Here is a 72,089-nt window from a genome sequence, read left to right as displayed (position 1 = left end):
TGTAAAAGGAACGCCTTACCGGAGCCTATCGAAAACTCAAACCACTCCAATATGGTCCTTACACCATTATCAAGGCTATGGGAGACAATGCATTTGAGCTAAACATTCCCCTATTCCTTGGCCTACACCCAATGTTCAATGTGGACCGCCTTCATCCATACTTTCCACCATTACTAGAGACATCCGACATTGCAGAATAGCTCACACCAATAGAGTTAAATACAGATTGCATGGGACAAGTTGCAACTGATTGGATCATGGACACACAGATCAAGCACACTCACCAGCAGAAGATCCAACTGTATCGAGTTGTCAAAGTAGGCCAACTCCTTCATCGGGGCAAGTGGTTAACGAGGGACCAAGTTCAGCAAAAGTTTCCTCATCTCATGGAGGAACTCAACGCAATGGGGACCAATGCATCCTAAGGGGGGAGGAATGATCCAGGTGGATATTGGTGGCCACCCACCAATTCCACTTGGACCCCCACCATTGTTTCTTTCAATTTTTCAGTTTCCTTAATTGTAGCACAATTTACTATTTTTAGCAGTTTTCAGGTCCTAAACTTTCGGAGCCGTTTTGAGACCGTAAACAACGTTTTTTTGGGAAAACTAGGAGAAACATGGGTCCATGTATTTATGTTTCTCATCCCAAAGTTGTATTCCCCAGATAGATATTTCTAATGAGATATTGTGTGCATTAAACAGAGATTGTATGCTAAAGTTATGACCTCGGGAAGTTGATGTATCAATTTACCCAAAATGGGGCCCATAGTTTGGCGCTTCGTCTCCTAGGGTTAGGTTTTTGGATGTTTAAGGTTTTCCATTGTTTCTAAAAAATAAATAGGCCCTTGAGCCTCATTGTAAGATAGTTTAAAGGCATGTAGCTACCACATCTCTCCTCAGAGATAAGCTACCATCGCCCGAGCAAGTTTACTTTCAATTCTATTTGTAAGCATATTTCAGTATTTTACATTAATGAAATGTATTATTTCTACGACATCTCTATATTTATGGTTATCTCTATAATTTGTTGCATTCCTATTTAAATCTAGATCAGCACTCTCTTTGGGGTCCACACTATTGGACCGTCAATCCTCCACCTTCCTTGTTCGTCTACCAATTTAGTGATCCACTCATCTAGTTTGATCGGGAAGGTGCAGCAGAAATTTCAGGTATTTCTGTGTATAAATATGTGTCCAACCACTATTCTTTCATCAGGCGTGGATTTCTATTTTCTTGCGTCATGAATTCATGGATATTTCTATCCAACCACTTCCCAATTTCCTTCTTTGTCGAATTCCAATGATGTGACATCACACATCTCTTTATGTCGATCCCGGTCTCGGTAGCAGAACCATTTGTTGGCTTAGCGAGTCCTGACCCAGGTTCAGAGTTAGTTGCACCAAACAAATCCCTACACTATTGGCCCTTTCAACCTCAATCTGTGAGAGCGCGAACTGAAGTCTCACCTGAAGCAATATGGGGGGATGCTGGAACCAAGTTTTCGCACCCAAAGATCAGCGTGATGTCCTTTTTATGCCATAAATCTTCCTTCATGTAGATCGATAAGCCCTTATGGCTTATCGATGTAACTTCCTTTAGTCAGCCTCTAGACCTCCGCGAAGGTCTTCGACTGGCTTTTGCGGACCCTAAACAGGCGAATTAACTACTTACGCGCATCATAGATTATCCTTAACCCAGTATTTATTCAGATCTTCTTAAGTGTTTGATGACTTTAATAGACAACAATATAATATTCGTGTAAACACTTAACATAAATTGTGTTCAGATAACAATATAGGTCAAGCAAAGTTGTGCATCAATACATCATTATTTCATAAAACCATTATTCATCACAACATAAGCGCATTCATACATAACAAAAGTAAAGAGATAAACACAGGAATTTCTGCAATAATCTTTCTTTATTGATGTTTAGTTAAGCTTACAGACTCAAGACTTCCCTGTGCACTCAACTGTAGGGGTCTGCACACTCAGCTGCAAACACTACTCTAGGGCTTTGTGCACACAGCAATAGAGCCTTTCTTTTTACTCTTTTGCGCTAACTTAGACTCCTTTTGTCATACCCATAGACCACTTCTATTCTTCTATTATTCCTCAGACTCTCTAAGACACACCTATTTATACAATCCCATAGTCCGCGGACCATGGGTAGATCTTCAAAAAGCCGAATTAACTTACATAAAGAAGGGTAAAACCCTTTTTGACTCTTTAACTATCTATGTGCTCTGCGACCACAATTTGCAGATACTTTACATCAAAACTTGGGCTTTTTCCCCAAAATTGACCCAGGGGACCCCATCCCAACACATCCATCTGATGGATCTTCCACCCCATCTGCACAACTAATGGTAGAATGGTTCTTATTGAGGAATATCTTGTCACGGGGGAAAATTTCTACTCATAGTCAACTCCCTCTATCTGTGAGAAGCCTTTGTCCATAAATCTGGCCTTGTACTTCTCGATGCTCCCATCTGCATGCTTCAATTTGTAAATCCATCTAGAACCAACCACTGAATTGTTCTCTGGTCTCAACACCACCTCCCATACATTATTCTTCATGATGGAGTTATACTCCTCCACCATGGCATCAACCCACACTGGTTGAGAAACTTCTTCCTCAAATGAAGAAGACTCTTACTCAATGAGTTTTGTCATGAGAGACATATACCCAGTGTATATTTCTGGTGACCTCCTCTTCTTGCACAAAGATGTAGGAGCTCCCACATGCTCCTGTGCATCTTGCACCAATCTGTTAGCTTCTCTGGTTCTCTTCCTCCCCTCTTTAGAATATTATGGTTTAGTGAGTTCCTCCACTCGGCCTCATGTCTTCTCCTCTGCATGTGGCTGCTCCACATCATCCTGAAGCTTTGTTTGAGGCTCCTCCTTTGGAGCTAGAATCTCCTTCTCTGGTGGGATACTCAACTCTCGCTCTAAAGATAATCTCATAAACTTCTCCTTATCAAATTTGACATCTCTTCCACTACTATCACCCTGAGTGAGGGAAAATACACCCTATAGTTATGTGGAGTCTTTGTGTATCCTACAAATACCCCCATCTCAGTTGTAGGCTTCAATTTCTTCCTGCTATCCTTGGAGACATCACAATACATAGTAGCTCCAAAAATTAAAAAATGAGATACATCTAGCTTCCTCCCAGAGAAAGCTTCTTCACGTGTGATCATGCCAAGTATTCTATGAGGACTCTTGTTCTGCAAATAAACCATGGTGTTGCATGCTTTTTCCCATAGATGTAATGATATCCCTTGATCATGCAACATGGCTCTTTATGCTCCCACTATTTTTACGTTCTTCCTTTTAGCTACCCCATTTTGTTGTGGGTTATGAGGTGTTATCAGTTCTCTTATAATACCCTCTTTAGCACAAAATTCCTTGAAGGTGTTAGAAATAAATTCTCTTCCATTGTCACTTATCAGAGCTTTCAATTTCTAACCAGTTTCCTTTTCAACTGTTATGAAACCAGCTCACAAAAAGATAGAAAAGATAGATCCACACCTTAGAATTCAGCCTCTTCAAGGGGACAACCTCCTTTACATTACATGTAAATGAATGATTCCTTGATGATTCAAATGACAAAACCTCCTTTCTATATATAGGAGTCTAAGGAGTCACAATATAACCTAGCAGACCTAACAATAATAATATAAAGGCACAAAAATAACAATAGAGGGATTCTATGGGGCACAGTAATAACAATATGGGGACAATAGGGGCACAACAATATTAATAAGGGATACAAATACAATAGTAATGGGGTAATCATTAGTATTATAGGGACCTAACATGCCCATCTCCTTCAAAAAAGTGTTGTCCTCAACGCTTGAGTAGTTCTGGATGCTTCTGTATGAAATTCTCATCCTCCCATGTGGAATCTTCAGTGGATAAGTTCTTCCACTTGATGAGATAATCTGAAATTGATTGATTTCGTAGCTGTCGAGTTCTTGTTTCTGTGACTGCTTCTGGTTCCAATATAATTTTTCCTTCCTCATCAAGTTCTGGCAATATTGTTTGAACTAGGAGCTTGTTGCCTATAACCTTCTTTAAACATGAAACATGGAAAACTGGGTGCACTCAAGAAGCTGCAGGAAGCTCCAATTTGTATGCCATAGTACCAATCTTTTGCAACACCTTGTATGGACCATAATACTTTGGTGATAATTTATTATCCTTCTTAGCTTTCTTGAGAGACATTTGTTTATATGGTTGTAGCCGTAGGAATACCCAATCACCTACATCAAAACTTCTTTCACTATGATGTTGATCTGCCTGTTGTTTCATTCTATTCTGCGCCAACACGAGGTTATCCTTTAAGAGTTGGAGGACTTGTTGTTGATGCTCGATGTGATGTTCCACTGCTTGAACCTTATAATTTTCTCTTAAATATGATGTGATGGATGGTGGCTTATATCCATAAAGTGCCATAAATGGGGTCATTTTTGTTGATGTATGGAAGGAAGTGTTATACCACCATTCAGCCAGAGGCAACCATTTGACCCATTGTGTCTATTTATCAGATACAAAGCAACGAAGATATCCTTCCAAACATTTGTTTACTATCTCAATTTTCCCATCGAATTGAGGATGATAAGATGAGCTATGAGCTAACTGAGTACCGAGACAAGAAAATGATTCTGTCCAAAAGTTTCTAGTGAAAATGGGATCTCTGTCACTTACAATAATCTTTGGGTTTCCATGTAGCCTTTGAATTGTTTCCATAAATGCAATAGAAACTATACTGGCTTTAAATGGATGTGATAATGCACAAAAGTGTGCATACTTCGTAAGTCTGTCAACTACCACCATGATGACACTCTTTCCCTCAAAATTGGGTAAACCTGTGATAAAATCCATTGAAACCTCCTCCCAACGTTGGCTTGGAATGGATAAAGGTTGTAATAGACCCGGGGTCTTAATTGTTTCAACTTTATTTTGTTGGCAAACCAAACATTCTGCCACAAACTTTTGAATATCCGATTTAAGGCCATCCCAAAAAAATTCCTTCTTAACCCTGTGGTAAGTTTTTTAAAATCTTGAGTGCCCTCCCAAGGTAGAAATGTGCAATTCCATAAGAATCTTTTGAATCTTTTGTTTGAGTTGGGAATTCTTACAGAGGTATAAGCGATCTTTGTACCATAACGAATCATTTTGCCAGCTAAATGTATCAGATGTACTGGAATCTTGTTGCAACTTTTGAATAAGTGCCCACACTTCTTCATCATTCTTCCATTCCTCCCTTGCTTCGTTTATCCAATCTGGTTGGATAATAGAAATGGCGCACGACAATGCTTCCACATCCTCATCCTTTCTTGAGAGTGCATCTGCCACCACATTTTGCTTCCCTTTTTTGTAGATGATTTCAAAGTCATAACCCAACATCTTTGTGACCCACTTTTGTTTCTCTTCAAAGGATAATATTTGTTCTAAAAAGTATTTAAGGCTACCATGATCCGTTTTTACCTTGAAGTGTCTTCCCATTAGGTAGGGTTTCCATTTCTTAAGTGCATGTAGTATTGCCAATATTTCCTTCTCATAAATAGCTTTGTGTAAAAACTTTCCCTTGATTGGATGACTTTCAAAAGCAATGGGTCTTTCATCTTGCATTAAAACAACACCAATTCCATTTCCTGAAGCATCACATTCCACAATAAAGTTTTTTGTGAAGTCCAGTGTAGCTAAGAACGGTGCTTGGCACATTGCCTCTTTAAGATGTTCCAAGGCCTTTCTTGCTTCTGGAGTCCATGAAAATGCATCTTTCTTCAATAATGTTGTTAGAGGTGCTGCTATTATCCCATAATTCTTAACAAACTTGCGATAATACCCTGTCAACCCGAGAAATCCTCGCAGATGCTTTATGGATGTGGGGATTTTCCATTCCTTAATGGCTTTAATTTTGCTAGGGTCTACCTTAACTCCCTCATGAGATACAATATGACCCAGATATTCCACCTCTTGTACTCCAAAGAAACATTTGGATCTTTTTGCATATAATTGTTTCTCCTCCAATAGTTGTATCACCCTGTCAACATGTTCAACATGATCCTTCCAAGACTTGTTGTAGATTAGTATATCATCAAAAAATTCTAAAACAAATTTTCTAAGGAAGGGTTTGAAAATGGAATTCATCAAACCTTGAAATGTAGAAGGTGCATTGGTAAGGCCAAAAGGCATGACCAAAAATTCATAATGACCCTCATGAGTTCTAAATGTTGTTTTCAGAATGTCTTCAGTCTTCATTCTGATTTGATGATATCCTGAACGAAGATCCAACTTGGTGAAGTAAATTGATCCATGCAATTCATCCAGTAATTCATTAATGATAGGAATGGGAAACTTATCTTTAATAGTGAGCTTGTTGAGCTCCCTATAATCCGGACACATGCACCATGATCCATCCTTCTTTTGCACCAATACTACTGGAGCAGAGAAAGAACTTTGACTAGGTTGAATTATACCAGCCTCTAGCATTTCTGCAACCATACGTTAAATTTCACTCTTTTGGGCATAGGGATATCTGTACAGCCTAATGTTTGGAGGAACACTTCCTGGAATCAAATGAATAGCATGATCATGTTCATGAATAGGTGGGAAACCATTGGGAGTCTCAAATACCTTGGAATGATTGTCCAAGACTTTTTGGAGATCAGGAGAAATAGATGATTTCGATGTGGAAACATCTAGCGAACATAATTGTGCAATTACACCTCTTTGTTCCTTTTTAAGAAGCTTTGTCATACCATTAGAGCTAATTATCTTTCCCGGTTTCCCTGCAATACCCCTTAATTCAACTTCCTTTCCTTCCGCGGAAAAGGTCATGAAAAGTTCTTGAAAATTAAAAGCTATTGTACCCAAGGACTGTAGCCATTGGACTCCTAGTACAACATCAACACCTCCCATTGGAATTGAAAGCATTGGGCTAGTCAATACATTTTCTCCCATGGATACCTTGATATTATGGCACTTTCCAGAGCAATTTATTGTTCCTCCATTTGCAACCATCACTTGATACTCTGGTGCTGGATATAGGAAGCAATTCAATTATTTTGCTACCTTATAATGAATAAAATTGTGGGTACTTCTTGAATCAATCAACACTATTACCTTTTTCTTCTTTTTCTTCTATCTTGATGGCTTGAAGAGTGGTAATTCCCACCAATGCATTACAAGATATGGTTGGATTCATTTCTTCTTTATCTAGGCTTTGTTCCTGGAGTATATCCTCTTCTTTTGACCTTTCTTGCTCCTTTTCTTCTTCCTCTTCACAATCTATGTAGAATAATTTCTTCTCATCACACTTATGACCTTTAGTGTATTTGCTATCACAACTGTAACAAAGGCCCTTTTCTATTTTTTCTTCCAATTGTTGTGGTGTCAACCTTATAGGTTGTGGAAGACTAGGGGCAACAACACTTCCATCTTTATAGTTGTGAGTGGTATGCTTCCTTGTTGCCATAATTTTTCTTTCCATTTTTCTTGCTAACTTGAATGCCTTCTCTAATGAATCAGGTTCCCAAAGGCAAACATCATGTTGGATATTATCCTTTAAAGTCCCTATGAACACATCAATCCTATGCTCCTCTGGAATATTTTTTACCCTTATGTTCAATTTTTGGAACTCCTCAATGTGCTCCATTATTGAACCCTTTTGTTTGAGACTTATCAATTGGCTAAAAAAAGTGTTGCTTTTTGTATCCTCATAATGTGCTGTCAATACTTCCGTAAAAATTTCCCAAGTGATAATTTGTTTACGAGAGCAAAGCCATTGATACCATACAAACTGATTTGGTTCCAAATATAAAGTTGCAATACGTACCTTTTGTGTGTTTTGCACATTATTGAGATCGAAAAATTGCTCCATCTGTAATATCCATGTTGTGGGATCCTTGCCATCAAACTTCCTCATATTGATTTTTGGAATATGGTGGGTCTTCGATCCCACTTTAGAGTCTATGAAATCATGATTAACATTTCTTTTGTTCGCATCATGAGTTTCCTTTACTACCCTTTCACCATTAATAAATATTTCTTGTAGAAAATTTGCCGAATCTGTCTTCAAATCTTCCATGTCTCTCTTCAAATCTGTCTTCAAATCTATCTTCAAATCATCCATATTAGCTTCCATGCCCTTTATCTTAGATCCCATGCCATTTATCTTAGCTTCTGTTAGCTTTTGTGAGAGTGACATTTGTTGCACTTGGTCTTGTAATTTTGATATATCATGTAGCATTTCTTCCTCTTCTTCATGAGTCATGCTAGAGCTTTCAGGTTGCTTACTAGGTGTTTTCATTTTATTTCCTCGAGGCATCAGTTACCGATAATAATTCTCTACTATGCCCTTTTAATTCCTTTAAAATAAATTTTCAAACCAAGCTTAAGCAAAAATTTAAAAAAAATCTGCACACCTTTTTTCACTTTGTAGGAGCTCGATATTTCCTCTGATGTATCTCTATAATTTTGGATCATCCAGTTCTGAAATTGTGACTTGTAGTAGCCCTCTATGTCCTCTTTCCAATGCCACTAGTATGATCCAAATTAGATTCTCCAAGGAAGATTTATGCGAAATCTCCCACAGTGACCGGATTATAGACTAGTTCAGTAGAGAAAACTTGTACGACATGCCATGTGTCCCTGTTTTGACCTTTGGATCTAAAAAAATATATACAAGAAACTACAGTCTGTCTTATTTCTGTACCTTCTTACGAAACTTCAATCCAATGCTCAGAGAGAAAGTTATGACAATTTTCCCCAGGTCACTTGTTTGGAATGTAATTCAGGAGTCTACAAAAAGACCAACTTCTTCAGATCATATCTCCGCAAATATAGTGCGAAAAGCTCTGAAATTCAAACCCGAGGTTCAGTGAGATTTCTTCTAAAATGGGTTTCTTTTTCGCTTCTGAAACATCGCAAGAAAAAAGTTATAGCAAAAATGCCACGATGACCTATTTGGAGCAGTGAAACCCTAGAATCCAAAGCTCTAATACCAAATGTTATGAAACCAGCTCACAAAAAGATAGAAAAGATAGATCCACGCCTTAGAATTCAACCTCTTCGAGGGGGAAACCTCCTTTAAATTACACAAATCAATGATTCCTTGATGGTTCAAATGACAAAACCTTCTTTCTATATATAGGAGTCTAAGGAGTCACAATATAACCTAGCTGACCTAACAATAATAATATAAAGGTACAAAAATAACAATAGAGGGATTCTATGGGGCACAGTAATAATAATATGGGGACAATAGGGGCACAAAAATACTAATAAGGGATACAAATACAATGGTAATGGGGTAATCATTAGTATTATAGGGACCTAACATCAACCAATTCTTTTAATTTAAAAAAATTTGAGGAAACTTCACCCTTCTTCCACATGAAGAAGATCCAACATTTTCCAGAAAATTCATCAACAAAAATTACATAATACCTATGTTTTGATGTAGAGGCTATATAAAATGGTCCACATAAATCAAAGTGGACTCGCTCCAAGATTACTCCAACTTTTCTATATCGGCCCTAGAAGGTGGATTTGACATATTTCCCAATGTGCATCCCTTGCAGACATCATGTTGGTCAAGGGTACATTTCGGGAGCATTAGAGAAATTTTGAGGTCTAAAATGGGTCTCAAAACAAAAGTGTACAACCAAAATCAAGTTTATAAGAACCAATGGGATTCAAGATGATGATTTCAACCATGGGGGATGATTCACCATTTTTCGAGTAAAAAGGTAAAAAGATTAAAAATTTGAAAAATTGAAAAAATGAAAAAAAAACATTTTCAACTCATATTTTCAACATATCTCCCTACGGTTTTACTCAAATTTTGAGTGAGAGCACTCATTGGATGCATAATTTAATTCCTCATCCAAGGAGTACCCATGTTCCATACTTTTGATGGACCCTTCTACATGAGAAATGAGAAATACATGAAAAGTGTGATTGCAATCACACTTTTTCATGTATTTCTCATTTTTTTTGTAGCAAGGTTCATCGAAAGTGTGAAACATGGGTGCTCCTTATATGAATAATTAAATTCCACATCTAACAAGTGCTCCCTCTCAAAATTTGTGTAAAACCATATGGAGATAAGTTGAAAATACAATTTGAAAAAGTAGTGTTTTCTCTTTTCACTCTAAAATTTGATGATGTAATCTAATCTTATTTTATTATTTCCACTATTATTTTATAATACTCCTTAGGAGGCCCATTTTAGACCTCAAAATTTACTTAAGGCTGCATGGTAGTTAGTCTGAGAAATGATTTCCCTTTACTAAAAACAACATCATAGCCTCTATCCTCCAATACAACTACAAAGATCAAATTCTTCTTCAACCCAAGTACATACATAACATATTTCAGATGAAGATGGGAGCCTGACTCCCTCTTAAAATATACTTTGGTAATGTACACCCCAACATCCCCAAGTTCTATGTGCATCTAGAGATCCTTCTCCTCTAGGCTACTGAAGAATCCTTTGCATCTTGTAATATGGAACAAGGCACCTGAATCTAGATACCACACACTCCCCATTACAATGCTTTCCATGCATGCAATCAGGGTGAAGTCTAATTCAAACTATGAGGCAAGTGCTTCACCTCCTGTTCCTCCTAAAGGCTTCTTGTTAGACTTCTTTTGCAGACACTTTGTTGCATAGTGCCCAAATTCTTGGTAGCGAAAACATTTTATCTTGCTTAGGTTGTTCTTCTTGCCATTTTTCTAACTAGGCTCTAGCTTGCTTTGGGCCTTATTACCCTTCCTGACCAAGGAAAAATTATCTTCCTCCTCAGATTTGGATGTTACTCCATCTCTAGTGTTCCTTCGAATTTCTTCCTGCACCAAATCAGACCAAATCCTCTCCCAATTTGGTAATTTGTCCCTTCCATTTACAAAGTTCTAGTAGTTGTTTCAAGATTTGGGAAGGCCAAGGAGAGCTAGGCTCAGTAGCTCAGAGGATGGCACATTTTATCCTACTCCTCCAAGTTCATCTCGAACATGAGTGAATCAAGAGAGGTAGTGTGGAATGATTTCATTTTTCTGCATGCAGATGTTTCTGAGATTGTCCCTCAATGCCAATTTCCTAACATCGCTGTTATTTTCAAATAATTCAGTGAGGGTCTTCAACATAGAAAATGGAGTCTCCTTTCCATGTAAATTCGAGACTATGTGGTCTCTCACACCCTATAGGATGATCCTCCTATCTTTTGTGGTAACCTTCTTCCACTAGGCTTACTGTGGAAGAATATATATTTGAGTATATTACAACACTCCATTATCATCGAGTACAACTTCCATCCTATCATTCCAAGATATGAAATTCGATGTTCCCTCTAGCGAATACTCTAATCTCAATCCGTTGAAAGACATTTTCCCGCATAGAATAAAATTGCTTCACTGAATCTGCAAATCAGAATCTCTAAAGGAGAAGATCTATTGACTAGTTTCTATTGTGGTTTCAGGCTCTAATACTATTTATAAATTAATAAAAATTTGCTACTGATGAATTCAAACTGAAAACAAGAGATTACAAATTTCCTCTACAATTGTGCAGAATGTAAATCACAATTTAGAAATACATGCAATGGAATGCAACAATCAAAACCACAAGAACACAATGATTTACAGGGGAACCCAATTGGGAAAATCCCCTCCACCACTTTTCATTAATCAAATGAGAATGAGAAACTATTACAATGTCTTGCTTCAATCTAGAAGCACACCCTGCACTGTAAACCTGCTCTCATGTTGATTGTCTTGATCTGGCCAACACTTGGCCAATTCAAGTCCTCATATTCCTCCTATTTCCTTGCGCAATTGTTGGCTTGATGGGGCCTGACCAAGGTTCAGCTTTAACTGCACCAACCAACAAACCCTAACTGCTGGCCCTTTCAGAAACATCTTGCATAATGTAGACTGTTGTCTCACCCAAAGTAGTATTGGGGGATGCTAGAACCAAGTTTCTGCATCCAGAGGCCTGTGTGATGGTTTCCTGGTATCCTTATGGCTTAGATCTACCTTCGTGTAGCTCTAACCCTTTCGAACAGATAACTACTCTAAATCTATCTAAACTACTTTTAGATCTTCGCGAAGGTACTTAATTGTACTTATCATGCATAAATATTACAGATCTACCACTTTCGTGTAGTAACAAGCATTAATTCATATAAAATATATCACAGAGCGAAGATACATAAACTTTGTAGAAGTAAATGATAAATGATAACACAAAACAACATCAATTTCGGCCCAAAACAATCTTTATTAAGTATAAATGTTCAATTACAGACTTCTTATCCCTGTACACTCAGCTGTAGGGGCCCGCGCACTTAGCCTGCAGACTTACCAAGGTCTCCGCACACTCAACTGTAGGAGCCTTCCCCTTTCACCTAAGTACAGGAAACAAACATTTCCTGCCTTAGCACCTTTCCCTTACAATGATTCTTCACCAAAAGTTAACTTCTAAGACTCGCTATGACTCAACTTTATATAGCATTTTCTTTACAATACCATGGTTCGTGGACCATGGGTAGGTCTCAAAACAACTCTATCACCTACCCAACTAAGGGACTAAAGCCCCTTTGACTTCTACTAGCTTCGTGCTCCGCTTCCACATTTTGTGGAGACTTTACATTTATTACAAAAGATATTACAAAATTTGCCCAAAACTTAACAAAATTGACCCCAGGGACCCAATCCCAATAGGAATTGAGGAGAAATTGAGCTCCTAAATAATAGGGGAATTCCCTATTTCCTTGCGCAATTCCCAAGGAATTGATCACCTTCTTAATTACCAAACATGTACACTCAACTAGTATATAATTGATAATTACAATGTGCCTTTTCCTCCACTCTAGCTAGGCAATTCGAATTCCATGCATGTCTAGGCTATTTTTCGATGACTGACTAGTTTAATTGAGAGATCACTGAGTTAACAACAATTCTACTACTCAAATGACCTTCAACTGACTCAATTAATTACTTGAGCTCAGTTAACTGAGTTCAACTGAAAATAACTAAACTAGAGTGCTAAATTTTATCAATCACTACATGCACAACTCTACTTCTAGTCTATAACTCGAATTTACTGAGTTAACTAGTAGACAAGGCTATGTCACACACGTTAACTACCATCCAAGTCACCATGCTGATGTGGAAAATCGAATTACTCAATTTGACTGAGGAAAAAGTCAATTTGAGCCTTTCTTGCTACAATTTCTAACACTGTATATGGGAATAATTTTTCTAGATTTTGATTTTTTATCATTTTGGCATGGACAAAATCTATGCTTATTGATACATGGGAGTATATGTTTTGGACTATGATTATATATACGTATTAGGCATCTTAGTTTTTTCATACTGCGATAATCTCGGGTTGTTCCCGACTCTTATGTAGAGATGTTGGATCATGTTATGGTTTTTTTTGTTGGGTGAATAGTAAATTATGATGAATTTTGGAAATATGTATTGGTTACTTCATTTTTAATATGAATTTTCAGTGTTTTCTCTCTTGTGAAACCAAAAAACAAAAAAACAAAAAAGTTATGTTGCTACGTTTATTGTGGTTCGATTCAATAAACCTGGCGTAGGCGATTTAAGCTCCTCCATAATGACATTTTATAAAGATTATCTATTTAAAACGTTAATGAAATTTTTATTTTCGTTGAAGTTTGATGGAGCAAAAAATCTAATCACATTCTTTGTCGTCGAAGAAAAAGTTTTTGAAGCCTTTTAATCGTCTAAATTTTTTTCCTGAAATTCTACATAGGTGCAGAGATTCACAAACATTATAAAATAGAAAACTACTCAGAACTTAATTGGCACCAAACGTTTTAGTTAGAATTTCCCTTGAATCATCAACCACAAAAGAATTTCTTCCCCACTTCCCTTGTCCTTGGGAATTAGTCCCCACTCGCTCTCGATCACAAAGTTTTTTTCAGAAGAAAAAAATAGAACATCCTTCATTAATTAGAGGATGTTTACAATATCAAAGATCTTAACCCAGAGAGTCATATTCACTTGCAACCATACAGGAATTTCAGCCAAAAATAACTCGCCCAAACAGTAACCAAATTCAGTGAAGTACAAAGAAGGACTAGAAGAAAACCCCTGTTATCCCAAAAATTTAGGGCCTAGGACCACATGCAAGCAGTCCAAGATAATAAATGTATTCTTGAAAGAAACCATTCAAGAATTCTTACTTAGAAGAGAAAACATACAAAGGAAAACAAAGACAAAAAACACCGTGAAACTGAGCAAAAAACAGAGGCAAGAGATCCTGAGAAATTAAATCTCAAAATAACCAGTTCCATAGACCGAACCATTAACCAGGTATTCAAAATGCATATGCCCTAGAAAGAGTGAGAGGTTTCACTTGGAGAGTGTTAGAGCCTAGATCTACCTCAGGCCGAAGGAAGGCAGGTCTAGGGTAACATCAAACCATGCTTAACCTGGTAGCTAGCCAATCAAGTCGGGAGAGGGCTCTCTCCTTGTCAATCTCAATTAGGATATTTGCAATTAGGGCTTTAGATGAATGAATTTAATGTAGATTTTAGGCTAGGTATAGTAGCTCAGAGGATTTGATTGGATTTGTTTTGGGTCGAAAACAGCAAGAGAAAGGGTGATTGGACTATGGAATCGATGTCAGTTTCTGCCGGCAAACATAGGGCAAATTAAGTGCCATGTTTTTATAGACATTTTTGGGCACTGCAACCCCAATCATATGTGTCCATAAACCAAGGGCTTCTGAGTCCCTAAATGTGTTATTTCATGCCCTAAAGGAACAAGGTCAGCTGATTACATCATCTCCCAGAAGTTCTCCACAGAAAACTGCTCAAAACTGGTCAAAACTGGACCATACAGATTGCTCAGTGCAAAAAGTGTGATGCATACTAGAAAGCCCTTCTGTAGGGTGCGATGGGCGAGAGTGGACAAATGGCAAAGATAGTTTTCAAGGTAGATGATCATGGAATCTTCAAAAAACTTCTCTTGTGACACTTGCCTCTCTGAATTCGCCCAGGGATGAGTAAGAGATCATCAATCTCCAAGTGGAATCAAGAAGTATCAGAGAGAAGACAATAATCAAAATCCCAGAATCTGACTCACCCCCTGCAATCATCTATATATGGATCCCTCATCCCAGAGATCCAGAGGCTGGAATTTTGCATCTTGTAAGGAAGTGCTGTTGGTTTCCTGGTGGAATATCATAGTGTTGGGTGATCTAAGCTTTTCATGAGGTGAAGAAGGGCTTTCATGCTGGGAGGATGATGTTGGGTCAGATCAATGGGTTGTAATCCTCTCTTCTAATCTTTATATCAATAAAGCTATTCAAGTTTTCCTCCACATTCTTGTATGTTTGATGATATATGAATTTGTGTGGTCAATATATATCTGGTCCTATATTGTTTATGATTGTAGATCTCTGTACTTTGAAGGTATTATGCTGCTTTGACTTTACAGGTACTCTTTGAAGCGGAGTAATCAAGGAAGGAGTGGCAAAGATCCGTCAGAGGGGAGAAGGAACAAGTAACGAACCAAGCGAAAGACAGAGGTTGGTACTCTTTCTTTCTTCTCATCTACTTCTCGTAAAGGAAAACGAAAGTAACTTTAATCTGTTTGTTCCTAAGATAGCTACCCGTCTTAGTGGGACTAGTAGCTCTTCATAGACACTAGATTTCCTGTTAAAAAAATGGCGACTCCACTGGGGACCAAATAGCTTGTTTGCTTGTCTATATTTGTTTGTTTTTAAACTTACAGACGAAGCCTGAAGTTAAGCCAGCTAGCCTTCGAACTGCATTTGCTATGCAAGTGCAAAGTAGATCAATGGTGCTTCAATCTATCTTCCGGTTTTGTTTATAAACTGAACAATCGATTTGGAAACATCCTAATTTCCCTAGTGGTGGCTCTAGTAGCCTCATTAGATCAACCCCTGTGATTTACATTTACTGACTATCATTAGCTCGGCCTAAATTCCTAAACTAAGCTGCAAACTGTGACCCAGAACCAAGTTGAAGTCTCATCCATGGACCATCGCACCTTCTCCTCTTGGGAATCTGGATGCATCGCACCTCCCATGTGCAGTAGGTGAGATGCATCACTCTTTCCCTGTGTTACAGGTGCGATGATCAGATACGAGTTCTTCTACTTCCAGATTTTGGTTTTTTGCTCACTCTCTTTAGCTTTATTCAGGAGTTTTTCTGTCTATGATCAATATACCACTATGGAAACTCCCTTCCTTTGCATGATTCAGCCTCCATTGTACAAAGAACTGTAAATTTTTTTATGTATTGTTCGTCATTTACGGTTCTCCTTTACAAAGAAGTAGCGTAATCCAACTGTCTTCTTTTGATTTGGAAGTGTTGCAAGTGTCGTTTTCAGTCAAAGAAAAGAATCCTATTGTTCTTGATGGTCAATTACACTGTTACTCTTTTGAATTAATAGTTGTTCAAGTGTCGAAAGCAGTTTTCAATTCAAAATCGCAAAGTGTCGTCATTATCTTCCTTTCGTCTTTTGAAAAGAAAATCGTTAGTACTGTCACTTGAAATGATTCAGATTTGTACTTAGCATTCTTTTTGTCATTCACATATTAAGAAAGCGAAAAACAAATACATGCATGTGCATTTGCATTTAGACTGCTTGTTGGTTTGATTTAGGACAGTGCATCTAGTGTGTGTTCTCTGCTCTATGTTGAAAGAATCTCATTTCTCTTTCCTTAGTAGCTAGGATTTTCATTGCAAAAAGAATATTAAACAATTGTTTATCATCTTAGATTGCATTTTAGGAATTGTATATCTACATCACGCAGTGAACCTAAAAGGCAAACTTCTTAAGAAAGATCAACTGTAAAATAAATTCAATGAACATAAAAACGCTTTGGAACCTAATGCACAACATCTAGAAGTCTAGGCTAGAGACGTATTCTGGGGTCGTAAAACCTGGTAACTATCGCTTTCATTGTTGGTTGGGTGATTCGTCCTCTTTGAGACGACAAGTGCCAGTACAGACTTATGCTCCCACGTACCGTCGAGTATATATTGGGAGACCACAATAGGCTATATCCTTTATCCTTAGGAAGCCGTGTCTGCCGCCCTATCGATTGCAATGCACTGAACACAGCATTCAGGAAGATTGACTGTCGTACCGTAAAAAGTATTTTGCAGTTTTGCGATTGGTTTGGTAATCCCTCTGTCTAGATTTCCAGAGTAGTCTCTTTCATTCCTTTTCAGACTCCTTAAAGGAAAAGGTCCATCTGAGCACTTGTCACTTCAGGCTCATTAAAAATCGAAGGTGACTAGAGTCATCTTTAGCTTTTTCTCGACTCTTAAAAATTGAAAAAGCAAGTTGTGTCAAAGTGTCTAAAATTTATTTTAATCGGAATAACGTCATTGTTCCCTCGTTGGTCTTAGGTTGAGAAAAATGGAGTCCACCAACCAAGGATTTCCCCTTGGGGGAAATCCTAGTCCTTTCTCCTCTTGGGGAGATGTTGGTGCACCTCATATGGCCACATTGTCCCTCCTAGGACTGACAATCAGCTTGCCAATATGGCTCTTCTTGACCTCTGTCGTTCAAACCGCCGCGATTCCTGAGCAATCAAGTCAACAACTAGATGATACTAGAGTTACCCCCCAACCTTCTGCTTCGCTTGTTTCTCCCTCCCCTCCTTCCTCTTTTCTTGGTAAAGCTGGTAAAGCTAAAGACCAAGTAACTAAGAAGAAGAAGAAAGGGAAGGAGAAAGAGAAGAAGGAGAAGGAGCCAAAGGCAAAAAGGGGCAACCGTGCATCGTCTGGCGAAAACCCACACACTGCACCGTCCAAACCTAAATCTCCATGTGTCATTTGCAAGGGAGACCACTATCATCGAGATTGTCCTTGCATCCCTTGGATCTTAAGGGACTGTTCTCCTCGCTTGCACAATCCGGTGTCATCAACCTCTGACGATCATGTTGAAAGTACACCGTCAACTAGTGAAAACGAAGTCTCTGGATAGAAAGGAAAATGTAAATTTCCTTGCAAACTGTGTGAAGGCAATCATGCCATCCACCGTTGTCCCTTCCTAGATGAAGATAAAAGATTCTTGGATAAACGTCCTTCTTCACCGCTACGGCTTCCTCCTGGGTACAAGAAACTCTTACCGTGTCCATCACTAGTTGAAAATCCGACTGACACAACTTTGTGGTTGGTCGAAGCATCTATCATTGAAGATAAACCCTCTGAATCCATACCAGACGAAAGTCAAAAGGTTGAGGCGACACTCGACCCGGTCTTGTCTTCGGAAGGTCCATCTTCAGATGATACGGTCACCGAAGAGAATGAGAACGACACCGTTCAAATTCTTTTCGTAAACACAGTCTCTGATGAACATGGGGGCAATCTACCCGTTCCTTTACCGTAGGAAGGAAGTTCGTCAGGGTCATATCCGGCCGTTTATTCGGTCCCACCTCCAAGCAACCTAGTCGTTTCCTTCAATTGGAATCTACTAGGCAGACCCCGTTTACCGTCTAATGTACCATTCCGAATCATTGTACAAGCTTATAGAATGGTCATGGTCAGTACCATCATAGATGAAGGGGCTTCTGTGAGTATCCTTTCCTCAACTGCTTGGAAAGTGCTTGGTTCGCCATCGCTTCTGCCTGAGATGCGAAATCTAACAGGCTTTGACAAAGGAACCAGTCGACCGTTAGGGATCCTTCCAAGTTTGCCTATAACTTTGAGAGGGAAAACCATGTATCTGAACGTAATGGTAGTCCAAGGACCTTTAGATTATAATCTGCTCCTTGGGCGTGACTATATTTATAGCATGGGAGCCATTGTCTCCTCACTCTTTCGAGTAATGTGTTTTCCACATGAAGGCCGAGTGGTCCAGCTCGTAGACCAGCTTTCATTCCCTGGCTCACACATAGCTAATAGTCAAATGCCATCCCTAACTGGTATTTTCATGCAAGGAATGTCTCATCAATCTCCAATCCGTCCACCTGAAGAACGCGAGTAATTCGGTGGCCATGACTGAAACCCAGGGGGCATGCACCCTGGTCTGCTTCGACAGGGAAACTTTGGGTATAGGGTAGGTTTCCGCGAAGGATATATGACTAGTCTGACACCCGTCCGTTGAGGAAAATGGGATTAGACCGGAATAAGATTCCATCGTCAAGGTTAGGTGGTTGGAGCTAGAATCACCTTTGTCCAAATGGACTAAGCCAGGAAGTGTTTCTGTCTGCTATGCGGATGGAAACTATCTTGCAAATGCGAGAACTTCTATATGGTAGCCTGGAAACTCTATTTCACTATACCTGGGGGCATGCAAACCTTTTTGCATGCAAGAGAAGAGCGACCATTTATTTTCTTAGTTTGTAGATTCTCAACTCTTTAAACTCATAGGATTGGTCGTTCCTAACTTGCATAATGAAAGGATACGGAGCAAAGCTTGGAATGGTGCAAGCTCCACAAAAATGGAATCTATCAATGAGACATCCTTATTATGCGACTAACACGAGCAGTTTTTATGTGAAGTTAAAGCTCGTTAAAAATTAAACCTAAGAAATGAGCAAGTGTTCCCCCAGAGTTTAAGCTCATTAAAAAATGAACCAATCTCCGGTAAATAACCTTTATGAATGCATTATCATCAGCTTTTGAGCCTTGTTCGTGTTCTTATCATCACCTCCACTCTGTTTTAGCCGATCATACGCCTCCATTTGATTGTTTGCCCTTTTGAGGAACAGTTGCAATGAGTGATTGTGTCAGCAATCCTTGTGACACTGCCGTGATTGGAAAATTCCAAACCTTACCTAGAATTAGTTGCTACCCGAAAATATCACTTGTTCCTCAAAAAACGAGTCTCCTTTAAGCTCTTTTCATCTGACTCATAAAATATGAAAAGATTGTCGACAAATTGGCATCTCCAGCTCATTAAAGCTATCAGAAGTGCTATCCCTCATCTAGATTTTAATCTTTTTGGACTTGAGGGATTATTACACAAAAAGATCGAGCGCTTGTCTTGTTCGGCTGGTTAAAACTATCGAAAATTCATCATTTTCGTATTATTTTATACTTTTTCGGACCTAAGGGATTATATGATGAAAAAGGATTACTGGAGTTTCCTTTCCATCCCTTTTCAGACTCTCTAAAATTGAAAAAGGACCGAGTTATCATTGTTGTTAAACTCGTTAAAATCAATAGTGACAAACTTGTCTATATAGACAAGAACGAGTTTCACTGTCGCTAGGCTCGTTAAAACATAGCGATGGGTTTGCCCGAAGGGAAAATTATAGAACACGCATATGTTATCCTCCTCAAGCTTGATAAAAATAAAGAGGTACTGGTCAGCAATGACTGACGAAAATTGGGAAGAAAGCTTGAAGAAACTTTATTGGTAGCAAGTCTCTCTTGAACATGACACTTTCACTCCATGTCTAAGTCGGGTTGGGTTATTCCGTTCACTGGTCATATTACCATTGGTCTATCGTGCCATCCATCTTCAGGGTTAACGCTACTGATCCATTTTAGTGTCGCCGATATGTTCAAGAGAAGTCACTCAGAGAATTCACCAACCCATTTTGTGTCTCATCCGCTGCAATACATTCACGCTCCATTCTTTCATGACCGCTACCCTGACCCTGGTATCATCAGATTGTTTTCACCTCCACAAAATCATTTTCTCCGTTCTGTGTTGTAGATGTGGGATTCATTAAGGCCCTCCTACGACGCGTTGATTCTTGTTGACATCAGCTCATTATCCAAGAAGTTGACCTAGGAACAACCCTTTCAGTACTTTGAAGCTTGCATGCCTCAATGGCAAGTTTCTCACTTCCAGCGATAGGTTTACATCAATGGACTTCGATCGAAAGATTTTGCATGGTGTTCGACACCAAGTCCCATTTTCACACCATGTGAATTGTACTGTCATACCTTGAGGGTCATCATCATTATCGGTGATTCCTCTCGCGCTTGTTAACAGCTTACATCATTGGCTGGTAATCAGGTGATGTCTTTCCATGTTCAACTCCAGAACATCTTTCACATGGATCGACTTGTACTTCGGGCAAAGATTGAACGAGTTTGAAGACCCCAGATCTAGTTTCATCCATCCGGGCTGCGATATATTCAGGAAAATAAAGACATCAAATGTACATCATTGCCGAACAGATGATCATTCGAATCAAAGGATGATGGCTCTATCAGAATCATCAATCTGCTACACAGACGGTTGTCTCTCCTATGTACATAAAATGAATTTATAAAGCTGAGCATGGGAATGCCCGCCTCAGCTAGATCATGAAAATATTATGAAGATAATGTATTGTATTGTATCTTATTACAGGTCTCCTTCCAGTTCGAAAAACCTCGGATCCTCATGATAAAGCATTTCACCCGAAATCAAAAGATTAACGACCTCATGCTCTAGGGGCAACTGTTATAGACATTTTTGGGCACTGCAACCCCAATCATATATTTCCATAAACCAAGGGCTTCTGAGTCCCTAAAAGTGTTTTTTCATGCCCTAAAGGAACAAGGTCAGCTGATTACATCATCTCCCAGAAGTTCTCCACAGAAAACTACTCAGAACTGGTCAAAACTGGACCATACAGATTGCTCAGTGCAAAAAGTGTGATGCATACTAGAAAGCCCTTCTGTAGGGTGCGATGGGCGAGAGTGGACAAATGGCAGAGACAGTTTGCAAGGTGGATGATCATGGAATCTTCCAGAAACTTCTCCTGTGACACTTGCCTCTCTAAATTCGCCCAAGGATGAGTAAAAGATCATCAATCTCCAAGTGGAATCAAGAACTATCAGAGAGAAGACACTAATCAAAATCCCAGAAGCTGACTCACCCCCTGCAATCATCTATATATGGATCCCTCATCCCAGAGATCCAGAGGCTAGAATTTTGCATCTTGTAAGGAAGTGTTGTTGGTTTCCTGGTGGAATATCATAGTGTTGGGTGATCTAAGCATTTCATGAGGTGAAGAAGGGCTTTCATGCTGGGAGGATGATGCTGGGTCAGATCAATAGGTTGTAATCCTCTCTTCTAAATATTTATATCAATAAAGCTATTCAAGTTTTCCTCCACATTCTTGTATTTTTGATGATATATGCATTTGTGTGGTCAATATATATCTGGTCCTATATTGTTTATGATTGTAGATCTCTGTACTTTGAAGGTATTATGTTGCTTTGACTTTACAGGTACTCTTTGAAGCGGAGTAATCAAGGAAGGAGTGGCAAAGATCCGTAAGAGGGGAGAAGGAACAAGCAAGGAACCAAGCGAAAGACAGAAGTTGGTACTCTTGCTTTCTTGTCATCTACTTCTCATAAAGGAAAATGAAAGTAACTTTAAGCTGTTTGTTTCTAAGATAGCTACCCATCTTAGTGGGACTAGGAGCCCTGCATAGACACTAGATTTCCCGATAACACATGTTCAGCCAAGTGAAGATTGTAAATGTGAGAAGTATGAGGGAGAAATCCTGCTACACTACAGGCATCAGATAAAGGATGAACCTGCAACAGTAACTTTATATGAAAGAGAATCACGAGATTGCTCAACAGAGCATCTAGCCAAGGATGAATTCTGCTAAGACAACCATTGCAACTAACAGCAAAATCATCATGAAAGGAGCATCATTACGGATGAATTCCTAACATATCACTTAGATAATTTTGTAACAAGGCAGAAAAACATAATGTGTAAATGAATTACAGGAAAAGCATACTAAACATTAGCACTGTGATGAATCCCAAATCCAAAGGGCAAAAGACTGCTTTATTAAAATGATATTCAAGAAAAGATTTACACAAAGCCAAGACAGACTCTCTGCTGCAAAAATTGAACCTCTACACTATGAAATTGATAAAATTTATACATTTATTTCATCCCTGTATTAAGGGAATTGAGCTCAACCATCTTCTTCAAAATAGAATTAGTTACATTAAACTTGGACCGAATTTTTGAAAATAGGTGTTGAATAAGAACTCGTATCTCCTAAACCATAGCACCTGTTACAAAACTGAAAGAGGTTTTTGTATATAAGAATATCATTTTGGAGAAAAACCTCTCTCAAATTTTGGAAATTCGTTTCCAGTTTCTCGTAAGCTATGCCATAAAATAATCTCTAAAACAAAAAATCATTAAAAATTTAAATCTGTGAAAATGAGTTGTCAAGATCTAGTCACATATCCAAATTCACGATATCTGTGAATAAACTGAAAGAGGATTTTGTTATATGGCTCATGGTTAACAAAAACCTCCTTGGGTTTTTTAAAATTACTTTCCATCTGTTGTAAAATGGCACCGCACTAAAATGACTAAAACAGTAAAATAAATGAAAATTTTGCTTTGTTTTAATGTAGGCTCCAAATATCACTACATATCTCCCACATAGTAGCACCTGTGCATAAACTGAAGGAGGTTTTTGTTATTTGGTATGTGATGGACAAAAAAATCTTTCACTTTTGAAAAATTCCTTACCATTATTTTAGAAACTGATCTTGTACTAAACTTGTCATTGTGTGCAGCAACTGACCTCAAAACATGCATAACCAAGAATCACTCATTCATTTCGATCATATCTTCTGATCTAGAAACCAGTTACGGGAGTGTGATATACCGTTGGAAATATTTTTCTGAGATTCTTCTGATGGAAATACTTAGGATATGATTTGCACTGAAGATCATGTGCAAAACATCTCTAAAAACCAGACATAGTAAGAGCCCATTTTGATCCCTGGTGACAAGCTGTGAAGACTGGAACTAACAGAGAGAGCATCAACATCAGAATTTTGTTCTTTGTATACATGTTGGGAGGTGACTTTAGAGAAAGAGGTCGGTAATGACCGGATCTGCTCCATCTAATTACATAATGCAGGGACGTCAAGCAAATTTATCCCTTGAATCTATTGAATGATGGATAATGAGTTTCACCATAATCTTGTCAATGTCAAGCCACAAGGCACATTGCACTGCCCCCCACAGTGCCACCATTTCAACCCAATAGTTATTGCCAAGACCCCCAAACCAACTAAAGCGATATGCAAAGCTACAAAGCATTTTCACAAAGTTGCAAGGCAACATTTTCACTTCAGTTATAGTCACTTCTAATCAATATATTTAAGGGAAAATTCATTTCAATTAATACAATCATATGAAGTAAATGAGCACTAAATATGGATAGAGATTAATTCACCATAAATAATAAAATAATTAATTTATAATTAATATTTTATATTAAAAATGAGATTATAAAAATCATAAATTTTATTTTTATTTTAAAATATTATTATTAATTATAACAAGTATTTTCCATATGTTATAGTCTCTCCGAATCAAATTTAAAGAAAAATTTATTTAATTAATAGAATCATATAAATTAAATGATTAATAAACATAGATAGCGACATCAATCAATGATAAATATTAAAACAATTAATTTATGATGTATTTTATATATATATATATATATATATATATATATAGATATCTTTTGTGAATAAGATAAAATATATTACTGAAGGAACTGAAAAATTACATTGTTTGGGTTGTGTGGGAGAGAGAGCCCGACACAAGACCCAACAGAAATGCCTGAAATGGCCATGGTATTATCTTTTTTACAATGCAGCCTTGGCAAAAATGGGTTTTGAGTCCTTAGGTGGAAACAATGTAGAACCCTCTTTACAACATTCTCAAAATAGAGAGTATAGAAACAGAGAGTGTAGAAAAAATCCATAGCGAAGCAGACAAGGCTTGAGTCATTTCCCTTCACAACAGACAGTCCTCTGCGGAGGAAGAGAGACAAAAAGGAGGTTGTCGAGGTCATTCTTGGTTGGTGGTTACCAAATCTTTGTCTAAACTAATGGGAGTCTCTTGAGTACTCCCCTCCTGCTGCGTTGTGGTGTTCGAACGATTGCTAGATGCCCCAGTGGCCTCTTTCTTGATGCTTTGAGAGCCTTCAGCAGAAAAATGGACCTTCGCCATCGACTTCTTCCTGATAAGTGTATTGCAGTGTGTCCCGAGTTATAAAACGACTGTGGTGGATGGCTTCGACATAAATTACAAACTTCTCAATCAAACTGTTAATCTTTGTTTCGAGTGCCTTGGTGTGCTCCTCCTGCTCCTACAACGCTAGCCCCATGATGGTTTTCATTTGCCACCATGTTTCGATAGTTCGCGTGTAGAGGTTCTCGTGTGCTCGGGTGAGGGTAGGATCCAGAATCCAGGTGAAGTCGGTGTCGACTTCCTCAGTCATGACCTCTCTTCTAAGTACATTAGCTTGGGCTTCTAAATCGGCAATGCGTTGTTGAGCTTCAAGATTAACCGACGCCGCATAGTTTAGAGCTGCATGCCTCGCGGAGGTCTCTGCACGAGTAGTGGGGGGCGAACCCAATGACCACCAACGGGAGGCAGCGCAACTATGTGCACCTTCCCGACTGGATCCAGGGATGGAGCTATTCTTTGGGGCCATGAAAATAGAAGAAGGGTTGTGGAGCGAGAGGAACAAAGGAGCGAAGGACAAACAAAGAGGGATGAGGGAAGAGAGGAGAATGAGGGGGAGAAGGGAGAGGGGGAAATATATAGAGGCCAGGGAAAGGAGGGAGGCGAGGAGCGGGGAATAGGGGCGGGAAGGGGAAGCATGCGAAGATCGGATGCGAGGTGGTGGAAGAAGAGCCGAGAAGAGAGGATGTGATTGGGAGGCGATGATTGCACAAGGGAGAAGGGAGGTGGCAGAGAGGGCTCTTGTATCTGGCAAGCCAAGGATGGGTCTGGGCGCGTGCACCACAAATCTGTCCTTCCTATGATACTTGGAATCGACCTTGAAATGATGAAGGGTACGCGAACAATTATTGTTCGGTGGAGTGGTTATCTTTGACATTGATTGTTGCACAGTGCTTATGGAGGTCACTATCCTCCAGATCCTGCCAAGCTCTGGAATTCAGGCGTAGGGTCCCTGCAATACCCTCATTCGCTAGTCTTTCTGCTAGTTTATTTCCATTCCTTCTGATGGCTTGAAAGTGGAGGCCTGCCATGTTGTCTATTCTCTGTTTGATCCGATGTATTATTTTGTTTAGGTGCCAATTTTCCAAAATTTTATCCACCTCGATGCCCTACTGAAGTTTTTTGCCTATCTGAGTGGCCAACGTGGAATCTCCTTCCACAATCAGAGGACTGAGCTTTAGGTTGTGCGCTATGGTAATGCCATTTTCCAAGGCATGAAGTTCTACGACATTGTTTGTGGTTGAACCTATATTGCCCTCATATATCCAAATTATTTCTCCTTTTGTGTTTCTGAAGACTCCTCCAAAATCGGCTTGGCCCAGATTACCTTTAGTAGCACCGTCATAGTTGAGCTTGTAAGTCCCCTGCTCTGGTAGCCTCCAAATGTTTTTTTGTTTTTCATGCCTCGAGAGGGGGGTGACTTCATGTACCTTGATCTAAAGGAGATCCAACATTGAGAGAATTCTCGCTTCGGAGTTAGTGGGAGGGGCTTTGGAAGTTTGAGTAGGTAGAGAAGTCACAATTTCCTGGATTGCACTTTTGATCTTCAAAATTATGATTTCCTCCTGAGTGGATATGCCACAGAATAATATTTCATTGCACTCCTTCCAATGTGCCCAACGGACCAGACCATGAATTAAATTCCATTCGTGGTTAACCAAAGGATGAGAGGAGAAGGTTGATCTCTAGTTCACGATGGTGCTTTAAATGGAGGAGGGATCCTGATATGAGTTGTTGAAAACCAGTAATATCCAGTCCCAAAATTTGGACGTGTATGGGCATTCATTCAGTAGGTGATTGGGGGTTTCTTCTTCTTGCTGGCAGAGCAGGCCACTTGAGGGACCGATGAAGCCTTTTCTTCTTAGGTTTTCCCACATTAAAATCTTTCTATGCATGACTAACCATAAAAAGATAGATATTTTTGGTCAGTGCTTCCTGTCCCAGATTGAGTTCCACTTCAGGTCTGGTTGAAGTTGATCTAGCTTGGTAATGTATATGTAGGCTTCTTTTAAATTGAAATGTCCAGCTAAATTTTTACCCCATCTAATTTGATCCTCAATAGAGTCATGGAGGATTTATCTTTTTTGAAGTTCTGATGAGAGATCTGACCAGGCTTGAGAATTCATATGGGGAGTCCAATCCTCTTGATCCAAAGAGATTTTCCATTTTTCCTCTTCGACACTTGGTTTCTAGTACTAGCTAACTTTGGTCTTCCCTCTATTTTTCATATCAGTCTTGATTCGGTGATACTTTTCTTGATCAAGTACCGACCTTTTTTTCCAAGCGTACTCCCAGAAAAGAGTCTTGTTTCCATTGCCTATTTCCCAGAAACTATGATTCTGAATTATATCCCTATTCTCCCATGCTTGGTTTTAGATGACTAAACCTTTGATATTTCCATTTAGCCTAATAATTGCTCATGCGAGAGGGATGGGGTATACTTAGCTTTCCATAGTATTCCCCAAGGGGAGTTGGGGTTTGAAATCCATCTCCATAAGGTTTTTGCTCCCAGGGCCTTTCCTAGGAGGTCTATGTCTCTGAGACCAAGGCCACCATCTATTCCTTTGCAGGTTTCTGATTTTGTTTGAAATCACTTTTGGGGCTGCCAGAGCCGAGTACAAGTAGAGTGGGATGGCATGTAAAATAAATTTGACCAGGACAAGGTGACCTACCAAATTGAGAGATCTGAAGGTCCAATTGGCAATTCTTTTCTCCAACTTATTGATCAGGTCCTCCCAAGTGGCCCGGTAGAGTGGTCTGTCTATAAGGGGTACTCCAAGGTAAATGGAGGGGAGGGTGATGATGGGAATGACTAGGAGTCTGGCGATGTTCCTGCGAATAGGCAATGGGGTGTTAAAGAAGAACAACATGGATTTCTTGGGGTTGATAATGGTTCCAGAGGCAGCAGAGAAGTCAGACAGAATGGACATGAAAGAGGAAGCTTCTTTGATCATTGGGAGCCCCATAAGAAGGGTGTCATCCACAAATTGTTGGTGCATGGAGGGGGGAGCAGAGGCATGGGGCTAGAGACCTGTGAGCTTATTAGCATGCAAGGCAATAGAGATTGAGTGGCTTAGCCCTTCGGCCATAATGAAAAAGAGGAAGGGAGAGATAGGATCCCCTTGCCTAATACCCCTGAAAGGATTAAGGGATTGAAAATGGGAACCATTCACGAGGATGAAGAAAAAAGCTCCTGGCATTGTTGCCATGATCCACTTGATGTTGTCTTTGTGGAACCCAAACGCTCCTAGGACCTGTCTCATATAATCCAAACTAATTATGATGTATTTTATATTAATAAGATTAAAAAAATTAAAAATAAATAAATAAATTTTAACTTTATTTTAAATTATCATCATTATTATTATTTATGTTCATCAACTTGTCTCTAGTAAGGTTTCTATAATTTTAATTTAGCTATCAATAATTATTAGGTGAGATATTTTTAACAACATATACAAGTCAAAAGCAGGGATTTATCTCCAAGGTACTTGTGTTAATTTTTTTCCCTTTTAATTAAATTGATTAATTAATAGGATTTGGGCATGTGGTATTGATAAGTAGTGGTATTAGCCCATGTTATTGTAATAAATACTATTTATAGATTAAGATCTTTATGCTAGTCTTGAGAGTGTGTCTAATGGTTAGTTGAGGTGGTTTTTTTTCACAAGTTTTCTGGTCCAATTCTGAGCACGAATATGTATTTTAAAATTGTTTTAAAGAGAGTCTATGAAGTTTATTAAATTTATTAAAGTTTTGAAAAAAATAAATATTAAACAAATAATTTTTTTTATTTTTTTTAATGTAATTTCTTTTCCTAATGGGTTTATGACTATTTTTATTAGGTTTTAAATTGAATTGTGATATATAAAAATTATATAAAAATAAAAAATCTAAAAAAAATGTTTCCATTTGCAAGTGCCATAATAATGTAGCCTTTGTTACAATACCCTGGCCCATGGCTTATCAATATCACATGCCCAAAAACCATAACTCATATCAAAACCAAAATATTTTATTTTAATTTAATTGGCATGTTACCTGGTTTATATGGTGCTTGTTGGGGTACAAATCTTGATGGGTATGTGATTAGATATATCCAAGGGTTAGCTCCATTGATCGAGTTCTTGAAGCACCTTGCAGTGGGAAGTCAATCCTCAATGCTCTTAGGGTTAGGTTTTGCTAATGAGTCCTGAAGTGATCCCTTCACGTGATCTTTACATGGACATAGCGGCTAACAACCACATTGAAATAATAATAATAATAACAATAATAATAATAATAAATTTACAATTTAATTAGTTTATTGCGCCGAGGCGCTCTACAGCCCAATATGGTGGTAGATCTCACATAAAAACGTAAATATTAAATCTAAACGTAAATGTAAATGTAATGTTTAATAAACGTAATGTTTAACATTTAACATTTTTAATCTAATGTCGGCCCTATTTAAAAACCAATCTAATTATTAGTACCTATAAACACAATATAAATTTAAAATATAAAGCAATTTACGAACACTCAAAAAAGATGTATGGTAAATAAATATAAATATAAATAAACTAGAGGTATGGTAAATAAATACAACTTTTTTTATATTTACTCCAGAGGTGTGGTAAATAAATAAAAATATAAATAAACTAGAGGTACAGTAAATAAATAAAACTCCTTTCATATTTATTCCATAAACATCTTTATATTTATGAAAACTCAAAAAAATATGTTTTTATTTAGGTGAAGCCTAATTATATACTAGTTCGGTAGAGCGAAATTGTACGACGTGCTACATCTCACTGTTTAGACCTTAGTATCTAAAAATGATATACAGAAAACTATAGGAAGTTCTCTTTCGGAAACTTCTTATGAAATTTCAATATGATGCACAAAACAAAAGTTATGACGATTTTCCCAAGGTGACCTGTTTGGAATGTAATTCGGGGGTCTGCAAAATCCCTAAATTCCTCAGATTATATCTCTGAAAATATAGTGAGACAGGATCTGAAATTCAGAGCCGAAGTTTAGAACGATTGTTTCTAAAATGGGTTTTTTTGTTAGCTTCTGAGACTTCATAGCAAAAGAGTTATAGTGAAACTTACATGATGACCTGTTTTAGATGAAATTATGGAGCTTGCACAAGCCCTAACTTCCTCAAATCATATATCTGAAAATGTACTGTGAAAATATCTTAAATTTGGATGTAAGGTTCAGACTGATTTCTTATCAAATGGGTTTTTTGTGTAGATTCTTAAACTTCGTAGCGAAAAAGTTATAGCGCAAATTCCATGATGACCTATTTGGAGTAGCGAAACCCTAGAATCCAAACCTCTGATACCAAATATGAAACCAGCTCACAAACCGATAGAAAAGATAGATGAATGCCTTAGAAATAAGCCTCTTCGAGTGGGAAACCTACTTTACATTACAGAAATGAACAATTCTTGGATGATACAAATGAAAAGACCTTCTTTTTATATATAGGAGTCTAAGGGATCATAATATAATCAGAGCTGAAATAACAATAATAATGTAAGGGCACAATAATAACAATAGTTGCCTTCTATGGGGCACAATAATAACAATATGGGGACTACATGGGCACAACAATATAATAAGGGGTTACACTAGTAGTATAGGGGCCTAACACAGAAGTGGAGAGAGAGGGAGTGACAAGGGAGAGAGGGAATGACAAGGGAGAGATGGAGAGAGAGAGAGAGTATGTTTAGGTTGGAGATAAAGAGAAAAATAAAGAGATATAGAAAGAAGAGGGGGGGGGGAAGGAGAGAGGGAGGGATATAGTAACATAGTTGGAGAGAGAGAGAGAGAGAGATTGATGGGGGAAGAAAGAGGATTGAAGGGAAGAGAGAGAGAGAGAGAGAGAGAGAGAGAGAGAGAGAGAGAGAGAGAGAGGATTGGAGGGAAGAGAGAGAGTGTGAGAGAGAGAGGATTTGAGGGAAAATAGAGAGAGAGAGGATTGGAGGGAAGAGAGAGAGAGAGATTGATGGGGGCAGAGAGAGTTTGGAGGGAAGAGAGATAGAGATAGAGGATTGGAGGGAAGAGAGAGATATAGAGAGAGGATTGGAGGTAAGAGAGAGAGAGGGAGTCAAGAATTGAGAGAGAGGAGAAGAGTGGTGGGGGAAGAGAGAGGATTGGAGGGAAAAGAGAGAGAGTGATGAGGGAAGAGAGAGGGATGTAGGAGAGAAAGGCAGAGATAGGAAGTATGAGAGAGTGGAAATGAGAGAGAGGAGGAGAGAGGGAGGGAAGAAGAAATACATAGAGTGAGAAGTGGAGAGAGAGAGTGAGTGACAAGGGAGAGATGGAGAGAGAATGTGTATGTTTGGGGGTGAGATAAAGAGACAAAGAAGGAGAGATGGAGAGAATGTGGGAGATAAAGAGAGAGGAGAGAGGGAAGGATATAGTAATAGAGTTGGAGGGTGAGAGAGAGAGAGAGAGAGAGAGAGAGAGAGAGAGAGAGAGAGAGAGAGATGGATTTGGAGGGGGAGAGAGGGAGGTAAGAATAAATAAATAGAGAGAGAAAGGTAGAGAGAGAGGGAGTGATAAGAAAGATGGAGAGAGAGGGAGAGAGGATAACAAGAGGGAAGAGAGATAGAACCAGGGGAGAGGGAGAGAAGGGGAAGAGAGAGCGAGGGAGGGAGAGGGGGAGGGAGGGATAGATAGATAGATTAGAGAAAGAGAGTGTATGTTTTGGGGGTGATATAGAGTGACAAGGGGAGATAGAGAAATAGATGGAAAGTGAAGAGAGGGAAGAAGAGGGAGATGGAGCGAGAGGGAGAGACAAAGAGATTGATAGATATGGAGAGAGAGAGCATGTGTGTTTGGGGGGTTGAGATAGAGACACAAACATGGAGATATGGAGGGAGATATATGTTGATCTGAAATTGATTGCTAGTTAATGTTGTGCTAGTATCATTTCCAGATATAAAATTTTCTTTGCTTTGATTTACTTATCCATAAAGAGTTTATCCATGGGCATGTGATTGTCAATTCATCTAACTTGGTGAAATTTAGTGTTTTGCATGAACTTAAAAGCATTAATTTAAATGTCTGAACAACAACATATAAAAACATAGTAAGCACAAATAACATAGATCAATACACAAATTTTTGTTGAAGGAGTTCACCCCTCCAGGGCTACATCTCCTTGGTCCAACTTCATAGTGTGGGCATTTGTATTAGCTTCAATAGTGCTCAAATTGTTGTTATATGCATCCAATGCTCTTGTAACATGTTCCAATGAGTTTAAAACATTCAAATATATTATAAATGACTATTTTTTTACTCAATTTCGTTACTAGCTACTCTGGGAATGGCCTCCAACACCTAGTGGCTCTAGGCTTAAAATATTCAAGTGACCAAAAACACTTGTATATGACCTCTTCTACCTCTGCAACATTCTCAAACGCGTTCCTAGCATACCAATTAGCAAAAAATGACTATTCATTTTCAAAATTTGGCTGAGAATTGATTAAGTTATGGCTCAAACAGTTTTTCCTACAAAACCTCCGCTAAATCTAGAGAACTGCCAGTTAAGTCTGCCAAGTTTGGTGGCAGTTCCGGATTTGGTGGCTCTGCCATAATTTCCGCCAACTTAATCAACAAATTAATTAAATTCTAATCATCATTAGGGTGCACTAATCACGCTTAGCACTGGCCCCTAGCTCCTAGTTTCAACGCTTGGTCGCATGGGGTGGGGTTGGCCTGTAGGGCTGGCTTCCACCATGCCACCATCGGTCATAACTACACGCTTAAATTAACGTGCACTGCCACATTTTTCAAGTTCCTTGCCCATGGTCCAATGATTAGGCCTTGGTATTAGGAGGGGGAGGTCATGGATTCAAACCTGCCCTCTGCCCATCCAATTTATGTTTTTGCCACATGATATCAAAATAGTTCAAAATTTACGTTTTTACCATGATATACAAATAGTTCGGAATTTACGTATTATGTGGATTTGTAATATTAAATATTTAATATATATATTATATTATAATATATAATTTAAAATGAATCATATATATATATATAATTTCCACCTTGGAGCCAACTAGGCAACTTCACCTTCTTTGAGCCAAACTGGTGATTTTAAAGATGACACTTTTCACTCTGTCACTCACTGAAATTGGAGAATATTCTCTGCATGCTGACTGGGCATCCAGTGAACCCTAGTCAAACTTTCACTTTGACTTTTTTTTTTACCAAACTTTCAAAAGCTCTAACTTTTGCATATGATTTCGGTTTTCTGAACCGTTCACGGTGTTGGAATCCTGGCGACGAACTCTATCTAGTATTTTGGTCTGAAGCAATGCCGAGCACTTTCATTTTTTAGCTAAAATACTGATCCCTGATCATTCCTCCCCACTAGAAGCCTTTTGGACCCCAAAAGCTCTCTTGATCACTAATTATGTTGATGAGGGGATTGTTCCCTCATCCTTCCAGTCTTTATCCATTGAAATTTTCCTAATTTCATCATTTGGAGCTTTTCATAAAAATTCAATTTTTTCTTTGTTTCCGACGACCATTTATTACTATCTTTGACACCGTCATGCTGCAATATTTCTGAATTTGCAGAAAAACAATCTAATTTTGCAGAAAACATCTTGTTCCTACCTTGGTCAACAATCAAAGGAAACTTGGAATCTTTCTCACCTTGCACTTTGTCTCTATGGCGATTTTTAGCTTCTTTTGCCTTGTACTTGAGTCGACTCTTGCCCAAGTTTCTTCGCCATTGTAATGTGCCTTTTGGAAACCAACAATGAACATTTGTGAAACCCATGCCTTCTTTTCCAAGCTGCTTTGTCCTCTTCTCTTTGACCTTTGCAACTTCTTGCACTGACACCTTGTTTTCAACACCGCTCAACACCAATGTTGGTTGCTACAAATGTTTTTCACCTTCTTTCAAAGGCAACCTGTTATCATTCTGAAACAACTCATTACAAATATAAACATCTTTATGAAAAGTATGATTCAAAACATCTATTTTTTTTATCATCAACAATGTCAAGCTCTAACTTGCATTCACTAGCCTCTTCATTTGCCCTGCATTAACTAAAGAAATGTTTAGTTTCTTGCGATGAGCTCTCACAATATACTTCACCCCATCTTTAAGAAAATGATATTTGTGCTCATAGTAATGAAACATCGCTTTCCTGTCATACAAATATGGACTTCCCAAGATAATTCCAGAAATGTCAAGTGGAACCACGTCTAACTTGACTTCATCAACAAAGTTTGCAGTAATAGAAAATCTAAAAATGCATTTCCTTGAAACCTGTAAATTGGCATCCTTAACTATCCAACCCAAAGGGTATGGTTTATGATGTGGTACAGTTTCAAGTTTAAGCTCTTTAACTAAGTCTTCTGAAATTAGGTTTGCTTGTGATCCACTATCAAAGAGTGCATCAATCTTGGTATGATTTGAGATTACTCTGACAGTGAAGACCCTTCCCTTTTGTCTTCATTTGGAGTGTTGGTGTGACTATCTGAGGAACTAGTACTTTCAACATGTTGACATTTCAAACCCGTAGCTGTAATTTTTGTCTCATCTCCTGAATCTGACCCTAAGTCTTTTTCAGCTATAGTAATAGTTTTTCCCTTCTCTTTGGCTTTCAATCTATCTAGTTTTAATTCTGGATAAAGTTTCCAACAATGGTCTTCATCATGGCCAGTCTTTGAAAATTTTTGCATGTGAGTTTTTCCTTCTCTTTTTATATACTTGCATTCTTATTTCCCTTCCATTTTCCTCCCTTCTCTTTTCCCTTACCCTCACTTTCACCTTTCTCTTCTATATTTTGTTTTCCCATTGCCTCAAGACGCGTGGCTTGCACACATACTTCATCTAAGTTGCTTGGGTTAAACATAAGGATAGTATGTTGAAAATAGGAATGTAAACCTCCAATATATTTCAAGAGTGTGTCTTGTGAATTCAAGTTTACTCCCAACAATAAAGCCCTTTTCCTAAACTCTTGAGTATAATCTTGAACTGTTTGACCTTTAAGCTGCCTAAAATTATGCCAACTCATAATGGCTTTTTGCATATAGGCTAAAGGATAAAACTGTCTTTTAATTGCAGAAACAAATTCAACCCAAGTAATGGATATCTTACCATGGATTATTATTTCCTCTTGAGTCTTTGCTTCCCACCAAACTAGTGCAACTCCTTCTAGCCTCAATGAAGCCAACTGGATCTTTATGTCGTCCTCTTGAAGGTTCTGAATTCTGCAGTATACCTCCAACTGTCGAATCCAATTGTCCAACTTTTCTACATTCACTTCTCCATTTTACATGGGAAGTTCGAATTTTATGTCCAATTTCAATAATGGAGTTTTTCCTTTTGGGGTTTTGGAATGAGTATGGGCAATGGTGGTAGTGGAAGATGATGTTGTGTGAGATGGTGAAGATGATGAGGATGGTGGAGATGGAGGTGGCTTTCCACCATTCCCTTTGGAATCCTTCTTCTCATCTTTTTTATCCTCTGAGCTTCCTTCTCCATGTGGAGGTTTAGAACTCTCTCAAACCATTCTGGTGTTCCTATCTTCATAGAGGACTTTAGCCATCTCAGTCAAAGTATAGAAAGCTTTCTTGAATTCTTTGATGGCGGGGATGCAGGGTTTAGAGACAATCTTTCTAGTCTGCCGGCAAGTTCTTCAATATCTCGATCTTCTGCCCTTCCTTCTGGGTCGATTGCATCAGTCATTAAATTGGTAATTCATTTCCTTTTAAATTCATACTACTATGCTTATTTAACAACCAGAGCTCTTACGCAGCAATATATATATAAATGTGCTATGTCATATCCGCCACATATATATTCACTATGTCTTACCTCGTAGCCAAATGTATTAACTACCTCTAATGCTTCCACGCCTCCTCCTTACCAACCGAGGCTTGTCTTTATTGGAGATGGGCGATGGTTATGGACGCGTTACCCTGTACAAAGGTGCCCTTCTACACTACACATATTCCCTTTCTACGCTGGCGGCTTTGATACAAATATCTACGCTTGTTATAGCACTGCTTGCATGCGCTTCAACCTTCAAATTTAATGCAGAGGCTAACCATCGTAAACTCCAGCTCCAAATAAACATGATATCAAATCTCTTACAGACAGTTCCACAATCTCGGCGCCGGTATAGTCTCAACGATGACAGTAACTTTCAGGTAATATTTTCAGTTATAAAACAGAGATAGGAATTGTGTGAACTCTTGGAGAACCAGAGACACATGCGCAACCATAATTTAAACTGTATATCATAACGGAAGAAACCAATTCAATTATTAACGCACCATGATGGCGCATGAGGGACAAAACAAATCATTAGAACACACACATAATTTTATTCCACAGTTTTTTCATATGAATATATACATTACAGAGGACTGAATTGAATTATTCGGAGCGCATAGGTTTCTTCTTTAAAAGTATGCTCAAGGCGCTCTTTCCTCTCCCACTGAGAGATTTTCTGCCTTTTGTTTTATGATCAAAGATAGGCATTTTGATCCTTATCTTTTACAAAAGCAGGCTTTTCCCTTTTTCCCATAATGATTTAAAGCATGAAGCTTTATTCTCCCTCTTATCCTAATTTTAACTGAAAAACATAGAAATTCTATCCCAAGTTTTTCTCCTAAACTATTTCCCCCCATATCCTTTTATTTAGAAAAGAATATTTACATAATCTCCTTTATTAAAATAACAAAATATTAAAATTTATCACACCCCCCTTTTACCCCATATTTACAAATCAGAATGGTCTTGATGCGCTTGCATCATACACCCAACCTTAAAATTAATCATGATCTCTTGATCATGTGTTTGGATCTATGGATGCCTGGATCCCATATCTTGTGCTGCAAGTCATCATGTGCTATTACTTGCTGTCTTTCTCCAGGTTTCCATATCTTATGATGCCTTGCTCCGCTAGCTACACTCTCGCAATCTTCTTCTGTCTTGTTCTTGCTGTTTCTCCTTTGTTTTGCTGGTGTTGGCCTCTTCCAGGATACTGTAATCATCAGCTTTCTGATGCTTTCAATCTCTTGGTCCAATAAATCTCCCAGTTGTTGATTTCTTACTCCTATGCTGGTCTCTGTTCTGACTGCCACCCAATCATCCACCCCCTCTTGTCTTCTGGAACAGAGAACTTCTTTTCCTTTCATTTGTCTGTTCAATTGAGTCAATTGTTTCTCAGTACTGGTGCCAATACCTGCATTCACAAAACACATGTTAAAATTAAAAACATAAGGCTCCTGGGCCTTATCTCCTTTTGGCAATGATTCAAGTGGTTGCTCTATTTTGTCCTTCTCTTCTGCCAGCATATCAGCATGTTGATCCGAACTCTTAGCAAAATTCATGCCGCTATCCATGATGCCTTCTTGCTCTTGTCCCTTGTACTGAACTTTTTCACTTGCAATCTCTCTATCATATCTTGGATTTTCCAACCAGTACTCTAACAATGCAATTTCTCTATGGAATTGTTGCAGCATTTCATCATCATTTATAGTCCCTGCATTCACACATAAACTGTCAGTTTGAAAATCACAGAGTTCAACAGTCTCAACTGTTGGTTCACTTATCCATGCTACAGACTGATCTACTTCTTCTGCATCTATAAGAACTTCTTCTTGTGCTGTAGCAGCTTCACAAGATTGCATATCCTCCTCAGCCCCTGTAACCACATCAAAAGTATCAGCTACATTATCCAGCTGGTCTGGCTTTACCCAATAACTCAAAAACTCATCAATGATCTCCTCTTCACGACTCAACGGTGTACTTATCATCTGCTCCAGGTATTCCTTTTTTCCAAGTAACAGAGTTCTTGAATTAGTCTTCTGTCCCGACTCATCTTCTTCTTGCAGAGGCAACAATGTATGATTGATACCATCCTTCCCAAACTTGTAGGTGTTTCTCTTCCCGTCATGTATGGCTCCTCTGTCATATTGCCAAGGCCTTCCAAGCAATATGTGACACACGTCCATAGGCATCACATCACAAAAAATTTTGTCTTTGTACTTGCCCACTTGAAATTCCACCTCACACTATTCACTTACCAACAGTTGATGTCCCTTTTGTAACCATGACACCTTATACGGTGTTGGATGCTTCGTTGTCTTCAGCTTCAATTTCTCCACTACATCTGTAGAGACCAAATTGTCAGTGCTGCCACTATCAATAACCATCTGGCAACATTTCCCTTGGACTTTGCACACTGTCCTGAATAAAGCTTTCCTTTGTGGCGGTTCAGCAGCCACCTCCTTCATTGGCTTAAGTAAAACTTTATTAACCACCAGAGATTCTCCTCTTTCTGGTGCATCTTCTTCTTCTGTTACCACTGCCGCTGGTGCTTCTTCTTCAGCTGGAGCAACAATTGCATTCCTCTGCTTTATGTCTGCATTCTCTGGGCAGTCAAAAGCTCTGTGTCCCAGCTTGTTACATCTATAACATCTTATCTCTCTACCTCTTCCTCTGCCTCCTCTTCCTCTGGAAAAACTCCCTCTGCCTCCTGCATCACCTTCTCTAGGCGCATGCTGGGTTGAGCTACTGCTAGCTCCTTCTTTAGGTGCTGTAGATCCTCCTCTACCACCTTGACTTCCTTTTCCTCTGAAAGTCTCTTTCCCTCTGGCAGACTGCTTCCTTATGAGTTTTTCCTCATATTTCAACGCCAGCTGATAAGCTTCCTCTACTGTTTTAGGAGACAGCAAACTGATCTCATCCTGAATGTCCATTCTGAGGCCATTCATGTATCTAGCCACCTTCTCATCTGTGTCTTGGGCTTCACCAGCTCTTATGCTTATTTTATAAAACTCTTCTGTATACTCTTTTACTGTTAAAGCTCTCTGTCTAAGATTTTGCATTTGTCTAAACAATGTTTGCTGATAATTACTGGGCAAGAACTTACCTCTTAACTTTGCTACCATTCGGCTCCAGTTCTTGATTGGCTGCTTACCAAGTCTCTTCCTTTCCGCCTGCACGCCATCCCACCAGAGTGCTGCATGGCCTTTTAACTTGGTGATGACAAACTTGACTTTCTTCTCATCTTCTGTTTCTTCATAATCAAAGAATTTCTCCATGCTGTTAATCCAGTCGATCAATTCTTCTGGATTCAATCCTCCTTGGTATATCGGTACTAACTGGTTCCATGGCCTGGCTGTGGACTTCAACACTGACTGAAAGAACTTCATCTCAGGAGTAACCTGTACAGCTTCCTCTTCTTCAGCAGCTTCAATTTCGGGCTCACTGACATCTCCATCATCTATATTTCTATCTGGCGTTAACGCATCGAGTCTAGCTCGCAGCTCTTCTACGGTTGCCATTAGTTCAGCATTTGTAGTAGTTCGTCCTCTTCCACCACGTCCTCGTCCTCTTCCAACTCTGAAATCCATTCTTCTCCCTCTCCTGAGATTCAGTTCAACGCCAGTTGATGGCTCTGATACCACTAATGATGGCGGGGATGCAGGGTTTAGAGACAATCTTTCTAGTCTGCCGGCAAGTTCTTCAATATCTTGATCTTCTGCCCTTCCTTCTGGGTCGATTGCATCAGTCATTAAATTGGTAATTCATTTCCTTTTAAATTCATACTACTATGCTTATTTAACAACCAGAGCTCTTACGCAGCAATATATATATAAATGTGCTATGTCATATCCGCCACATATATATTCACTATGTCTTACCTCGCAGCCAAATGTATTAACTACCTCTAACGCTTCCACGCCTCCTCCTTACCAACCGAGGCTCGTCTTTATTGGAGATGGGCGATGGTTATGGACGCGTTACCCTATACAAAGGCGCCCTTCTACGCTACACATATTCCCTTTCTACGCTGGCGGCTTTGATACAAATATCTACGCTTGTTATAGCACTGCTTGCATGCGCTTCAACCTTCAAATTTAATGCAAAGGCTAACATCGTAAACTCCAGCTCCAAATAAACATGATATCAAATCTGTTATAGACAGTTCCACAATCTCGGCGCCGGTATAGTCTCAACGATGACAGTAACTTTCAGGTAATATTTTCAGTTATAAACCAGAGATAGGAAATGTATGAACTCTTGGAGAACCAGAGGCGCATGCGCGCTGTATATCATAACGGAAGAAAACCAATTCAATTATTAACGCACCATGATGGCGCATGAGGGACAAAAAAAATCATTAGAACACACCCTTTTTTTCCACAGTTTTTTCATATGAGTATATACATTACAGAGGCCTGAATTGAATTATTCGGAGCGCATAGGTTTCTTCCTTAAAAGTATGCTCAAGGCGCTCTTTCCTCTCCCATTGAGATATTTTCTGCCTTTTGTTTTATGATCAAAGATAGGCATTTTGATCCTTATCTTTTACAAAAGCAGGCTTTTCCCTTTTTCCCATAATGATTTAAATCATGAGCTTTATTCTCCCTCTTATCCTAATTTTAACTGAAAAACATAGAAATTCTATCCCAAGTTTTGCTCCTAAACTATTTCCCTCATATCCTTTTATTTAGAAAAGAATATTTACATAATCTCCACTTCCTATTTTATTTAAAATAACAAAATATTAAAATTTATCACACCCCCCTTTTTACCCCATATTTACAAATCAGAATGGTCTTGATGCGCCTGCATCATTCTTCCTTTTCTGAAGAGGGACCTCTAGGCTCTCTTTCTCTAGACATAATGGCTATGGATCGAGGCTCAGAAATTTGTACTGATACTTGTGCCTCTTCAATCACTTCAGCCTCTTGTGCAATCTGTGCCTCTTCTATATCAACTGATGGATATGGAACTTGAGTTGATTCAGGTGCTGCTTTGAGTGGTCCTTTAGGTGAGGATGATGCTTTCTCAACCTTCTTCCTTCTTGTCCTAATCTCAGGACTAGCTATCAGTAGCTTCCCTTCTCCTCTCTGCAACTTCAACCTTGTAATCATAACAACAATTGCAACTATTAAACCCTTCAAGAAAATCAAGCAAACAACCTTGTGCTTTGATACCAACTTGATCTGAAATTGATTGCTAGTTAATGTTGTGCTAGTATCATTTCCAGATATAAAATTTTCTTTGCTTTGGTTTGCTTATCCATAAAGAGTTTATCCATGAGCATGTGATTATCAATTCATCTAACTTGGTGAAATTTAGTGTTTTGCATGAACTTAAAAGAATGAATTTAAATGGCTGAATAATAGAATATAAAAAGACAGCAAGCACAAATAACAGAGCTCAATACACAATTTTTTGTTGAAGGAGTTCACCCCTCCTGGGCTACATCTCCTCGCTCCAACTTCATAGTGTGGGCCTTTGTATTAGCTTCAATAGTGCTCAAATTGTTGTTACATGCATACAATGCTCTTTGAGCCTATTCCAATGAGTTTAAAACATTCAAATCTATCATAAATGACTACTTGTTTACTCAATTTGGTTAACAGCTGCTCTGGGAATGACCTCCAACACCTTGTGGACATGGGCTTCAAAAATATTCAAGTGACCAAAAAAAACCTGTAGATGACCTATTATACCTCTGCAACCTACTCCAATGAGTTCCTAGTATGCCAATTAGCCAAAAATGACTATTCATTTTCGAAATTTGGCTGAGAATTGAGTAAGTTATGGCTAAAACATTTTTTCCTACAAAACCTCCGCTAAATCTGGAGGACTGCCAGTTAAGTCCGCCAAGTTTGGTGGCAGTTCCGATTTGGTGGCTCCTCCATAATTTCCGCCAAATTAATCAACAGATTAGTTAATTGCTAATCATCATTAGGGTAGACTAATCGCGCTTAGCGCTGGACCCTATCTCCTGGTTTCGACGCTTGGTCGCATGGGGTGGGGGCTGGCCCGCAGGGCTAGCTCCCACAACCTCGCCATGGGCCAGAATTGAAAGGTTAAATTAACGTGCGCTGCCACATTTTTCAAGGTTTTTACCCATGGTCCAATGGTTAGGCCTTGGTATTTGGAGGGGGAGGTCACAGGTTCAAACCCGCCCTCTACCCATCTTATTTATGTGTTTTGCCACATGATATCAAAATAGTTCGGAATTTACGTATTATGTGAATTTGTAATATTAAATATTTAATATATATAATATATAATTTAAAATAAATCATATATATATATATATATATATATATATATATATATATATATATATATATAGATAAGAAAACATAATTTCCACCTTATAGCCAACTAGGCAACTTCACCTTCTCTGAGCCAAACTAGCGAATCTGAAGATGACACTTGTCACAGTGTCACTGGCTGAAACTGGAGAATATTCTCTGCATGCTGACTGGGCATCCAATCAACCTTAGTCAAACTTTGACTTTGACTTTGACTTTTTTAAACCAAACTTTCAGAAGCTCTAACTTTTGCATACGATGTCGGTTTTCTGAACCGTTCACAGCGTTGGAATCCTAGCGATGAACTCTATCTAGTCATTTAGGTCTGAAGCAATTCTGAGTACTTTCATTTTGTAGAATTGAGGCTTCTATGATCCATATCAAGTTTATGAGAGATTTTTTGGTGTAAATCACATGATATTTCATTTGTCGACATGTTTCGAACCAACCAGTGTGGTTCATCGTTAGGACAAGTTGAAGAATCAAATCAAGCTTTGCATATTAAATAGTCAGAGCAGAACCTCCAACGGCTATAATTCTAGACCAGGCAACGACTATATTGACTAACGGCTAAATTTGACTAGGAAACAGTTAGTTGGACTGGACCAGGGGCATAAAAATAAGTTAATTTAATTGATTATTAAATTGATAGTTAGTTATATTATTATTAAATTAAAATTCAAAGGGACATATGAATTTACCTAGAGGTTTTAACTATTATATATATATATATATATATATATATATATATATATATATATATATATATATATATATATATAAATAAATTAATTTTAAATGTTTATTAAATTAATAGTTAGTTATAAAAAACTATTTAATAAATGTATATAAAAATATAAATATTAGAATAAGTTAAGTGTTAGAAAGAATAAAACTATAATATTTTAAATATTTAATTAATTTCTTATCTAATTGTTAAATTGACATATTATCATATAACGATTTCAATATTAAAGTAATTATATTTCTTTTTTCCTTTATCAGTTAAAATTATTAGCATATAACTACAAAAAAAAAAAAAAAAAACACATATATTAATCAATAAAGAACAAAGGCCAAAGGATCCGGGATAACAAGAACAAGCAAAAAGCGAGGGAGAGGAGGAAGGGAAGCTAAAACACTGATCCCTGATCATATGTATAGATGGAGGGGGGAGAGAGGGAAGAATATTTATTGCATTAGATGCATTGATTCCAATTTAGATGGTGATTTCTAATCTTATTTCATTGCTTGCACTAGATGCATTGATTTCAGTTTAAATGGTGATTTCTAATCCTATTTCATTGCTTGTACTAGATGCATTTATTTTAGTGTAGATGTTGATTTCTAATCCTATTTGATTGCTTTCACTAGATGCATTGATTTCAATGTAGATGATTTCTAATCCTATTTGATTTCTTGTACTAGATGCATTGATTTCAATGTAGATGGTGATTTTTCTAATAATATTTAATTGATTGCACTAGATGCATTGATTTCAATGTAGATGTTGATTTCTAATAATATTTGATTGCTTTCACTAGACGCATTGATTTCAATGTAGATGATTTCTAATCCTATTTTATTGTTTGCACTAAATGCATCAATTTCAGTGTAGATGGTGATTTTTAATTCGATTGATTCCAATGTAGATGTCGGCTTATAATCCTATTTTCTTACTAGCACTAGATGCATTGCTTTGAGTGTAAATGTTGATTTCTAATCGTATTTGATTGCTTGCATTAGATGCATTGATTTCAGTGTAAATGTTGTTTTCTAATCTTATTTGATTTCTTGCATTAAATGCATTGATTTCAGTGTAGATGTTGATTTCTGATTTGATGTAATTGGATGTATGATGGTACATTAATTTTAAAGTAATTGGATTAATATTGTGCATTGATTTCATTGTAAGCATACAAAATTATTGACAATGTACATTGATTTTTGTGTTATAGTAATTCAACATATTAATATTGGAGAGAAAGAGAGACAAGGTATGATGTTTACTACAATATCTCGAGCTAAAGATTTAAATGGTTTAAGATTTAACATGTCCTTTTCATAGAATCGATATGAAAAGATGACAAAAGTAACAAGGTGACAATAAGAATAGTAGAAGAAAATAGTTTGAGATTAATCATAATGAAAGACTATTTGTAATTTACTATATTCTTATTATTCACATTTTCTATCATTCAACACTATTACATTGTCACTTTACATTCAAAATTTTTATTTCATCATTTTTCATCATTAAAGTTGTTCACAATATTTATCATCTCAACAAACTAAGGTAACTAAGAAAATTTAAAATTAAAATGACCAAACTAATCTCAGACATATTTAGCATATTTAAAATGATCATATTTAATATTAGATGATTTTACATATTATTGATAAAATCAATTATCTATTCGTTAGATTTTCTTTGGTTGTACACAACTGAAACCAACCTCGATCCATCTTAACTCTGAATCTATCAAGCGCCGAGAGGGATAAAATCTCTCGAGGTGCAAACCTTTCCTCAAGTTTTGCACTTAAAAAAGAGGTTTTCATTTCAAGAGATTTGATCCCTCTCGGTGCTTGATAGATCCGGAGTTAAGATGGATCTAGGCTGGTATAATTTAATTTTTTTAGGATAAACGAGATCTTGTTCCATTTTTTTAGCAACAAGAGATCTATCATGGAGTAAGTGTTTGGTATTATGATCAATTAATGCCTATATTTGTGTTTATAATTTATGTGGCTGCTCAAGTTATAAAGAATTAAGATTTAAGTTAGAGACATATATAGTTAAAATGACATTTTTCAGAGCATTTTTCTGGTTAATTTAATTAAAATCCACTAGAGTTTTTTAGGCATTGAATTCATTTATGCATTCAAACATGTATTTTGAACAACGAAAAATCACAAATTTATCTTGGATTCTAGTGAAAAAACTATTTTATCTATTATAAATTAGACTATAACTTTAAAAAATATATAACAAAATTTTTAATCATAAAAATTTATATCCATTCTATCATAAAAAAATCTTAAAATGTAAATAAAATTTACTACTATACCATAATTTATTACATTTAAAAAAACATAATTCATTTACGATAAAATATATATATATATATATATATATATATATATATATATATATATATATAATTTAAATTAAACCAAAAAAATATATTTCAAATAAATCTCAATTAAAAATATACTATCCAATTATTATTAATTTTTTTTATCGGGCAAATATCAAATCCCTACCATTTACCTATACTTAAATTTAATTTGAAAGCTAAAAATCAAATCCCTACCATCTATCTATAATTAAATTCAAAGGCTTATTTCAAAACCAACAAGGCAGGCTATCACCGTAATTAATTAAATTCAAGGGCTTATTTCAAAACCAACAAGGCAGGCTATCACCGTAATTAATGGGTGGACTAAAACCTTCCGCTCACTGCATTCTATTCGACGTTATCCACCGCCTGCGCTCTGCAACTTCGACACGTATTCCACTACATGACAAAATGTGATGTAGACCCCCGCAAAAATTAAACGTACCCTTCACTTCACTTATATTCAAAAGTCAAAGATATCAGAGATGATAAGACCTTCCACTTGTTTTTCTTCACAACTTTACCTCTTTTTCTGGAATCCGCGCTCTACCAACCCAACCCTGAAGTGGTCGGTTGAGATTAACGATGTGCATTCAACCATTTTTATTTATTTATAATCGAGTTGTTTTTATGGTTTTTTTAGTGGATTTGTTTAGTTTAATTTCTCTAAAATCTACCAAAAATTTATTGAAATCACAAGTTTGATGATAACCCCTGCACAATCCAACTATCTTAGAGATTTTTCAAAGTGTTGAATCCATATATAGAGTCAGAAAACCAGTTTAAATAGCAGAAATCAAAATTTCACCTTAATTTTTTCCATCAAATTCTAGCACTGAAAAATCCAAAAAATCTCACTAAAAACAACTCTGTTCATAATCCTTGTAACCTGTATTCCTCATCAAAAAAGTGCCACCAAGTCATTCTCAATCACCCTTGCTCACCCAGATTCATCCCCTTTTGCTTCAACTCACAGGCTTCTCTTCTGGGCATATGATTGATGTCATCTTGTAGCACGATTCTTTTCTTTACACAGTGCAATCATTTTCACCTTAAAAAAATATTTCTGGGCGGATTATAAAAGATATATATTAATATGAAATAGATAAATACAACGAATTACAAAAAATATTGAATATATATTAATATGAAATAGATGAGTTTGGAAAATTTCCTTTTATAAAACCAATAAAAACATAAATAGAAGTAATCGTTATTACTATAATAGTAATAGTGAATGAGACAGATTACAAGATGAAGAATAAGTAATGGTTCTATTACTATAATAGTGTTAAAAAGATAGGTAGAAAGACGCTGAGAGGCTATGGAGATTTTCTATTTGATTTTAATTTTAGTTTTATTGGTTAAGATATAAATCATGTTAAAAAGATAGGATAGGTAGAAAGACGCTGAGAGGCTATGGAGATTTTCTATTTGATTTTAATTTTAGTTTTATTGGTTAAGATATGACGATTATGATTTATAAATGAAAGAATTACATATTTTATAATATAGTTGGTATTTTGTAACTACTACACATAGGTTAGATGTATTAACTATAAGTTAAAATTTTCTATTTATAGTCTATTTTATGAGTTTTTTCAATTAGATTTCATTGATGAGCTTTGAATATTTGCAATTTCGAATTTCCTAATGAACCATTTTTAGTAGGTTCTAGTTAGCTAAATTTCTTTAGTTTATGAAAAATTTCTGCCCTATAAAACAACTTTTTAAACTCATATAAAATGATATTTAGTCAAAATTTTAACCTTAAAATGAAAAATAATCTAAAACCTTACCATCATAAAATTTTCATGTCATACGTAATATGAAAGTGAAATTTCAAACTTACATTGAATATATAATATTTATTTTTGAATATATGAGATTTATCTTTGTTACATAGAAAAATATTAAAAAATAAATTTATTTATGATTTTTTTTTAAATAAATGTTTTTTATTTAATTCAAATTATATCAAATTATTTGTTAATTAAAATTATATAATTTTTAATATATTTTTATGTTTTATATAAATATTTTTAAAAATATAAAATGGAAATAAATTAATCTACTTAAAATTATTAAATTGTAATTCAAATTTTATTAATAAAAAAAACAAATTGAAAATGAAACCACCATGCAAAATTTATGATGGCTTTTATCTAAAAGAAACCACCATGCATTATATCTAGTCAGTCTTAAGATTGCGGTACAACCACACGACAAAATTACGAGCCACTTCTCCCTAACTCATATGGCCTGTATACCACTGCTATATAGCATGGTAGATGTTGGCTGCCATTTTTGTTGAAATTAATGGAGCAATATGTATTATTGGAGAGAGTCTGTTCATTAGTTGTGTGTGTGTCCTAGTTTAGGAATTAGTTCCTATTTTCTAGGTGTTAGTTCTAACTCTCCTATTCTCATGTAAACTTATATATTCTTGATGAATAATGATCAATGTAGTGCATTCTCTGTGAGGTAGTCTCCAGGTGCAGCTTGCTCACTTGTGAGCTGCTATGTTTCAGAATATATTTTTATTTCTTCCATTTTTAACATGGTATCAGAGCTAGAGAGTTTTTTACGGCTGTGAGAGTGCCTAAGTGGCAATATTGTGACCTCCGGTGACTGGTGCGAAGAAGGCCTGACGAGGAGGCGAAGTGCTGTGGAATATCACGACAGAATTAAATTTTTTCTCTGAGGTAAAATTGGAGCAACACGGGTTTTATACCAGACAGTCGCACTTCCCTAGCTTTGGAGCAATGGGGATTTGGCCTGAAAAATCGCGTTGTTCGCCCTTTACTCTTACGATTTCTCATCAGCGCGACCTGTCAGCACGAGTTTCCATCCAGAAATGTGCGTTGGTTGACTTTTCAATTGTTGTGTATTTCTTGTGGGTCACCATGCAGGTTGTCGAGTAGATTGAGTGGGATCCGAAGGTCGATCGGTGGCCCTGTCATCGTTGATTGCTTCCCTAACTTTGGAGCAACAGGGATATCGTGGGTATCGTGATATCGTGGAGTGGCACAACGGTATTGGTGAACGATGATTTCTAACACTCGTTGACTAAAGGACCCCCATCGGAGTAACCGTTGTGTGAATTGACTGCGTTGCAGTGCAGTGCAATGTTGGACCTGTGGTGGATCCTTGTTCGAGTGCTATGAGTGTGGAGAAAATTGTCTTCATAGATCGGTAGGATCGCTGGGATCGTGAGCTTGGTTGTGGTAGATCAAGATTGTTGGTGGTTGCCTGCTGTTTTTTTGTGCGCATTGGGAGTGGGATGAGCCGGTGACTGTGCAACAGAAGAGAGATCAACGTCCAGAGGTAGATCGACATTCCTCTGATTTGTGGATCGCCTGGCTGCCCACATAGCATCATGGTTGATGGTGCCAAGATGCAGATGTTGAAAGTGAAACAGTAGTTGGGTATATATTAAAGGTATAGCATTTAGAACCCTGCGTTTTCATAGATCTACACCAACGATAAGGTAGATTTTAAGGAACAAATTATTAGAGCGCAATTGCCAAAGCAGATCTACCTCCTTAGCGATCTAACAACCATATGTTCTAGTGTACCTTTTCCTACAAGTTGCAATAGAAGAATCGAAGAACTTTCCTCTAGATCTGGAGATAGATCTGTTTTTTTGATTAATTGCTGGAGGTTGAAAGTTTCTTTGAGGTAGACCTGTAATGATTAATAATCATATGGCAGAGGCATACTTGAACAAGAGAAATAAGCTTGATGGGTCCAATTATTCTAATTGGAAATTCAAGTTGCAGACCCTGCTTGAGGGGAAAAGTGCGTGGGCGATTGCAAATGGGGATGAATGGAAGCCAATTGCAGCAGGAGGCGGAACAACTACAACAATTCAGGATTGGGAGAAGAGGGAGAACAAAGCGAAAGTGTTGTTGAAATTGTTAGTTAAAGACTACATTATCCCTCACATCAGAGAGTGTAAATCAACAAATGACATTTGGACAACTCTCAAGGATTTGTATGAGATAAAGAATACAAATTGTTTATTGTTCCTGGAGAGCAAGATTCTCTCCATCAAAATGGAGGAGAGTGAATCAACTGTCGCATTCATCTCTCGGATCAAGGAGATGAGAAATAATCTGGCTGATATAGGGGAGACAGTATCGAACACTGATCTTGTCACGTTTACCATGAATGGTATGACTGGCGATTATCATATGTTTATTACAAGCCTGAATGCAAGGGAGAAAGCCCCCAATTTTGAAGAATTGACAGGGATCTTGATACAAGAGGAAGAGAGGCGGATGACTCTGAAACCCAGAATTCAGATCTAGCATTAATGGAGAAGAAAAAGCCTTTCAGAGGGAAAGCAAGTGCAGGATAGAAAGGTGGAGGTACACCATAGAGAAAGCCACCTCAAGGTATGTCTTCAACCAGAAATGATTCAGGGATCAAATGTTTTTACTGTGGTAAATCTAGTCACATTGCTAGGAATTTCCATAAGAAGAAGCTTGATGAAGGTCGACATAGACATAAGAAGCATGCAAGACACTTTGCTGATGAAGATCAAAATCAGAACCTCAGATTCTTTGTATCTGATTCTGCTTTCTCTACTGAGAATGATGAAGCAAAAACTTGGTTTGTGGATTCAGGAGCTTCCACTCACATGACAGGTAACAAGCACTGTTTCGAAAGTTTTAAAATAAACCAGCTGTGATTCTAATATCTACCTTGGTGATGACAGAGCCTACCAGATCAAAGGACATGGAGACATTCCTGTGATTTTGCGTGATGGCAAGATCAAAAAAATCCAGAATGTGATGTATGTACCAGGAATTAAAAAGAATTTAATTTATGTTTCAATGATTGCATATCAGAACTTGAAGGTAGAGTTTTTTAAAACCTATTGTGTCATTAAGGATTTGTTGGATAAACATAAACTGGTTGCATCTAGAATTCGAGTTGGAGGCCTGTACAAGTTGAATGTCACAAGCATACCACACCAGGCTTTGACTTCAACAACAATGACAACAGAGAATCTTTGGCACCAAAGATTCAGACACATCAATCTTCCTGATTTAGTGCTGCTACAAAAACAAGGTATGGTCAATGGTCTCCCTGTTTTAAAAAATGTTCATGTTGAGTGTGAAGGATGTGCCCTTGGGAAGATGCATAGGGATGATTTTGCCGCAAGATTAGATAGAAAGAAGAGAAATATACTAGAGCTTGTGCACACTGATATATGTGGGCCGATGCAGACAAGGTCATTAGGAGGTGCCTATTATTTTTTATTATTTGTTGAAGATTGCACAAGATTTACCTGGGTATATTTTCTCAGAAAAAAGAGTCATACTTTTGAATACTTTAAAGAGTTCAGAAGCATGGTTGAAAAACAGATAGGGAAGTTCATCAAAATTCTCCTCTCAGATCAAGGGGGAGAATACAAGCAGGGTGGTTTCATCAAATATTGCAAGGACCATGGGATAGTTCAACATTTTACAGTACCCCACACTCCTCAACAAAACGACGTTGCAGAGAGGAAGAACAAAACCCTTGTGGAGTCTGCACACAACATGTTAAAAGGTAAGAACCTATCTAATGGCTTTTGGGTAGAAGCAATAAATACTGCAGTGTATTTAAAGAATAGGAGTCCAACAAAAAACCTTGATCTTAAAACTTCATTCGAAGCTTTATTAGGTTTTAAGCTTGCACTTAATCATTTAAGAGTTTTTGGCTCAAAAGATTTTGCTCATGTTCCAAAAGAGGATAGGAAGAAACTGGATTCAAAGGCCATTAAATGCATTTTCATAGGGTATTGTACATAGTTTAAAGCTTATAAACTATTTAATCCCTCTACTCATAAAGTGTTTGCAAGTAGAGATGTAGTATTCCATGAGCAGGTTGATGATGGAAACAGTGATAAAGGCAATGAAGAGTGGCACATGCCTTTGCTGGTGGAAGATGGAAGTGATGAAACAAGGGACAACCATGAGCAGCAACAGCAGTAGCAAGAGGAAGAATCAAGTGATGTAGGTACAATTAGCAAGCCAAGTCCACCAAGGAATGAGCGAGACAGATTTGAATCGAGTCCACCAGTAAGGAGATCAGGTAGGAAAACTCAATTGCCAATAAGATATAGGGATCATGCTCTTATAAATAGTATGTTAAATGTTGTTGAACCCTCAAATTATAAAGAAGCAAGTCAATATGATGAATGGATGGAAACCATGGAAGAGGAATATGAGTCAATACTTAAAAACAAAACCTGGGATTTAGTTGAATTGCCGGAAGGGAAAGAACCTATAGGTTGCACGTGGTTATATAAACCTAAATTTAAATTTGATGGTAGTGTAGACAAATACAAAGCTAGGATGGTAGCTAAAGGTTACTCATAAAGAGAAGGAATTGATTATGAGGAAACCTTTGCTCCAGTAGCTAATCTAAACACTATTAAAATGATGATATCTTTAGCTTCAAAACATCATTGGAATCTACACCAACTAGATGTGAAGTCTGCATTTTTAAATGGAGAATTGAAAGAAGATGTTTATTTAAAACAACCTGAAGGGTTTATCAAACAGGGGCAAGAGCATTTAGTCTGCAAATTAAAGAAGGCATTATATGGTTTAAAATAGGCACCCAGGTCATGGTATGAAAAAATTGATTCATTTTTCTTGTGGCATAGTTATAAGAGGAGTAAAAACGACCCAAATCTGTATATTGTGTTTGATGAAAAGGGGAAAATTGTTTTGATTTCTTTATATGTAGATGATCTTATTATTACAGGAAAAGATGATGAGCTCATTAAAGAAATCAAAGTCCATATGTCATAGGTTTTTTAAATGAAAGACCTTGGAGAGTTACACTATTGTTTGGGTCTGGAAGTCTAGAGGGATTCTGGCCAGACCTTTCTGTCTCAAGGAAAGTATGTCTGGAGCTTATTGAAAAAGTTCAGAATGGATCAATACAAAGCTTCCTCAGTGCCTTTACAATAGAATGTCAAACTTTAGAATGATGATGGTTCTAAGGAGGTGGATGCAACACTATATAGACAACTAGTTGGGAGTTTGATTTATCTAACTACAAATAGACTTGATTTACCTTTTGCAGTCAGTGCTTTGAACCAGTTTATGTCAAAGCCTCTTGAGAGTCATTGGGTGGAAGAGAAAGGCATCTTAAGGTATCTTGAAGGAACCTTGGACTTTGGTATTAAATATACTGATTCGTTTGATGTTAGATTGATAGGTTTTTCAGATTCAGACTGGGTCGAAAATCTGGATGACAGATGATCCATAACAGGTTATGCATTTAGCATTGGGCCTGGGGTCATTGCATGGAGTGACAAGAAACAAAATATTGTATCCTTATCTTCAGCTGAAGCAGAGTATCAAGAAATGTGTGCAGCAACGTGTGAGGCAATTTGGTTGAGGAGACTTCTCCATGATGCCAGAGAAGAACAAAAAGATCCTACAGTTATCAGATGTGACAATCAAAGCTCAATCAAACTTGCAAACAATCTTGTGTTTCACAAAAACAAAAAGCACATTGGTACGCAGTTTCACTTTGTTAGAGAGAAGGTTCAGTCAAAAGAGATTTACATTGAATACTGTAATACTTGTGATAATGCAACAAACATTTTTAATAGGCCCCTTAGAAGAATTAAATTTGAATTATTTAGGAAGATGTTAGGAGTAATAGTGAACCCTTTCTCCATTAAGGGGGAGTGTTGAAATTAATGGAGCAATATGTATTATTGGAGAGAGTCTGTTCATTAGTTGTGCGTGTGTCCTAGTTTAGGAATTAGTTCCTATTTTCTAGGTGTTAGTTCTAACTCTCCTATTCTCATGTAAACCTATATATTCTTGATGAATAATGATCAATGTAGTGCGTTCTCCGTGAGGCAGTCTCTAGGTGCAGCTTGCTCACCTGTGAGATGCTATGTTTTAGAATATATTTTTATTTCTTCCATTTTTAACAATTCTCCTCTCCATTTTTAAAAGTTTAAAGTGAAGCTTTAAAATGATAGCATCATGTGGAAGCCAAATGATATACTCTTCCATATAAATGTCTACAGTCACAATGTAGATTGAGCGGAAGAATAAAGTTTTGTTAATCAGAATTTGGGTAAATTTTCCCTTCCCATTGCATTTTGAAATGAGTTTAGTCCAAAATCATCTATTTTATGCCACAACAAGAATATTTTGGTTGCTTCAAATAAAATAAATTTAATGGACACATCATTATATCCTCCGTGCTAGGATTCTTGTTATCGGGTACACCTACATGACGAAATTACTAGGCAGTTCTACGAATGATAAAGCGAAACATCATGGATAACAGTGTTTGAAGCCAAATGATATCTTTTTCTATATAAATGTTTGAGGGAACAACATAGACTCAATATAGATTGAGCAGAAGAATAAAGTTTTGTGATCACAAATAATTATTAATTATTAATTAATTAATTATTAGAACACAATGAGTGAATCAAATAATTAATTATTAGAACATAATGAGTGAATCAAATAATTAACTATCAGAACATAATGAATGAATCAAATAATTAACTATTAGAACATAATGAGTGAATCAAATAAATTAATTTGCGTGGGTTTAGTTATTAAATTGTTGATTTAAATTTTAAAAAAATGAAAATGAAAACTAGCATACAAAAATTATAAATTAGTTATTTAAACTCAATATAATAATTGTTTTTTTAAATAAAAATTTCGCATGAAAATTAAATATAAATATTTTGATTTACAATAAGGGATGAGGTGTATTATAAACATATGACTCCATCATAGACAGGGAAAATTTTAGGGATGAACGTTTATCTTAAAGTCTAGTAATCTTGGCGAATTTCACTAGCCAATAATTTGTAATATCTAAAATGTTTGATGATATTTTTACAAAATTTTCAAATATTTAGTAATTATATATAGTCTCTATATAAACTTTTGGTGATTTTTAAGGTAAAACGGTTTTTTACTATAAAATTCAGGCGAATCATTTTGATGAAAAATAGAAATTAGCGAATCATTTTTTTTGAAAAAACATGGAAAATTAGCCCACTTGTGAATATTAGCCCCTAAAATTTTCCATGATCATAGAATAAAACAACCAACTAACTGAATGGGAAGAATCAAAGAATCCCACACAAGATGTTTGGATCTAGAACAAAGTGCAAGATAGAAGGGAGAGTCAAGTAGAGCCATTTGGGCTTGCCATTGTGTAGAGCTTGAAGGCAGAGGCAAGCCAATCAAACTAGCCTAGTCGAGAAGGGGAGACGACCCATCTAGAAGGAGGGACGAATCACGGTAGGGGAGTAGGGTGGCCTAATGGGGTCATCAAGTTTTGTATTGGTTTTCTTTTTACATTCTGTGGATTTTGGCTTTGACATTTGGTTGGACTGAGCCATTGTCTTGGGGAATTTTTGTACATATACATTGTAATAAAATAAGGTCGAAGGGTTGTTTCCATTGAAATTGTGCATGATTATGATGATGATGTTATCTTGCATATGATGTTCATGATTTATGTTAATGGAAGATGATGTGACAATACTATTACTACTCTATGTTTGATGGATTCCACACATTAATAATAATATAGAGAACAACATGGATAATACATTGTGAGGCATAATTTGGGTTAAGTAACATTGTACCACTCTTGGTAGTTGTAAACTATGTTAGTTCCACACACTCGAGGGATCGTGATTTTCCCAAGAGGTGCGTTGTAACTGTAGGAGGCCCCGAGGTTGTGATAGATGATATCAAAGTTGATACTCACTTTATACCAAGAAGAGTTAGAGGAGTTAGCAGTGTTTCTCTTCTACCACCCACAGGTGGTGTTAGAACAAAGGTCGAAGGAACATTGCATAGATAAGTTTCCTTTTGTTTGCAGGTTATTGGGGGAAGGTACTTCTATAATCGATTTCCAAGTGGGTAAAATGGTTATGGTTATGGTTCTTGGTATAGGTTGCAATTGGGAAATATGAAATGAGCTTGCCAAGAGCACATTTGGGAAGAATCCAGTCACAATGATGAGCACTAGGTCTAACCTAGTGGACCAAGATGAGGTGGCATTGTCTAAAAAGGTCAAGGATCTTGAAATGACCTTGGCACAAATGGTCAAAGGAATGGAAGGCCATGGAAGGAGATTAAGGAAATCCAAGTAGAGATTCACGAAATTAAGGAGACCATTGAGTCAGGGTCTTACTCCATTGAATTTGGAGTTGAGACTAGCCCAAGATCAAGAAGATTGAATGAAGGACTTGGAATACCAGGTGAAGTCACTTGTGGCACTCCCAAGAGACTAGGCTGATACAATTACAGTATTGAAGTACGTCGTAGGGAAGAGTTCAAGAAGTTCATATATGAAGGTGAAGCTGAATAACTAGAAATATATGATGGGACAAGAATTGCTAAGGTACTTGGAAGCTTCTTTTGGGATGTGGAACAAATGTTAGAGAAAATGAAAGGTTGTTCTAAAGATACAAAGTTCAATGCAACAACCATGTATCTCATAAGAACAACGAAACTTTGGTGGAGGACCAGAGTTGAGGACTTAGTAGCAAGTCACATCACAGACATAATTGAGACATGGATGGAGTTCAAAGAGGCTTTGTATGCATAGTTTGGGCCAAGGAATCAAGAATGGGTGGCAAGGGATCACCTAAGGGAGTTAAAGCATACCGGTAAGATCCAGATTTATATCAAAGAATTCTCAAGTCTTATGTTAGAGCTTAGAGATATGCAAGAGAAGGACATGTTATACCACTTTATCAATAGTCTCCAACCATGCACAAAGAAGGAAGTTATGAAACACGGAGTCCAATCTCTTACAACAACCATCACCGCAACAAATAAACTTGTTGATTACCAGAAACATGGTAAGGATAAGAAGGAAATGCAGAGTGATAAGAGAAAGAAGAAGAAGAAGGACTAAGAGAAATCAAAGACTTCCAAATATGGAAAACTAGCAAGTGTAGCCAAAGAGACGAAGCCCATATATTGTTGGATCTACAGAGATGATCAGTTGGCAAGAATTTTCCCAATCAAGCATAAGGCAGTTTCTTTGGAGTAGCAAGATGCAGTTAAGTTTGGGATGTTGCAGGTACTAGGGGTATTATCTTCCCATAAGAAGAAAGTGGAAAGTAAGGGTAAGGAGAGAACCCAGTTGGATTTTGTTCTATTAGAACTAGGAGGTATCTAGGTGACAACAATAATGGATAGTGGGGCTACCCACAACTTTGTGAAGGAAGAAGTCACAATAAAACTTGGTATTAGGGTCAAGCCTAATAAGGCCTTTTTCAAGGCTATCAAATCTTAAGATATGTGAGTGATTGGTTTGATAGATAATGTGCCTATCTACATGGGAGATTAGTAGGTAAAGGTGGTACCCCTACATTATGGTGATGAGATGTGTAACCTAAGTTAGAAGATGAGAGATGTGACTTTAGGAGCACATGTGCTAGAGGTTGCAGTCAATTAGATCATCTTAAGGGACTTCATCATGATGACGATATTCAATGGGAGATGATTGGAGGGTTGTAACTAGACTATTTCCACGATGGTAATAACTTTGAGTGGGGGAGGATGTTAGGAACTAGAGTTGGGTGAATCTTTAAACAAGGTGTATCCCATGGGTGACATACCCATTACCAAATTTGTGACAAAAATAATGCAATAAATGTGACAAAAGAGGATATTGGGTGAGAGTGCACCAACACAATTTGTTAAAAAACCAACAATTGTGGTTTCCATTGGGTGCATGTGGGAAGCTTTGTGGCACAATGGATGTTGGTGACCAAGCACCCAACTTTGCCTAATGATGGGAGAGGATTCCTAAGATGACATCATGAGGAGAAACATGGGCACCCAAAGACATGGACCAAAACACCCCTAAATGAGCAACCACGTAGTGGACGAGGTTGGCCTGAGATGAGTTGGATCGAGGAAGGGTGCTTTAGTGGAATGATCATGGACCGAGTCCCCAAGATGAGCAGCTAAAATTGTCACTTGGAAAATACAACTCAGCACAAGCCAAAATTTGGCATTGGCTGAGAAGACTTGGGCAAGACATGCCAAATGCACCAAAGACAAGATGAGTTGAGGGCATCAGCCAAGAGGCAATGAGTTGAGGGTGGCTAAGATGGAATGGTATTAGCATGACCCAAGGCACCTAATACCTAGGTAATCTAACCTACACGAAGGGGTGGAATATTAGAACATAACCCACATGAAGGAAGGGGCAAGTTGTATGGACTTATGACTCAAAACATGGAATGAACCAACCAAAGAACCAAATGGGAAGAACCAAAGAAGCTCATACAAGTTGTTTGGAGAAGGAAAGAAGTGATAGATGGAAGGGAGAGCCAAGTATAACTGTTTGGGCCCAGGGTCATGCAGGGCATTAAGGCAAAGATGAGCCAATTGAAGCAACCCACCCGAGAAGGGGAGACAACCCATCTTGAAGGAGGGATGACCCACAGTAGGGGAGTAGGGTGGCTGGTGGGGTCATCAAGTTTGGTATTGATTTTCTTTGTACATTCTATGTATTTTCTCTTTGATATTTGGTTGGACAGAGCCATTGTCTTGAGGAATTATTTTACATATACATTTTAATAAACGAAGGTGGTTGGAGGGTTGTTTCCACTAAAGTTGTGCATGATTATGATGATGATGTTATCTTGCATATGATGTTCATGATTTTTATTAATTGAAGATTATGTTACAATGTTATTACTATTTTATGTTTTATGGATTCCACACATTAATAAAATATAGAGAACGACATGTGTAATACATTGTGAGGTGTAGTCTGGGTGAAGTAACACCATAACACTCTAGGTAGTTGTGAAACACAATAATTCCACACATTCAAGGGATCACAGTGTGCCTAAGAGGTTCCTTGTGACTCTAGGAGGCCCTAGGGTTGTGACAGGTGGCATCAGAAATGATAACCACTTTATACCAAGAAGAGGGAGAGGAGATGGAAGTGTTTCCCTCTTACCACCCACAAGTGGTATTAGAACAAATGTATCTTCTATTTGTAGGTTATTAGGGGAAGGGGATTTTGTAATTGATTTCCAGGTGGGAAAAAGTGTTTTGGCTATTGGTTCTTGGTACAAGTTACAATTGGGAAATATGAAGTGAGCATAACAAGACTACATTCTAGAAGAAGTAGGTCACAACGATGAACATTAAGTCTAGCCTAGTGAACCAAAATGAGGTGGCATTATCTAGGAAGGTCAAGGATCCTGAAATTACCTTTGCACGGATGGTCGAACGAATGGAAGGTCATGGGAAGGAGTTTTAGGAACTCCAAGTAGAGACTTAGGATATTAAGGAGATCATTGAGTTAGGGTCCTGCTCCATTGAATTAGCAATGAGACAAGCCAAAGATCAAGAAGATTGGATGAAGGACTTAGAAGTTTAGGTGAAGTCACTTACGACACTCACATGAAACTAGGTTCATTCCATTGTTTGATGATTTTTTAAGTTTGACCAACTTCAACAAACCAAATCCTAGAATCTCATTATCACAATGAGATAGTGAGGCTGTGTGCTAAAAAAATTTCAGTTTCAAGTTTATGTTTTGTGTTTTATAATGCAGAAATAAACAAAAGAAAATTTACATCAGAAAGTAAAAGGAAGATATATACATGAAATATAGATCATTTACAACTGAAATGTGGTAAATAAGTAAAAGAACGAAACTGAAAATATAAATCAGATTTAAAATAAGTAGCGAGCTAGTCAAAATTTGGGCTAAGAGGCCCTAAATTATATAGAGCATAAGATGTGACCTTCGACAAAGCATAATGAGAAAATTGTTGAAAATAAATAATTAAAAAAGATATATGCAAAGAAATAAAGTTGTACTAAATAATGGCTGGTTTTATTAATTGATAAAGAGTACAACCAAATCCTGAAGGAAAGCTTCTGTAAAATCTTATGACCAATCTTATCACAAAATACTGCAATGCAAAAATAATCATATACAATAGCTTGAGGACAAGCCAGAATGACAACAAATTAAAATCCTTCATGCAAATATGAGTATGGGTAGCTTGCTTTCTAAAAAATGGATAGTTGTTAGCACTGGTAAAAATAACTAGACCTTCAAGAAACAATAAATAAATAAAAAAGACTCAAGATACTTGAATATTTCCTTAGAAATATTGATGGAGTTACCTAGTCTCTCACCCCTTAGTGAAATAAGATTTCTGTCACCATCAGGATTAGCCTCTAACTTGTAAGAAATTAAAATAAGGATTAGAGTTCTTACTGATAGTAGCCATACATATTTTCTATGTATTGAATTTGTTGAAAAATAATAAAATTATTAAGCAGGGCAACAACAACAAGGGTGGTTTTTTTCCCAGAGGAGGGTTTTCATCCAAAAATATCTTGTGTCATCTTGTGCATGTTTGTTTGGTTTTTTTATGGTTTTCATGTGTTCATCATGGTGTAGCTACATATTCATATCTGTTATTTACTAATTTTTTTAATGCATTATATGATATGATCTACTGATGGGTTAATGTATGTTGTGATTCAGTAATTGGAAAAAAGTTTAAAAATTAATAAACATTGTCACTACTGATTCACCTCCCCCTCGTAGTAGTGATCACATTTCCAACAATTGGTATCAAAGCCAGTGCCTTTGTTGCAGCTTCACCACTGGAAGGTAGATCATGGGAAATCAAGGAGATTGTGTTGCAGATAGAGTTCCTATTCTTCATGGATCAAATTATACTCTATGGAAGGTGAGATTGGAAGCATACTTCATTGATCTTGATGAGAATGTTTTTCTCTCATTAGAATATAATAAGTATGATGAATCCAATGAGGAAGACAAGAAGATCATTTTGAAGACCCTATTAGATCACGATGCTCAGTCGCAGGGCCTATCTTTGATGATTTGAAGGTTATGTAGGTGTTGGAGAAGTTGTGGAGTAGTTTGATGGCTTTGGTGTCAGTGCAGTTGATGGATGGTATTTAAGTCAACCTAGCTTGATTTGTGATGATGATGGAGTTGTGACAGTGGTTGTTTGGAGTGTTGTAGTGGCTACAAAGGGTCCTTGAGATCTTATAGAAGGTTGTTAATCAATGGAGAAAGTTTGGACAACTTCTGAGCTAAGGAAATTTCATTTTGACCATCCTCTGCCCCAAACGCATGGAGCTAAGCCTATGCATGCAGTTGAAGGGCTCCAACCACATGGAGCTAAGCCTGTGCATGTAGTTGAAGGGCTCGAACTGCATGGAAGAAGACTTATCCATGTAGTTTCAACCTAAATTTTGTAGAATTATGCATGTGGTTGTGTCTTGAACTAGAAATTTCTCTGGATTCCTCACGCACTTTACAAATTTCTCTGATTTCCTTGCGTATATTGAAGTGTTAATTCATATTTTAATTGTTGTAGGTGTAAGCTAACTTCTAGAAGATGGTTAAAAAGAAGAATATTCATTGTTAAGTGAAGTTAGTGGCTAGATTACAAATAGATGGAGATCATGAGGTTATTGGTTGGTTCTCTTTAGAAGAAAAAGTGATGGTTGTGTGAGCTTGGAGAGTGTGAGTGAGAGAAGAGTTGTGTGTGCAAGTTGTGCAAGGAATTCTACATAAAATATTCAACTATTCATAGCGATAGGAGATGGCAGTAGAAGTATGATTCAGCTAGGATTTTATGCAACAATATGGTTATGGAGTAAGAAATGATTGTAGATCATTTCCTATATGCTTTCTCATTATATTTTCATCAAATTATCTTTTATGTATGTAGCATGTATTATTGAAGGGGTTTTGCAGTGCTTGAGTGAGTTGTGTAGAATTGTTTCAGTGATATTGTTATGATTGTTTGACCCTATATTGCTAGAGGTTGTTGTGTTGTTCTAGTTGAGCAGTGCATATTGACCACAGATTGAAAATGAATGAAACAAGGGTCACATAGAAGAGAGGTGTCAACATATTTCTTTATGAGTCCAATCGGAGTTGGGTGAGGCTCATTGGTTGTGGTGGCTTCCAGCATATGACGGTTCATAGAGTCATGAGAAGAGGATTGTAACACCCTCCTCCCACATTTATCTAATCTAACTGGTCCACCAGGGTAAACATGTGATGAAGAGTTACTATGAAATGATTCAACACCCTCGGTATAGTTAAGGAAGTGGAATCGACAAAACAAAACCAGACTGACCTTCCTTAGGAGCTGCAGAACCTTTAGGAGCCAACCAACCCGTCCAGGTGTCCAACCCTTGAGAGAACTTGATGTTTTTCTGAACTAGATGCCCAGTCACTCCCATGACAATCCCTCCATGCGTCTGAAACCCTCCAGTCACTCCCACAACAAGTATCCCATGTGACCGTGGCCTTTTTTAGGCAGTTCTGTGCCAGCAACCCCAGATTCTGAGCCACTTTTTCAGGGCCAGGACTCAGGCCTCTACCCATAACTTTATGAAACTTCTAGAAATGATAAATAACAAGATGACAAGGCCTCTAATGTAAAAATTAAACAAGGAACTGACCTGACAAAGCCTAGCCATGACAGGAATTTCGTCAAACACATCATGAACATGTAATATATAGGTCATAACAACAAATTTGAACATAGAGACTTCATAATTATATGATATTTGTCAAAAAGGATTGATGCCCACTCATAGTAGTTGCATTATCATCTATTAGGTCATACATTCGTTATTCATTAATTTACTAATCAAAACATGATGAGAGCCATGACTAAGATATGTCATTAAACCATGCTTACAACCAGCATATAACCAGTAGAATAACAATGATAGAAAAACCATTAAAGCCACATAATAACAAGTACATTTACACATAAAACATAAGAGGAAAATAACTCTTATTAACATATGCAAAATACAACGAAGTTAGGGACTTCCATGTACCACCCGACCATATATTGGGTTGAACCAAATCTTTCTTTCACCAAATCACCCTCATGCCATATTCCAGACATGAATGTGGCACTTACAACAAAACAACTAGGGCTTCCTTGGGCTTTACCACAATCCACCAAGGGATTCCTAGGCTCATGCCCTCATCTATACAACCAGGCGTTACCACAATCCCACCAAGGGATTCTTAGGCCCAAACAAGAAACATACACTACCAAGCTTTACTGTAATCCCACCATATATCAGTCCAAGGATAACTAGGCCTATAAAAGCATGGATGCCTCCAAATCTCTCCACCTAAACTGTGAGGAATTTGTTTGTCTCCACCTCTAGGCTTTATCATATATCTCGCAATTCACCGGTCGAGGATTCATAGGCCTAACGAGGATCCACCCTCTAGGCTTTACCATATATCCCACCATTCATTAGTCGAGGATTTCTAGGCCCAATGAGGGTATACACAATTAGGCTTTACTGCAATCCCACCTTCACTAGTCCAGAGATTCCTAGGCCTTTTGTTTCTCCCTTGAGACCACCCCACTCAATTTCAAAACCATTTGGATATCCATGTCAACCAAATAAGAGAAACCCCATCACACCATGGCTATTCAGAAATGGAAAGACAAGGCCAAAAACCACTGTCACACCTGGACAAACCCATGCCAATGACAACAAAATAACCAAGTACACACATGTATGTACCATGCATGCCAAAACTAGCAAGGAAATCATACATGCAACTTGATAACTGCAAGTAATCTCGTTGTAGCCTCTAGATACCGCTCCTCCTTGCTTGATCTTTGCTTCCCTTTGCTTTCTTTGTCCTTCCTTAGCTTTCCTTCCTCAAATGCTCGAGTGCTCCAAGAATGCTCTAAGTTTCCAAGAGTATGAGAGCGAGAGTAGAGAGAGAGCTCGAAGCTAAAATTGAAAAAAAGGTTGTGAACTAATCCTCAGAAGCCTTTTTATCAATGAGGCCTCTATTTTCTTCAATTTCCATTATTTTTCCTTCATTTTCCTCCTCACATGCACCCTGTGACCTTTCACCTTCCTTTTCTCCTAATTTCCTTTATTTTCATAAATAAAATACAAATTAATGCCTCTTGCCTTTTCAAAGCCTTTTCCATTACCTTTGCCAATTTCCCCTTAGCCATAATAAACCAAATGAAGATACGCTAGGATGTTTTTCCCAACAATCAACTTGGAGTAAGTGTCCCATGACCTTGGTCTTATTTTTCCTTTATTAACTTTATTACATGTATTTTTAACCTGGGGTTGTTACAAACCCCTCCCCTTAGGGGAACACCGTCTTCAGTGTTCAATGACACCTATAACCAACAAGACCGCTACAAAGCAAAACATACTACCCATGGAGCTTTATAAATTAGCTCGATGCAGTATTTAAAATGAACAACCTATTGAAAAGAAAACCATCTTGACAAACATAACAACATGACACCCATACCACTTATTGGAGCTTTATAACACAACTCATTGCATTATTTACATCCATATACATATATACATATACCAAAACTGCTTTGCCTCAACCGACAAACAAGGAAGGATACATAGCCCACATATGATCAACCATCTCCCATGTAGCTTCATTGGGCCCAAAGTGCTTCCACTGCACTTTAACCTACTCGAATGCTCGGTTTCAGAGCATGAGCATCTTTCTCTGCAAAATACACTGAGGTTCCAACTGGAATTCTCCTTCTAGATCCACCTCCAATACATACCAATCAATAACATGATCAACACCCTTTACATATCTTTTAAGCAATGAAATATGGAAAACATCATGGACTTTCACCATTGGAGACAGTGCAAGTCTGTAGGCCACTGGTCCAATCCTCTCAAGGATCTCTAAAGGCCCAAAATACTGAGGTGCTAACTTTTCACATGACCTGATCCTCAAGGAGATCTTCTTGGGCTTGATGCGCAAGTACACATGTTCCCCAACCTGAAACTCCTTAAACAACCTGTGTTGATCTGCATAACTTTTATGCATGTCCTATGTTGCCTTTAGATTCTTCTTGATAACTTTCAATTCCTATTCCATCTCTGCCAACATGTCTGGTCCTATCAACACCATGTTCAATGGATCACTCTGAGTAATAGGAGTATTACAACTCCACCCATACACTGCTTCAAACAGACTCATCCTTTGTGACTACTGATACACATTATTGTAAGTAAACTGAAATAATGGAAGAAACTCTTCCCACTTCCACTGCTGAAGCATCACATACATCCTCAAAATGTCCTCCAGTATTTTGTTGACCCTCTTTGTCTGTCCTTTCATCTGTGGATGATAAGCTATGCTAAAGGTGAACTATGTCCCCAAACCTACAAACAACTCCTTCCAAAACTTGGAAGTGAACTTAGCATCCCTATCTGACACAATCTTCTTCAGTACACCATGCAACCCTATTATATCTTTGATGAAGACCTGTGCTACATCACTAGTTGAATAAGTATACTTTACTCGAATGAAGTGTGCTACCTTTGTCAACTTGTCCACCACAATCATGATGGAATCATGTTGTCTAGAAGTCCTCGGAAAACCTGTAATGAAATCCATGGAAATGACCTCCCATTTCCACTCTAGAATCAGAATTGGCTGTAGTAGACCACCTAGATGTTTACACTCTGCTTTTACCCGTTGACAATCTAAGCACCTAGCCACAAACTCTACCACTTCCCTCTTCAGATTTGGCCAATAATAGAACTTCTTCACTGCTATGAATGTCTTTTGATATCTTGGGTGATCTGAATATGGTTTAACATGAAATTTCCTCAAGATAAGATTCTTTAGCTCACTGTTGTCCGACACATATACGACTCCCTAGCTTCATGCCACATCTTTCTAGAGTTGATAGATATCAACCCACTATCATGATCTTCCTTTACATTATTCCGATCAAAGGTGTCCCACCACTTGCACCTAAAAATAGCACATTGGAACGAAGAGAAGTCCACTTGAATGATCTCTTGTATCTTTCCAACATAACCTGTCCCCTACACTAGGTTTTAATCATGGTGGCCAGCACAACTAGATTGGTCAAACTCAACTTCCACTCTATAGTCTTGTATCATGCCTCCATCATCGACATACTCCATGCGAAAATGATGTCTATATTCCCCCATAGATGGGAACAAATGCACCTATAAAAAAGTGAAAAAATCACAATGTCATGTGTGTTGAGAAGGTAAATCCCCTCTACGGATAGAGGCGATCCCTACTAGCCCAACAGGGGTCTAGCAACAATCACACAATGCTGCCACGCATGTTCCTAGTTACAATTAGACAAGAAGTAAAGAGCACCTACTTGGATTCCTGCGCTGTCGTTTGTCGAGGGGATGTTTCCCTTGCTCCTTCGCTTCAGCTGGTCATAGTCTTCCGCGATCCCCGCGAACGGACACCTGCACACACGAAGGGAAAGCAAACGCAAGCGTGAAATCTAGTAAAAGTAACTATATGCCAGTCAGAAAAGACATAATTCACATTTATCCATTGCATAAACAAACGAGAATGGAACAATAATAGCAGTCATCTATTATTAATCAGAATAGAGAAGAGTACAACCAAATGTTCTGACGTCGATAAACTTCTCAGGAGGGATCAGTCAGCATGTATCTCAAGCATTCACCTTTGAGGATGGTTCTCCCAAGACAAACTAGTCTCTCTCTCTCACACAAATGTCACCAACAAACTTCCCAAAGCAATCAATCACTTCCACTCCTAACACACCACACCTATAGCAGCAATCTGAGCACTACAAGCTCTTGTATAATCCAAGCTAAGTCTAGCTATTTTCTAACCAGCTGCTCATGGTAATGGTGGAAGTTTATATAGGAGAAGGAGTCTCCTAAAAAGGTGGAAGGATGAGCTTATCTTCAAGGGGAGTAGTTGCAAAAGGTCGAACAGACATGCCATAGAAGGGAGTCGACATTCACAAAGCTAACAACCAAGCCTGGAGAGATCTGGAAGGCTGGTTGTTTGAACAAATTCGCCCAAACTGGATCAGCGCGGATTATATGGAGACTGCCGCGCTGTCAGCACATAACAATAACTGAACAAGTCATGTCAGCGCGGAAGGACACGCGAAAGCCGCGCTGTGCGTCATCGCGGAAAAGTGATGTTCTTCCGCGATGGCAGCGCACGAAATACACTGTGGGGCGCTGGTCATCGCGGTTATTTTAGGAACAGACGCGCTGATGCACAAAACTTTGGAAAAATGGGTTTTAAGCCAGTTCAGGGATCAAACACTTAGTGATTGTGACTTCTTGGACACAGCAGGGCGACTGACAGGAAGGCAGTGATAAATTACTGTGTAACAGATGCCCCCTAAAGCATGAAGACCGAGAGAGTGGGAGGGGTGAAATGCTTTACAACACACGCCGAACTGGAACACCACCAGGAAGTACCGAAAAATCTCTGACAATCATATACATGCAGTCTAGGCATGGGCGCAGCCATCCAAAAGACATGCGAGACTGGTCTATGGTATGGACGTAGCCACCCAGCTAAAGAGACCATAATAATGATAAGGTATGGTCGCAGCCATCCATGAAGACTCAGGTATGGGCGCAGCCATCCATCAATGAGTCATGTAATGATCATCCACAAAATCGCAACCTGGCCCACAACAGACACGGATCCAGGGTCTTGCGCTCCGTCCCGATCCGAACAAAGTACAAGTTCAAACATGTGAATATACGAGTCGAAGTCGAACATGCATGAACATCGTCTGATTACCAGTCAATGGTGAAAACTGTTAACAGACGCGAGAGGTACCACCAATAATGACAATGGCCCTCAAGGTACTATAGGTACAATCCGTAGCGTGTGAATCAATGAGCTGGTGTCGAACACCCACGGAATCATTCGATCGTAGGTCAAATGATGTAAACCTTGCGTCGAACACGAGGAACCTGCCATTGAGGCATGCAGGCTCCAAGGCACCTGGAAGGAGTCTCTAAGTCACTTTCTCGGATAATGAGTTGAAGTCGACGAGAAGTGGCCTTGATCGAAGGTGGGCCATGATGATTCCCACATCATCGACACGAGACAGAGGAAAAATGATTTGTGTGAGATATAAGGGAAGGTTGTACTAATGCAGAGGTCAACTTCTCTTGAACATATTGGCGGCACGACGGTGGATTTGGCAGTATTTGACATCAAATGAGCAGAGGTCATGGTGACAGGGCAATGAGCAGATGAGAGGTCAAAATAGGGTAACCCAAACCCACGGAGGCTAATGTGAAACGAGATGAGATATCCCCACCCAGACACGAATGCAGACTAGTGCCATGTTCAAGAGCGACATACTGCCGACACGACGATTATTACAGTTCCATTTTCCCCACCATTTCTGGCAGGTACCCCGATTATTTTTGGATGACAAGCTTGACGGGGATAGCATATGCTTGAGGAGCGTCATTTCGACAATACCCGATGTCATCAAATGTTTAACGAGCCTGACAAAGGAAAAACTCGGCGTCTTTTCTTATTTAGAGAGTCTGAAAAGACAGCGGAAAAGGAGACTCCAAGGGGGTCCTTTTTCGTACAGTTGTGTCTCTCGAGCCTGAAAAAGTATAAAACAATGCCCGAAAGAACCGCCCGACCATTACGATCGAGGAGTACTTTTCGTAAATAGTGTTTTTGACCTGAAAAAGTAAAAAAGCGGTCGAAGACACGTCGTTTTAGAGCCAATAACGAGTGAGAAACGACAAACACCCGGCAATCTTTTTAAGTTATACGGTCGAAAAAAGGGCTTAAAATGACCGCCTCTCGTTCCCTTTAACGAGCTGAAAGGAGGCTCGGCAATCTTTTCATCTTTAAACGGTCAGAAAAGAGCTGAAAGCAGACCTCCATTTTTATTCTCTTTAACGAGTCAAAAAGGGAAAAATACTCGGCAATCTTTTCATATTTTACGAGTCAAAAAAGAGCTTAAAGGCGACTCGTCCTAGAGGAACGAGTGGTATAAAAGGTAGCAACTGGTTCCGGCAATGGTGGAACTGCTCAAAACATGTAATGGTCAAGAGGCAGGCTAATAAAACCACTCATCGCTGCGGTTCCTCAGGAAAGGATAAACAACCAAGTGAGAGCATATGATCCCCTAATGGCTGACTCGTTCCTCCGTCAAACGCGGTGAGATGCGGTGCGACAGGTACAAGCGATGGGGAACCCAAAGCTCGCCAAGTAGTAACAGGCATAAGACTAACCGATGCTCCTTCGTCTAACACAGTGCCAGGCAGCGCCTTATTGCAAGCATAGGCGGTGACCCAGAAAGGCACGTGGGATGGAAGGGGAGGGGTAGTCAAACGACTCCAATCAAAGGAAATGACCGAACTACTGGGTGGGGGAACCATATGGTTGCCCCCCTGCTCGGAAAGAACCGACTCTAAATTCTCCGGAGAGGTTTCAGGAGAACCTTTATCAAGCTCAGGAGAATCGGAGGAGACGAGAAGAACATGAGAATATTTCTCTTCCGAAACAGAGTGTTTGAGAGGAGTTGAACTCGAATCAACACCCTTTCCGACCAACGGCGGGTCTGGAACAGACTGGGAACAGCCAGGTTCGGGAAGAGGGGCCTGGACAAAAGGGGAATCTGAAGCGATCTCTTTGTCAACAGGGGCGCGATCTACAGTTGTAGAAAGACGTTGGTATCCCGCGGGGAATTGGGGTGAGGGAGCTGAGAGACTTTCCAAGACACTGGAGGCTTTATCCATGAGCGGACAAAGGTGAAGGGGATGATTGCCTTCACAAAGTTTACAGGGGATTCGAATCTTCCCTTTCTCCTTACCATTCCCAACTGATGAGGTAGCATCGCCATGATCATCAGTGGACGATGAAGGGTGGGCTGGATCGCGAGACCATACTTCTAGTACCCTGGGAATGCCAGGACAATCACGAAGCAGATGGTCCTCCTTGCATAATCGACAAGGAAACTTAACCTTCCGCGGAGGAGCAGAAGGTGACCCGACTTCAGGTGCACCGGAGTGGATAGCTGGACTTGAGAGGGGGACTGTGTGTGTAGGCTCTCCCTTAGGGGACTTCTTCTTCTTGGTCTTCCTCTTCTTCTTCTTAGCCACCTGGTTACTTTCATCGAGAATTTCACCAGGCGAAGTACAAGAGGACGACGTAGAAGTAGGCGTCGAAGGGGAGAGATCCACCTTAGGATCAACATGATGTTGTTCAGGTGGAGGGACTGATGGACTAACAGCCGATACGGTAGGGACCAAAGAGGTTGAAAACAACCACACAGGCAACCCGACAGTTAACCCTGGTAGGGACAACGTCGCCATGTACGGAGCACCAACATTCCCAAGAGGGGGGAATTGTCCTGGATTCCCATCAGAGGGGGAACCTGGGTTAGTGAATCCCGGAAAAGTTGCCATAGCAGACGAACACGAAACCTACTCAGGCTAGCGCACACAAGATCTAACCGGGTGATGTTATCGTGGCCAAATTAATTTTTAAGACGCAAGGACCAAACTTGACCTTTTCATATTTCAGGAGTCGAGAAAAGGACAAAGATGACTCCAGTCTCCTTCGAATGTTTAATGAGCACGAAGTGACAAGAGGCTCACAGGCACCCTTTCGTTTAGGGAGTCCGAAAAGGATCAAAAGCGACTGCTCTGGAATTCTAGGTAGAGGGTGTGCCAAACTCTTCGCAAAACCACAGAATACTTTTTAGGGTACGGGTGGTCAATCTTCGTGAATGCTGTGTTCACTGCATTGCGAATTGTAGGGCGGCCGACTCGGCTTCCTATGGATAAAGGATAAAAGCCTAGTGGGGTCTCCCTATATACTCGACGGTACGTGGGAGCGCAGTCCGTATTAGACCACTATCGCGTCACAGAAGGAGGAATCACCCAACCTAATGTGAAACAACAGTGACTATGTTTTAAGACGCCGGAACACGTCTCTAACCTAGACCTCTAAATATTTGCGTTTAGTTCCAATGCGTTTTTAGATTCATTTGGTTCATTTTATAGTTGATCTTGAGATTAAGTTTCGATTTCAAGCTCTATCGTATGTTCTCTCACAATTACTTAGATGCAATCTATATGCAAAAGAATTTCGTTTCGTTCGATGAATTCTAGCTACGAGAGAGCAAAGAATTTTTTAAACAAAACGAATACAAACAAACAAGCAGCTAAATGCAACTAAAGCGAGGAAAGGAAACTTTTCTTTTGAAAATGGAAATCAATGAAATGTTCTTTTCCTTTTTGAATTTTAAAGTAAGCTACTAATTCGTTTTCTTTTAGTGACATAAAACACCTAAAGGAATTTGGAGGAACTTGAACACCAAGTAAACTACTTAATGAGAGCACACGAAGTTCCCGAAAACACTCAACCAAAGTCTCGAAATCAAAGGGAAACAAGGCAATGCACGAGCTATGTGATCTAAGCTCGGCAAGACAAGCAAGGATTGTAACAAGGAGGAAGCGAATGTGAACTGATCGATCCAAACAATCGTAATCTATGCTTGGTAGTGAAGAAATCGAATCAACATAAAAAGTGGTTCAATAATCGACACTAAAAATCAACCAGCAACAAGCAGTGAAAAAGCCTCAAGCAAATCAATAAGAGGGTTGTGGATGAACCTTGAATAGACAAGTAACCCAAGCAAATGGTTTCTCGATGAAACTTCTAAAGGGCTAGGTCACATGGTCTAAAAACACAAGACTCAGTCGAATGAAATCAAAGAGAGAGCGTCCCTTAACCAAAAGCAATCAAAACAAGCTAATGAGGGACAAGAAACAACAGGGGATAAGAAAGATTGATGAATTCAGGAGATAAAGTTATAAAAACAACTTTTCAGGAGTCAGCGCAAGTTTTACACTAAAAACCCATGTCAGCGCAACTTTTACACAGACCACCCGAGCTGTCAGCGCGACTTTTGCCCCAAAAACCGAGATGATATCAGAAAAGCAGAGTCAGCGCGGAATTAAGCTAGAAAAACACAGTCAGCGCGGAATTAAGCTAGAAAGCGGCGCTGACATCGCGGATATACACGTCTTTTCCGCGATGATCCGATTTTCAGCGCGACTGTTAAAATTAAATCCGCGATGGAGCTCAAAAATAGTGACAGGCAAATCAAAACTCCCAAATCAAAACAGCCAATCTTTCAATCAAACAGGGGCATCTCCCAGATCAACCCAGGAAACGCAAAAGACTGATAATTAATCCCCAATTTCAAAAAGAGAGCAATCAAATTCAAACACAAAGATGGACTCAAGAGACAAAAAGGCTGATCCCCAGCGGAGTCGCCAAATTGTTGAGAAGGTAAATCCCCTCTACGGATAGAGGCGATCCCTACTAGCCCAACAGGGGTCTAGCAACAATCACACAATGCTGCCACGCATGTTCCTAGTTACAATTAGACAAGAAGTAAAGAGCACCTACTTGGATTCCTGCGCTGTCGTTTGTCGAGGGGATGTTTCCCTTGCTCCTTCGCTTCAGCTGGTCATAGTCTTCCGCGATCCCCGCGAACGGACACCTGCACACACGAAGGGAAAGCAAACGCAAGCGTGAAATCTAGTAAAAGTAACTATATGCCAGTCAGAAAAGACATAATTCACATTTATCCATTGCATAAACAAACGAGAATGGAACAATAATAGCAGTCATCTATTATTAATCAGAATAGAGAAGAGTACAACCAAATGTTCTGACGTCGATAAACTTCTCAGGAGGGATCAGTCAGCATGTATCTCAAGCATTCACCTTTGAGGATGGTTCTCCCAAGACAAACTAGTCTCTCTCTCTCACACAAATGTCACCAACAAACTTCCCAAAGCAATCAATCACTTCCACTCCTAACACACCACACCTATAGCAGCAATCTGAGCACTACAAGCTCTTGTATAATCCAAGCTAAGTCTAGCTATTTTCTAACCAGCTGCTCATGGTAATGGTGGAAGTTTATATA

The 72,089-nt window shown here is 38.3% G+C and overlaps 1 protein-coding gene across 1 annotated transcript; it reads left to right on the top strand.

The window, feature by feature from the left end:
- The first annotated feature begins 48,939 nt into the window (after nt 1–48,939).
- Nucleotides 48,940–49,545, top strand: LOC149256249 (uncharacterized). Its single transcript, XM_089455282.1, has one exon. The coding sequence runs from the start codon at nt 48,940–48,942 to the stop codon at nt 49,543–49,545; it is 606 nt and encodes a 201-aa protein (XP_089311408.1).
- The last annotated feature ends 22,544 nt before the right edge of the window (nt 49,546–72,089 follow it).

The sequence above is a fragment of the Pinus tabuliformis genome, chromosome 7 (genome assembly GCF_031772625.1).
Source record: "Pinus tabuliformis cultivar Carrire ecotype Pingquan chromosome 7, CPIR1, whole genome shotgun sequence".
NCBI classification, from domain to species: domain Eukaryota; kingdom Viridiplantae; phylum Streptophyta; class Pinopsida; order Pinales; family Pinaceae; genus Pinus; species Pinus tabuliformis.
This window is presented reverse-complemented; position numbering and strand designations above follow the sequence as displayed.

Bases quoted from the DNA above. Each gene is read 5' to 3' on its own strand.
- LOC149256249 (XM_089455282.1), top strand. From the start codon at position 48,940: ATGGCAGAGGCATACTTGAACAAGAGAAATAAGCTTGATGGGTCCAAT.